Source organism: Macadamia integrifolia, unplaced genomic scaffold (assembly GCF_013358625.1).
Source record: "Macadamia integrifolia cultivar HAES 741 unplaced genomic scaffold, SCU_Mint_v3 scaffold1380, whole genome shotgun sequence".
NCBI lineage: Eukaryota > Viridiplantae > Streptophyta > Magnoliopsida > Proteales > Proteaceae > Macadamia > Macadamia integrifolia.
Window position 1 is genome coordinate 70,225 of NW_024868183.1, and position 72,089 is coordinate 142,313.

Consider the following 72,089-nt stretch of genomic DNA (forward strand, 5'->3'; position numbering starts at 1 on the left):
TACTTGGAGAACTGATGAAAATACATTAGAATTTTTGATATTTAACATTAATCAAATTAAAAGATTGCAGAAGAAACAACCTCAATTGTGATCTATTCATATAGGTTTAATACAAATTGAAATTACATCTTTATTTAGGCAGGGAATGGACGTACCAATTATTGCTGCCTTTTTGATAAAAGATTTATAAAAAAATCCTCTAAAGGCTCTCATAGGAGGAATGGAATCTAATATGGTACATGGCCATATTTGGTTCAAAATCAAACAAAACTTTTTTGTCTCTATCACAGACCCTACAATTTGTGATTCAGTAATTCTGAAGATCAAAACCCAAAATTTAGAAATGAGATCCGACAATCATAATCTTGCGGTCTCATGGAAATGTCTTCATGACCTTACTAACATGAATTATACAAAGCTATAACTAGCTGATAAAAGAATAGTTGAGATCTTTGAACCTCGTGCTTATGAAATAGAATTAGAACCCAGGCCCTTAAATTGGCATGACTTAAAGATCCCAGAAATTTGCTTTTGATAGACATCCTGCCAAAACCTCAAGCACCACCAAGAATTCCCCAAACCATTGATATCTTGGCTTTTGGAGGTATTCTATATCTCAAAAGAAGATTTCCCTTTTCTACCCCCGTTGAAGGATCTTCTTCGTCATCTCCTGCCCAAGGAAGGAATTCAATTTCTGAATATCCTCTTTATAATCCTCAACTTTTTAGAAGCTATGATCCCACGCAGTCTTCCAAACAATCAGATACCCAATATGAAGCCGAATCAAATATGCTTTCTTATCATACATATGAATTGGAAGATAACAAAGGAGAAAAAGAAGAACTCATATTGTCATTAAATCAAGGAAATAAACATATTTATGTAAAATGTATCTTTAAATTCTCACAATTTGAAGAATATAGCCTTGACATCCTCATTGACATAGGAGCAACACATGTTGTTTGTCAATGGAATGCAATCCCCGAACACTATTGGGAAAGACGGAAAAACCAATCTATGTCTATGGTGTCACAGGACCTTTGGTTACTTTAGAGTACATTACTCATAAAGTTCCAATTTATTTGAATAATATACAATTTATTATTCCCAAAATTCTTTGTTTTCCTTTCATGCCTGGTGATTTTATTCTTGGAAATACCTTTTTACAAAATCATCTTCCTATAACAATTTTTCATAATTCTGTAAAAATTAACTTTAAACTCTACTAAGGTTATGATACCAATTCTCCCTCAACACAATTTTTTCATTGAAAAAGGCTTTAAATGAAAACCAACTATTCGAATTCTAAAACCCATTCATTGGCTCTACCAGGAATTATCTAATAACTTTAGTGACAAACCATTAAAGTTATGGGATAAAAACCCAAGATTTTTCCATATTCAAATCGATGATCCACTAAAGATCGTTAGAGTAAAACCAATTTTATATTTTGAAGATGATATTAAGGAATTTTATATTCAATTAAAAGAGTTACAAGAACTCAAATTAATTGAACCATCAACAAGTCTCCACACTAGTCCAGCATTTATGGTACGCAACCATACTGAACAAGTCAGAAGAAAAGCCCGTATGGTAATCAACTATAAAAGGCTAAATCAAAACATATTTTTGATGGATACTTTATCCCAAGAAAAGATGTTCTTATTCATAAGACCAAAACCGCTAAATATTTTAGCAAATTTGATTGCAAATCAGGGTTTTGACAAATCAAATTGACTGACAAAAGTATACCACTCACAGCTTTTAGTGTCCCATTTAATAAACATTATCAATTGACAGTAATCCCTTTTGGTCTTAACACAGCCCCTCAAATTTTCCAAAGATGGATGGACTCTATATTTGGAGATCTACCTTTTGTGGTTGTATATATTGATGATATTCTTGTTTTCTCTTCTACTAAGGAAGAACATCAAGAACATCTCAAGCAAACTTTTCAACTATTCCAACAACATGGAATAATTTTAAATCAAAACAAGATCAAATTCGAGAAAACCTCTATCAATTTTCTTGGACTCATTCTAACACAGAATGGATTACAATTACAGGATCATATTTTAGGAAAAATAAAAGAGTTTTCTGATAAACTGTATGATAAGAAACACTCACAACAAATTCTTGGAATTCCCAATTATGGTCAAAATTTTATTAAGGACCTCTCTAAAAAAGAAGGACCACTACTGAAAAAATTATACAAAGATAGTGAATGGACATGGAATGATTCTGACACACAAGTCGTCCAACAAATAAAGAGAGAGCTAACAAATCTTCCTCCAATATATTTTCCTGCTCCAGATGATTTCCTCGTCTTAGAAACCAATGATTCTAATGAACATTGGGGAGCAGTATTAAAAGCCAGACCCCTGAAAAATCCAACAAACGAACAAGTTTGTGGATACAATTCAGGAAAATTCACGTATACACAAATACGTTATATTATATTTGAAAAAGAACTTTTAGCTCTTCTTTTTGGATTACAAAAATTTTTAATTTTTCTTATACCAGAAGAAGGGTTTTTATTAAGGACCGATAATTAGGTAGTTCACGATTTTTTGAAATCCAAAAAATGGCAGAAGAATTAATTGGTATAATGAAATTAGTCACTACAGATTTAAAGTAGAATATATTAACAGTTCAAGAAATTTTCTTGCAGATTATCTCAGTAGACAATGGATAAACAACAAAACAATGATGGATAGATAACCATCAAAAGAAAAGGCAAGCCAAAAGAGTCCTCAAGTAGACCTACTGCAAGGGAATCTTCTAGTAAACCAATGGCACAAAAGCCTTTTGGGAAAAAATCTTCAGTGTCATATACACGACCTACTAATAAGATTGATTTATCACTAGCTTCACTTATCCCAAGCGAACCATTTCAATATTCTCCTACACAAGGAATATCTCAATAGACTCCACTATCTCATATTCAATGGACACAAAATCCATTATCTCAAACCCCATATTCTCAAATTCAATGGGCATAAAACCCATATTAGACCCCTCTCACTTACCTACAAGTGACTCAGATGCAAAATGATATCCGACTTCGAAATCTCTTACAGAAAGTGCGTACAAAAGTCTCTGAATTCAAAATCATTGAATTTTATAGACATCAAGGACTCCCCAACGATGTCTATTACATGATTAATCAAGTATGGAAATCACACTATGGCAATAAGAAAAAATCTTTCAGACAAGATTTGCATACTCTTTCCACAACCCTTGCTAAACATTTTGCAAACCAAAAATATTTTCAAAAATTGATCTTCAAAATCATTACCCAAACGAATTTTGACGATGCTATTGAATATGAGAAAATAAACAATTTTCTCAAGCTCTCCGAATTTCTTACCGATTTTCATGATAAACCCATTTTTTATAAAATCAAAGGAATTTTTCTTTATGAAAAAGCGAGGCATGTACTACCCAAGGAATGCTTCAAATTTATCAAAAGAAAAATTATCAAAGATGATATTTTTTATTTTCAACCGATATTACAAAAATATCTGAAAGACTTGTTTTTCAAGAAAATTATCTTAGAGTTCTTTTTTATCCTTCCACTGACTCATGGCATATGCACACTATCGAACGGGGACTCTGTGGACAAATTATTTTTCAACCCAACAACATGGACTTTACTCGTCATCTACCTATGATGATACGAACCATGATTTATCATACTTTCAAAAATTGGAAGTTTTATCCCGATTTGGTTTTTAATATTTACTCCACTTTGGGCTGGCGGGAAAGAGAAAATTTTTATCAACTCTACCAAATCTGGATTCTTACTACTGCCAACCAAGATTTATATATTGGACCCCCCAAGATTGAAGAAGATATAAGTCTTGAAATAATCCAAAACTGTGATCATCGACAAGTCTGGAAAGGTACCTTAATAACATTAAGGAGAAAATCCTTTGAAGCAGTAGGAGATCGTTTTACTACCAAAGTAACTGACGGTCAAAGATTATTTTTCCTAGACATTCATATTGACTGCATGGTCAATCCTCAGCAAGAAACTAAAGCAAATCAATTTCTTGACAATATTATGGACTTTGTACCATTGGACGCACCATTGGATTTACTCTTGGATGTCCAATCTACCCTTGCCTTGCAAGAAGCAATGGATGAAGACTTACTCAGTTATGGAGGACACTCTTTGGTAGGAAGTTTTGATTCTATAATTAAGCACAACATTGATAATATGATGGAAGCATAAAATGGACCAACCATATAAAACTATCATGACATCTCACATGACTCTCATGATGATATCACCATATTTTATCGGAACTATGCATTTATTACCAGTACTGTAGCAAGTTATTGTTTACGGATTTAAGTTACACTGAAATCCATGGACTTCAGAGGTCTTTAAATCCAGAGTCTATAAAAGGAGAGCCCCTCCTCAGTTGTGTTCATCGGTTATTTTAGTGTCACTCTAATGTTCTTCTGTAAAGCTCTCTTGTTATAAGGTTTTCTTATTGTAAGAAATTTCTATGTAAGCTATATTGTATTGTAAGCTTTCTTTTATTCTACCCCAAAAAACTCCTTTGCTAAAAGTCATCTTGTGCAACTAGGAGTGGGCATCCTTTTCTCTGCATTCATCTAATTCATTTGAGATTAGTTAGATGAAATTTGACTGCTTGAGATCTTAGATTTTGATATGATGCTATATCCAATCCCTCTTCTGAATCTGAACCTCTGTTATCCAAATATAAAAAATTCCTCTTGAGATCCACTCCAATTCAGCACTACCAAGCTAACTGTCAGGTTTATGTCTTTGCAGGTATACCCCTTGTTCAATGACTGCTGGAAGTTTTCAAAACTGGCAGACCCTTGGTTACAAGGTCGATACCCAATGCAATATTTATACTTCATTTCCAAGTATTTGCTTGTTAGTTTTTCAGACTCAGTTTCTGTTCGGAAGGTGAGATACTCGTTTGTGTTTATGTTTTGGATTTTTTTTTTGGTTCTCTTTTTTGCTTTGAGTCTGACTTTTGAAAGATATCATTATTTAATGGAAAAATTAGCTGCAGTTCAAACTTTTTTTTATTTGAATGCAACCTATGATCCAAGAATATGTTGAATTTCTTAATTTTTTTAATGAAAAGTAATTAACTTTATAATTTTCTAAAAAAGTTCCATGTAACATGGATACACCTATAGGAATCTGAATATGGGATTAAATTAATCAATAAGGTGTTGGTAATCTGGTTAGAACCAACTTCTATTTCTCTGATTCTAGAGGTTAAAATGTACTACCAAATTTGTTGAAGCTGTAGGCTCAGAATCGCGGAATTGTGTTCTGTTCATTTCCCATCCAAAATTTTCAACCACTGTCGCCTTCAGCTCATCAATCTATCATCTGAGTGCGAGTTTGATGCCCTTACTTGACATATTAGAGCACTAAGAATAGAACTACAAAATAGACCTGTCTCAAGTAAAGGAAATGAAGGTGGGTAAAATTCAATAAGTACAAAATCAGTTCCAAAATAGAAGAAATAAAACTGACTAGCAGAACAAGATCACCAAAATAGAGAACTAGAGAACAATTAGGGAGAAAATTGATAACTTGTAACAGAGTCACAAGATGGGGCAGCTTTTCTGGTCAAGTGCTAATAAGAATCAATAGAAAAGACCTATAAAATATACATGAAAACAGAACTCTAGATTGGGCTGTGCATTAAGCCCTAGCTAACTGGAAAACAAAGTTGGATATCCATAACTTGAATATCATCAACTAATAGTTCTCAGAAATTGAACCCAGAATTCAAGAGAACTGATGAATGGAAACTAATATGTGAACTTTGAGATAAATAAGATCAATATTCAGAGAGAGATTAAAGTAAAGCAATCAGCAAAATTGAATGAAACAGGGGAGCCATAGATTTAGAAAAGGAGATCCTGATCTGCTGCATCATAGAATTAGAAAAATAGAAGATTAGAAGGTAAACAGGCCAGGAATCCATCTAGTTGAACCAAAGAATCTACTCAAAGAACTATATAAACCATAGCAAGTATGGGAGAACTGAACTGTGTTTTCATAAAATCAAGGTGTAGGCTGTGAGCCTTTACATTTATGGAATTTAGAGGAGACAGATTCATCAACTATGAACAATACAATAAATCAACTGGCAGCAGGAAAGTGCCCCTAGCTAGAGGCTTAACATCTGGAGGATTCTCCAACTAAACTTTGACAATTTCATTTACTTGTATAAACCATTACATGGACTAACCAGGTTAACAGAACAGCCTCATCCTACAAGACTGACACAATCAAGACTATATCTAGTTAATTGTTGTATTAGTTGGTGATCAGCTTTCCTTCCAGTAACAAATTATTCTGTTAACATCTCCAATGCTCAACACAGCATCTATGTGCTCTCTATCTAGACCAGGTAATAAATTAACACAAAGAATGATCTCAATAAATAATTAAATAACTACATCCCAGCAAAACTTCCTATGACTGATGCCTAAATAATCAGCTTTCCTATAACTTTCCCAGAGGAACTTTTATTACCAATAAAATGAAAACCCAAAAACTGAATCAGCAACATTTAAAGAAGGGTAAGAATTAATGAATAGTAGTAACTTTTACAATTCATCCGACCAATTATGAGAGAAGAAAATAGTGAGAGCTTTAGCAAATATTACCTCAAAAATTTCTTCATACATGTGTACCATTTCGCTTCAATCCTGTGTGCTTCAAGTAACTCTCTATCAAGTATTTTGACAGCAGATATTGTATAAAAACTGAATACATTTCAGTAGGATAAAAATTCTTCCATAAAATGGAGATCAATTGATTGGAGTTTTTTGTCTGAAGATGGAAAAGACCACAGGTAGATACATTTCTGTCCAAAAACCAACATGCCATAAACTAGTGCTCCTACATAAAAGAATGACTATAGCAACTGAGCACATAAGTTTAGGGCACATGAGCTCTGTGGCAAACGAGAATTTGGGAACAAAAATAGTTTTATCTATCATTTTGTTTGAGGATGATATAAATGTTTAACTTGTATAGATTTATCTAATGATAATACTTTTGGATGATGTAATCATTAAATGTCTAGTTGGATCTTCTAATGTGTAACAACAGGGTAAATATGTCTATGAAAATATCATAATTATTTTTTTTTTAACTTAAAAACTTTTAGGGCCAGAATTTTACTGTCCCTAAAAAATTACAGCGCTTGTTAGTTGTGACGGAGATAGCTGTCTCTAAAAGGCTATTTGCGACAAGAAAAATCTGTCCAAAAAACAAAGTTTTGAAATTTTTTACAAAGGAAAAATTCCATCTCAAATAATTTATGCTCTTTTGCGACAGAAATAAACTATCGCTACATGGCCTTAACAACACAGTATTTACGACAGATATTTCCATCACTTTAGTAATTATTTGCGATGGAAAACTTCCATCTCAAAATCTGTCGCAATTGACCCATTAGGGACGGAAAAAAAATTTTGCCTCGTAAATTATGTGACGGCCGTTGTAACGACAGATGTGCAACGACAATTTTTACTGTCCCTAATAGATATTAGCAACACTATTTGGTATTTGGGACAAAAAATTTCGGTCCCAAAAACCCATTTTTCTTGTAGTGAGTTTGATCTCCAAAACTCTAACATCTCATCAATCCCTACTTTTGTCTCGTCCACCAATAGAATATCATCAACTAAAAGCAAACATTAAGAAACATGGTCCTGAATGTCTCTGATTAAATCATCCATATTATTACAAACAGATAAGGGCTTAAAGTTGATCCTGATGTAACCTAACGATAATTGGGAATTCACTATCTTGATCTCCCAAGTTCTTACACTAGTCACCACACCATTATATATATATATATATATATCTTTAACTATGTCCACACAAGACTTAAGGATATAAATAGTCAAATCCATTTGTATTGCATAGAATTGGATTAGGACATGGGGATGAAGAATCAAATGCTGCGCATGGACTGCTGTGTGGAGATGTTTGGCTTGTCATTTTCGATTGTCATTGAGGCATGAATCAACCCTTCAAAACTAGCACCCAATAAAGTCTCGAACAATTATAATTGGCTATCATATTTCATAGTTTGGTAATTACATGTTTAAATTGTTGAACCCTTTATGGGAGTTTCTTGTTGTAATCACATTAGTTAAAAGTTAGAATGTAACCATGGCCCTGGTTCTTCTACATAGCATTTCAGATGAGATTAAAAATTTGTGAACATATCCATCCCAAGGTCCCTGCTTCACATGCAAGTTTCAGTCACATCAAATTTTGCATCTCTTAACCATTATGAAGTATAGACAATAAAAAAACTGAAAATTAGGGTTTCAACTTTCAAGGTGACAATGAAATAAAGGAAGATGTAAGACTTGTATTTTATTTGGAAGGAAACTAACCTTTCCACATTCTTATTACTCTACATCAGTTAAAGTACATAGAAGATAACAATAGGACAACAACCCAATCTAACTTGCTTCATTACTATTACTTTCCTAATTCAAACAGCAAAGACACCACTATACTCAAACATAGACACCACCTTTCGGGAAGTCTTTTATTTTTCTCAAGTTTGTTTTGGGTAGGATACTTATGAAGTAGAGTCATTTTTAGTGTTTCAGCATAATAGATGACAACCTGGAACAATCTCTTTGAGTTGAAATGACGGAGGTGAGTGCTATGGAAGATGGACATGGTCACAGTGGAAGGCCTCCAGATAGTGGAAGACAATCCCTTCTCACGGAATTCTGGAAGCCGACGGAGAGAACGCCCGTGGGATTAGGTGCCTCTGACCCTCTTCCTGATTCTACTCCGGTCGCCCCCAAGGAGAAAGTCTCTTACTCAACGATAGTGGGAGGAGCGCTTCCTGAACTTGACAATTTGCCTGATCCTGTACAGGTTGGATCCTTAACGACTGTAATCATCCCGCAAGAGGCATATGAGGAACGTCTTGAAAATTTTAAGTTTGCTCTCATCGGGAGAACGAACTTTAAATTTGTGTCCATGGATGATATCAGACGAGAGGCCAAAGATGCCTGGTCTTTGAAGGGAAGATCTGCTTTTGCACCAATGGGGAAAGGTTTTTTCCTTCTTCAGTTCGAATTGGAGACAGACATGGTGGCCATATAGAAGAGGAATTCGGTTCGGGTTGGATCCCAACTAATTAGATTTCAGAGATGGAGGACAGATTTTAATGTTAATGACAAGCAGGCTGTTACAAAGATGGTCTGGATTCGTTTTCTAGACCTCCCTCTTGAATACTGGCATGAGAAGGTGCTGCTTACGATGGCAAAGGCAACTGGTAGGCCGATGGCAATCGATCGGCGAACTCATTTTGCTTCCATGGGAGGTTACGCTAGAGTCATGGTTGAATTGGAGATGGGTGCCAAGAGGGTTGAAGAAATTCAGGTTGACAGAAAGCATCCTGGAACCGACGTGCGATTCTGGTTTTCTCAAACAATCATCTATGAAGACAGTCTAAACCGTTGTGGTTATTGCAAGAAGGTTGGGCATGATATTCAACACTACCGCGACAGAAAACGTGCTAAGTTCCAGAGTCGCATGAAGATGGGAGTCCCTATAGCGGTTTTTACTAATGAAGGCGATGCCAATCGTCATGGTGCTTGTCCAGAACCGCTGGTGCAGCCGGAGCACAGCGGTGGTGGCGGCAATGGGTTACCAACTTAGCGATTAGATCGGGAAGGATCTTCTTCCCATTCTTGCCCTCAATCCCCTTCTAATTTTAGAGTCCATAACAGCTCTCAATCTAGGGAGGAAAATCCTGATTGGTCTCCTACCCGTAATAGCTCTTTGGAGATAATTCTCCCTATCCCTCAAGATCTTGCTGACTCAGCAACTAGAGATGCAATTCTGGCTAACCGAATTATCTCTCATTCTTCGGCTGATTCTGGCCCCCTTGGTAACCAATGCGGGTCTAGCGGGTTGGGTTTAGAGGATGGCCATACCCACTTGGATGCCAACAAACTGAATCCTTCTTCATCTCAAGTTCAAGTCGAGCGCCAAGTAACTTCAATATTGCCAAGTACCATCCAGGGAGGGGCAATCATCCTTCATCATGAGGAGATTGCTCATGCGGATGACCTATCTGTTTGAGTTTCGTAGAGAGAAATTGCTAGGGCAGGCACCCGCAGGAAAGATAAAGCAATTTCAAATTTTGAGCAGACCAGAAGGTCTGATCGGTTGGAAAACTCATCGAAGTGATTATAAAGGTTTTCTTCTGGAATGTGAGGGGTTTTAAGAAGGCTGTATCTCGCATGGCCTTGAGAAAAATTGTAGTAGATCATAATCCTGACATTATATGTTTAGCAGAGCCAATGGTTGACTCTTCTGTGGTCCTTGCATTATTTTTTAACAAAATCAGATATGAGTCTGATCTGATTCACAATAATAGGGAGAACAAGGTTCCTAACCTTTAGCTGATGTGGAAGAGAGGGGTTCCTAGGCCTTCTATTGTTTCTGAGTCAGAGCAACAAATATATGTCAAGGTCGTCTGGCATACCAACGACGTTTTCTTATCTGTCATTCATGCCAGCAATTTTAGAGTGAAAAGAAGGGAATTATGGCTCGAATTGGCCTCCATCCCAGTAGCGGTTGCTCCTTGGCTCATGGTTGGGGACTTCAATGCCACGCTTGCTTCTCATAAAAAGTGTGGTCCAGGGTCCTTCAGTCTGGGTTTGGCGGCTGAATTTGAAGCTATGATAAACTCTTGCTCCCTGATTAATATTCCCTCCCATGGTCCAAAATTCACTTGGTCAAACAACAGGAGAAGAGGGAATGTGGCTGCAGTTCTGGACAGGGGTTTCTGCAATGAAGCATGGCTCAACCACTTCCAAGACTGTGCTCAATCAGTGCTCCAATGGGATTTCTCTGACCACTGCCCTATCTTAGTGGTCTCTGAGGCTTGCCCGAAGCCAAGTAACTGCCCCTTTCGAATGCATAAATTCTGGACTGAAAATTCATCCTTTATTCATCTCATTCGTGATTCATGGTCTCAATATGTTTCTGGTCCTCCTACTTTTATCTTAGCTCATAAACTCAAGAGGCTTAAGCCTATCATTAGAGCTTGGGCTAGGCAATCCTTCCCAATTTTTGATATGGAGTTGGATAAATCAAAAGAGGCTCTGGCAGGGATTCAGAGTCAAATTAAAATATCAGGGATGACTGATATATATGAAGATCCAGCAGAGGTTGTCATCTTACATTTCTGAATATTATGAAGCCTTCCATAGTGCCGCTCAGACTAATCCTCATCATGATTTATTGAATTGTATCCCCAAGGAGATTAGTGAGGCAAATGCATTGGGTTTAGAGACTATACCCTCTTTGGAAGAAATAAAAAACTCTATTTGGGAGGTGGATCCAGACAGTTCTCCTGGGCCTGATGGATTTCATGGGAAATTCTTTAGAAGAGTTTGGAATATAGTGGAAGCGGACTTTTGCAGGGCTGTGAGGCACTTCTTCAAAACGGGGTTTCTTCCTAAGGGTGTGAACAACTATTTTCTTACTCTAATTCCGAAGGTGCCGAGAGCTATGACCCTGGACAAGTTTAGGCCGATCTGTATGGGGAATTTCTTTTATAAGGTGCTATCAAAAATTATGGTAAATAGAGATTCGGCGCTGCTTCCCAGGCTGATCTCAAAGGAACAAGGTGCATTCCAGAAGGGGAAAATAATATCTGAGAATATCAGCTTTGCCTCAGAATTGGCAAATCTGATGTATACTGCAGTCAGGGGAGGAGGTATGGGGATCAAAATTGATGTTCAGAAAGCATACAACTCGCTCTCTTGGGATTTCCTCTTTGAAGTCCTAAAAAAGTTTAGTTTCCCTCAGAAGTGGATATCTTGGATTCATGAAATCCTTGTCTCTACTAGGATTTTGGTCTTAGTAAATGGGGGACCGGTGGGCTTCTTCCCTGTGGGTCGTGGTCTTCGCCAGGGTGACCCTTTATCTCCCTTTCTCTTTATTCTGGCAAAAGAAGTGCTCTGTAGAGGGTTAAGAAGCATGGTTGCAGAAGGTGCTCTTAAATCCTTGCCCAGGCCAAGAGGTGTGCTCACTCCATCCCACCTTCTCTTTGCGGACGACATTTTCATTTTCATGAACGCGTTGGCAAAATATGTAAGAAATCTTCACTCCTTCTTAGATAAATATCAGGCATTCTCTGGTCAATTTTTTAATCTGGATAAAAGCAAGATTTTCTTTGGGAATGTGGCCCCTCACAGAAAACAGTTTATTAGTGAGTTTTTGGGTATTCAGATATCCAAATTCCCTACAAAATATCTTGGGGTGGAAATCTTCAAGGGAAGAGTCACAAAATCCCATTTGTTACCTTTGCTAGATAAGATCAAAGGTAGACTTGCAGCTTGGAAAGGGAAATTGCTCTCGATGGCAGGCCGTATTGAACTTGTTCGTTCAGTTATATCGAGCATTCCTATGCATAATTTTGCAGTTTATTGGTGGCCTCAGGAATCAATTAAAACTGTAGAAACATGGATCAGGAACTTCATTTGGTCTGGCCAAATGGAGGTTCAGAAAAAAATCACTGTTAAATGGGAGGACTGTTGCAAGCCAAAGAAGGAGGGAGGTCTAGGTATTCGGAAGTTACGAGATGTTAACAGAGCTTGTCTATGTAAATTAGTATGGAAAATAAAGCATGAGGATTCTAGAATGAGTCAATTTTTCAGAGCAAGGTTTACTACTAGCGACGGCAATCTCAGGAGCTACAAGTCTTCATCTATTTGGTAGGGTCTAAAAAGGGTGTGGGACTTTGTAACAAATATGGAGAGATGGACAGTAGGAAATGGCGTCAAGATCAGCTTTTGGAAGGATCGTTGGTTAGAAAATTCCTCATTGGCGGAATCCTCTAATCTGGACTTAGAAGCGGTTACTTCGAGGCAGCTGCGGGTGGCAGATTTCATTAGGAATGGTGAGTGGTGCTTCCCAAATGTTTCTTCATCATTCTTGTCTGAATCGTTTGAGAAGGCAAAGAGAATATCCCTAACGAATTTAGAGGATGTATGCCACTGGAAATTATCTTCATCTGGTGCCTTCTCTTTGGCCTCGGCGTGGGAGGAGATAAGAAGCAAAAAGGCACCTGTTTCTTGGTTTTCCATTCTCTAGAAAGCTCTTCTATAGCCACGGTAGGTAGTTTTTGGATGGAGGTTAGCCCATGGTAGACTCCCTACAGATGACCAAGTGTTCAAAAAGGGGATTGCAATGCCTTCAAGATGTGGGTTATGTGAAAAGGCAGAAGAGTCTAGTTCCCACCTTTTTTTTTCACTGTGAGTATATCCAGACCCTGTGGAATATGTTCTGTGATCTATTTGGTGTCAGATGGCAACACTTCACAAGAATGGAAGATTTATTTAGCTGGTGGAAATGTAAAGCAAAATCCGTCACATTCTCAAGACTATGGCTTAGTGGCATGGTGTTAATTCCTTATGCAGTTTGGATGGAGAGGAATATGAGAATCCACGAGGGTACCTATTGGCATCACAGGCTTTTTTTTGCTATGATTAAAGGAGAGATAGGTATGATTTCGACAATGCACCTTGGGAAGAACTTGTCCGTAGCTGATTTGATGTGTGCCAGGAGAGTAGGAATTCCCCGTGTAATTGGCAAGCAAAGAGAAATTTTTGAAGTTCGATGGTGTCTCCCCCCTTAGAACTGGATTAAGCTAAATACTAATGGGTGTTCTCTAGGGAATCCTGGAAAGGCTGGAGCTAGCGGTGTGTTTAGAAATGACAAGGGCGAACCTTTGCTAAATTTCAGAAATTTTGTTGGTATAAAATCTAACTTTGAAGCTGAATTCTTAGCTCTCATTACCGGCCTTGAATATGCAAAAAACTCTTGTATCCAAAACCTTTGGATCGAGTGTGACTCTACTGCTGTGGTGATCTTATTCTCCAAAGGGCTGGTTCCATGGTTTATTCAGCAAAGATGGAGGGGCATTCTCTCTTATTTGGGTTCAATTTCTTGGAAAGTTACTCATTGCTACCGCGAAGCAAATGTGGTAGCCGATTTCTTAGCAAAAACAGCAGCAAGATTTGAATCAAATTCCCCTGTCGAGGCCTGGCCCCTTCTCACCTCCAGGGAGCTGGAATTGGATGCGGCCCAACGGCCAAGATTCTAATTCACTTAGTTATTTGTTTGAAAAGTTTTTTATTGGTTTGTTAGACTAAGATTTGAGGTCCTCTCCTACTGATGGCAATACCGAAGGTGGGGTTGATTTCATTTCCTTCATCTAGCATTGTTGAGTGTATCATTCCTCTTGTATATTCTTTCTTTTTATTAATCCAATTGATCTTTAGAGAAAAAAAAAAAGTATGTTCGTAACCTAAATAATTTTTTGAGGAAGTATCAAGATTTCTCTGGCCAGCAAATAAATCTAGATAAAAGCAAGCTTTTCATAGGGAAAATCAGGCATGCTCGTATTAGGGATATTGCTGAGGTCTTGGGCATCTTTGTTTGCAACTTCCCTACTAAATATCTTGGGTTTTAGATCTTCAAAGGAAGAGTGAAGAAAAGCTTTTTGCTGCCTGTCCTAGACAAAGTAAAGGAGCGCATGGCGGGATGGAAAGGAAAACTCCTTTCAATGGCTGGAAGGGTTCAGTTGGTGCGCTCGGTGATTATGGGCATACCAGTCCATAACATGGCTGTCTATTGGTGGCCAAATTCCATAATTAGCTTGATGGAAAGGTGGATGCGTAATTTTATATGGACTGGTGATGTGGACAGCTCCAAAGCAATGACAGTTAAATGGGAGCAGGTTTGTAAACCCAGGGACGAAGGAGACCTAGGAATCCGTCGGCTTCGAGACATGAACAAATCTTTATTGTGCAAGCAAGTTTGGAACATCAAGCATGGGAACTCAGGCATGAGTAGGCTATTCAAGGCTAGATTTTTGAAGAACAGAAATATTAACCAATCTTTTAAGTCATCATCAGTTTGGCCTGGATTGCGCAAAGTTTGGAATTTTGTTTCTTCCAGAGAGCGATGGATTATTGGAAATGGGCAGGATATTAGGCTTTGGTCTGACATTTGGATAGGTGATAAATCGATTGCAGAGTCTTGTGGTTTAGACTATGGGTTTCTGAAGAATTCGACTTTGAAGGTTTCAAACGTCATCCAGAACTCTAAATGGATTTTACCACCTGTTCGCTCCCCTCTCCTCCATCAATGTTTTGAAGCTGCTCGGGCTATTAGGCTGCCCCTATCAAACTTGAAGGATCAATTTTTTTGGTCCTGTACCTCCTCGGGTTCTTTCTCCTCTTCTTCTGCGTGGAAGGAGATAAGAAAACGCAACCCTAAGGTTCCTTGGAGCTCCTTGGTTTGGGGGAAACTCATGTAGCCAAGACTATCCACTTTTGGATGGAGACTAATGCACAAAAAACTCCCTACAGATGATGTGGTTTCGGCGAAAGGAATCCCTCTGGCCTCCAAATGCTGCTTATGTGATGAGCAAGCTGAGTCCTTTAATCACCTGTTCATGGGTTGCAAATTTTTCGTGGCAGTTTGGAAAATGTTCTTGGATTGTTTTGGAATGTCTTGGCCTAACATTGAAGACTTGCCTCTGCTTGTTCGGTGGTGGATTAGAAAGTGCAAGATCCTGGTGCTTAAAGAACCTTGGTCTATGGGGTTAGTCATTGTGGCTGACAACGTTTGGACAGAAAAGAATTCTAGGAGATATGGGAGTAGATTCCTTTCTCCCTTCTATGTATATGATAAGATTAAAAGAGTCTATCAAGACTCCAAAATCTCAATCTCTGACAGACTGCCTCACATTTCTGATATCATGTGCTGCCGGCGTCTGGGTTTGATCATTAATCCTAAGTGCCCTCCTGAGCCTTTGGAAATTTTCTGGTGCAAGCCTCCTTCTGGTTGGACAAAATTAAATGTGGATGGTAGCTCCATGGGCAACCCTGGTAGGGCTGGCATAGGTGGAGTTATTCGTAATGACCTTGGGGCTATGATTGGTTCCTTTAAAAATTTTATTGGGATTCAATCAAACTATGTAGCAGAATTTCAAGCTTTGATCGTATGTCTCCTTATGGCTAAGAAGCTGAGAGTTTCGTCTCTTTGGATCGAGTCAGACTCTGCGGCGGTGGTGGCGGTAGTTCAAGCCAGGTCCATTCCATGGTTTGTCGCTCAACAATGGATCTCCCTAGAGCCTTTTCTTGCTTTCTATTTCCTGGAAGATTTCCCACTGTTTTAGAGAGGCTTATAGTATAGCTGATTTTTTGGCTCGGGATACGGCAAAATCAGAATCATCCGAATATAATGCTCAGCTCCCGAAGCACATTTGGGATGAGATAGCTCATGATGCTGACTCTAGGCCTAGATTTCGGTTCTAATTTTTTTTTTTTTCTGCATTTTCTCCCTGCTGATGGCAATGCCGAAGGTGGGGAAAAATGTGGTCTCTGAGATGTAATTGTTTGTCATTTTTTTCTTTTCTCTTTAATATTGAATCTTTAGCCAAAAAAAAAAGACACCACCTTTCGGTAAAGATGATACAGTATCAACATTTGGACACGTTTTTGGTGAACATAAGGCCAAAGAAGTGGAATCAAGATGAACAAGATATATATTATGGAAATAGTGTTCATGATGAGAACAACAATGGCTAGCCAAATAAGCCCACTTGTTACTAGGTAGACACCTGCTGTGAATGCTATGGACATGAGTAGAAGTGATGCAGACAAAAAGGGTAGGGCAAAAGTGGTCACTGTATACAGTATCAGCTTGAGATCTCTTATCTTGGCCCAAAGGAGAAACACAACAACGATGAGGGCACAATACATAGCTATGGTATCACTAAGCATAAAAACTTGAAGGGAAATTATCTAGTGCCACCTCTAAATTTGAAAATAACTTGGAGTAACCCCTAAAAATGAAAATAATGTCAAGTAGACCCCTCACTTTTTCAAAATTATATCTAAAAAACCTATTTCGTTAGGTTTAAGGCGTTACGTGATGATGCCATCAAGCATTTTTTCGCTAAATGGCCAATCTACCCCCATGGGTATGTAAAGTTACTATAATGCCCTTCATCCCCAATTATCATTATCAACAACAACTCTGCTGCTACTCAACAGAATAAGAAGAAGAAGAACAAACAGAGAAACACATCTCATTCACTTTCTGAAACCATTGACTTGCTTTAAGCATCAACCTTTCTTTGATTTCACCCTCTGGGAAAGGATGCAACCTAGAGGACCAACCCCATCAACTAGAAAGTCTAAAAATCTTGATTTTTTTTCCTCACATTTTCTCATTATTTAGAACTCTATGGATATTTGCCCTCTTTTTTTCTTTTCTTTTTTGTTCCCCTGCTACGACCAAAGGGAAGGAAAAGGAAGTTGGGGGAAAACTAAAATAGGAAAATTGAATTTTTTTTTTTTCTGTTATGTCTCGAGAAAACCAGTCATTCTGAGAATGGAGTTTCAGACTCGGCTCAAATCACAACCTTTGAGAGTTCTTCCATTTCCTGTACAAACAAAGTAAGCCATATGCCATGTACATCTCCTGGCGACCATCAAATGAGGAGGAGCCATCTCTGCTTCTTCGAGTTCTTCATCACTTTCATTAGAATCCGAGTAATGTAATGAAGAACCTTCGGTTCTTGGCTTACAGACGGGAAATGGGGGTCACTCCAGTTGCTGTTAGGGCTTCTGCTAGAGCCTTTGAATTCAGTTGTTGCTAGTGCTTCAAGCTACAAGCTATGGGAAGATTTGCTACTAGGGGTTCAAGCCTTCGAATCCAGTTGCTGCTATGCCAGAGTCACCTCACCGGAGTCGCTAGATCTACTCAAATGAGCTATGGCCTTCTGCTAATAATGGTATACTCTCTCAGCTAAGGTCGCAGCTGAGCACCTGGTGAGAGAGAGCATGTAATGGTTTGGAAGAAAATGGGTTCTTTTTAGAGTTTAAGTATAAGGGTAAAAGGGACATTTCTCACTTTCAGTTAACGGTGTTACAAATTAGGGGTGCGGTAGACATTATTTTCATTTTTAGGGGTTACTTCAAGTTATTTTCAAATTTAGGGGTGGTACTAGATAATTTCCCAAACTTGAAGCATTGTCTTTCTAAGCATTGTTGCCATACCCTTGTTTGGACCTTCACTATTAAGGCCACCGGACACTACGAGACCAGCGGTGAAGGTTATCGTCAGAATAAGAGTCAAAACCACCATTAGGGTTTCAATCCAATCTTTGTAATAATCTTGTACATCGCTCCGATTAGGTGGTTCTTGTGTTTCAAAGAGGTCTAGTTCCTCTGTTGCTGGTGCACCAACAGCAATTAACCTCATCCATGTCAAGTCCTGGATAATAGAAAAATAGATAATCAATCATATTCAGGTGTTCTTTTAGTGTTCTTTCATTAAATTACCATTTGTAAGTGTTGGGACTTAGGGTTGAACTCATCCTTAAAACTAATCATTAAATAGAAAGTTCCCAAGTCCTTGTATGCCTCCTCATCAGGCTATTCAATCCAATGTGGCATAATTGTTTTCGAGTGGAACCCCAACAATAAGCACTAGGGATGAAAGTTTGGCCCTGACAACCCGAACCCACTCTAGCCTGTTTTGAGCCCGAACAAGGCTTGGGCCAAGTTTTTTGACCTAGAGGGCGGGTTAGGGTTGAAAAATCCCAACCCTGGGTCAGGGTTGGGTCGGGTTAGGGTTGAGGCCTCAACTTGGCCCAACCCGACCTGAAATTTAACCCTACATTTTTATAATAGAAATCAGGGTTCTTATAGGTATTTCATTTTTCTATAATTTTTAAGATATGAGATATGAATGGCAAAAACATGTTAATCAAGGTTAATCTAACCATTGTAGAAGCCAAGGTCAACCCAACCCAACTCAACCCAGCCCAACCCGGCCCTAATAGGGTCAATTAGGACCGGGTTGGGTTGGCCTGAACCCAGCAAGGTTGGGCCTGAACATGAACCCAACGGGGTTGGGTTGGGTTGGGTTGGGTTGGGTTGGGCCTGGGTAGAATTTTGAGGACCTAGGGTTGGGTTAGGGTTTTAAGAAATCTGGCCCAACCCGACCCTGTTTCACCCCTAACAAGCACATCACCTTTTGAGTTGAATGGGAGCCCTTCTTGATGCGGTTTGCCACACTTATGTTGAGGACTGTCAATTTATTGTTATTCCTGAGGCTCATGTTTACTCTAACATCTTGTGTGAGAACATGAACGACTTTATAATGCCCGGCCATGACCGCGAGATGCAAAGGTGTGTTTCCCTCTTTCTCCTTCTCTTTTAGAAGCTTGTCAAGCATTGGATTTGTAAGAATATATCCAACCATGTCTTCTTTTCCACTTCTAGCAGCAACATGAAGAGCATTCTCTTGTTCTTCTTCAGTGAGCAACTCACAAGAACCAGGACAACGTTGGATGAGAAGTTTTACAATCTTAGTGTGGCCTTCACAAGCTGCAACATGGATTGGGAAGAAGCCCTTATTATCACTTTGATAGACAGCTGAAGTATCCATGTTGAGCAACTCCCTCAACCCATCATGAAAATTTAAGAGTGCAGCATAGTGAAGTGGAGTCCTCCCTTTTGCATTTCCTACTTGGATGGGTTGTGGCTTGAACTTCAATACTATTTTCATGGCCTCTGAAGTTCAAAAGAAGAAATTAAAGAACCCTAAAATTCAATTGAAACGTATAATAACAACTATTGAATTCTTCCATGAACAACAGAAATGTGAGAAATCCCCCCTCCCCTTTTTTTTTTGGTTTCCTAGCATGTGTCCTTTCCTAAGGTTTGGCTTGTTTTATCTCACGCCTAGCCTGTCGGGTTGGCTTCTGATGGGTAGGGCATTTGTCCTTGTTTGGTCAGTTTAGGCTTAGTCTGTTGTATCTGTTTTTTGTTTGCTTTTTATTTATTTTCTATTCACCAAAAAAAAAATATTTATGGTTTTTTTTACAGATCCTTTCCCTACTAATGGCCATGCTGAAGGTGGGAGGTGAGGACCATGTCACAGCCCGCCCACTGACAACCAGCTACTGTCTGTTTTGTGCATCTGGCTTAATCCTTAACTCAGCCTCCTGTAAATTCTCTTTTCTCTCGTATTTTGAATTATACATGTAATCTTTTAGCCCCAAAAATGAAGAACTCTTCCAGGCATGGAAGAAGGCTTCTGAGACTCGTCTTTAAGCTCTTGTAAGCATGTAATACATTGAAACTCTTCAAGGTTTCAACAAAGAACTTCCTTCAATTACCCAATTATAGATATTTAAAAGAAAACATTAATTAATGACTAAATGATAACTGTTTTATTTTCTTAAAACAGTTGAAGAGAGATTAACATTTGAAACCTTTGTTTTGGCACATGAAGGAGTCACAATAATTTTAAAAATTTTAGCATAATAACTACATGATTGACTTGCCCAAGTTTGGTAGAAACCCACCCAACAGCTAACATAGATGTATTGCAGAATGAATACAAAGGGAAAACAGGTAAAATGATATGTTTCGGAAACTTGAAATTAGGGGTGTTTGCCTCTGTGAACCTGAGCTCGTCCTGAGCCCAGATAGGTCATCGACTGGGATTTTCAGACTGCAAGGCGGGCACCGCTGGGATTGTTAGGGCTTTTCAGTCTTTACGATTATTTTAAAAAATTATCAATATTGATAATGTCTATTTTTTTTCTATTTTTAGTGCATATAAGAACACAAATGGCAAACAATTAAAGCCAACCGAGGCCAGCTCAGTTTGATCGAGATCAATTAGTGTCGACAGGGCAGGGTTGGGCTTAGGCTGAGACATCTCAGCCCAATCTCAGTGCTGGGTTGAGGTTGGACCGAGTTAAGAGGACTCAGGGTTGAGCTGAGGTTTAAAAAATCCGGCACCATTTCACTGCTACTATATATCATTTTACAATTATAAACAAGGCATAAAATAAAGAGATAGAAGTTACTGAGAGAGAGAGAGAGAGAGAGATTACCCAGATGCTTCTTGATAATGGCAGCATGAAGAAGTGTCTTTCCTCTTCTCCACTCTCCTAGGTCATCACTATGAACAAGAATCCCCAACATATACTCAAGAAGTTTTAGAAGGCCAGCTTCTGTGGCTAAATAAGCCGGAGACTTCCCTTCTTTGTTAACCAAGTGTGACATCTCTGGATCTACTGCAACTAGTACCCGAGCCACCTCTTCATGATTGTTTTCCATGGCCTCATGCAAGACTGTATTTCCATTTGTATTTTGCATTCTCAAGTACTGTTCTTGATTTCCTTTAGAATTGCAATCCAAGAGGAACTTGACCATTCTTAATTGGCCCGCGCATGCTGCGACATGAAGAGGGGTGTTGCCTTTTGAGTTTGGCTTAAAGAGAAGAGTTGGGCATCTCTGCAACAGAAGTTCCAAGATGGAAAGCTCGCTGCCATGTGAGCTAATGTGTTCCCTTGAGGGGTCACTTGTTGAAGAAAGTGGGATTCCATCATGGAGAGGACATGTTCTTCCCCTGCAACTGCTGCTGCATATATTTGTGGTTCCATGGATTTAGTGGCTGCTTTAATGAATTGTTGAGGATCCATGGTTCTCTCTCTCTCTCTCTCTCTCTCTCTCAATTAGAGTTGAAGTACTCTGTAAAACCCCCAAATCCTGGTAAGATATGGGTGCAGGCCCTCGCGGGCCACCTTTAAATAACGGCATAATCTTACAATTCTCTTACCCAAACACATATACGCAGTGGAAACTAATTTGAACACATCAAAATTTCTACAGCGGAAGCTAAGTCATCGTACTTATAACTTCATCACACATTGACAGTCTTAATATATCTATACCTATCAAATACATGAAACGTACTGTAATCTATTGTCATGAAGTAAAACATGCATAACTGAATAAACATCATACAAATCACGTGCTACTTTTGTCAATGCGTAAATCTGATAATATAATATATCTGATCATACATATACTGACATGCATAATGTAAAGAAATCAAACAATTATCAAACTCAACATTTTCCTTTTTTCCTCTTTAACCTATCTTTTCTTTCTTACTCTTTCTCTTATTCTTTTATCTTTACTTTCTTATTTTGGGTAGGATGTTTTCCCTCAACGCCTCGCCCTTGTCTTGCTCTTGAGCTCAAAGGATCTGGGTCATGTCTTGAGAATTCATCCCACATGCTCCTCTCTCAACACCTCGCCATTTTCTTGCTCTTTAGCTCAAAGGATCTGGGTCGTGTCTTGAGAGTGTATCTTTAATCTTTTTTTTTATTTTTTATTCTTTGTTGTCTTACTTACCAACTTCGGCATCCAGTTGTCACTGTCAATTTCAACATTTGGGTGGAACAAGAAATTGATGGAGCCCTTATTGGTCCTCCCCTAACTGTCCCATACCAGCAGGGTGGGCATTAAAAGACCCCATTATCCTTCCCAGTTCCTCTGTTGGAAAGGACTTTGACAACTTTTAGTTTCGGTCCATTTTATACCTTAATTTTATCTTATGTCTATCATGCCTCACACTTATAAAAAAAAATCATGAAGACAATATTTTGATACATATAAAAACATAAAACAGATCTTAGAGACAATGACATACATATATATATATATAGATATAGATATATATACTGTAAATGGTAAAACATGCAAGGATATGGCCGAATTCCCCTTACCTGTAGATGATGTCCAAAAATTACTGTGAAAACCACTCTCTGCTAACGCTCTCTGGCAATTATATCGCCTACATAAGAATTTATTACTTCAAACTTAATGACTCAAGTATGTAATCACTCCTAAACTTAAGCTTTCACTTTGTTATATATGCTACCGACTGTCGGACTTGATCCTTTTACTTTAAACTCACCATCCAACCAAATCATATACTTATGCTTTTACATAGGTTTCTTAATCTCCGATTGATGTGGGAGCATTTCTAAATGGCCTAACGACCCGAACTAGGTCCACAAGACTATGCCAAAGGACTGAAGCTGAAAATAGTAATTGCAGCCCTCTGTTTTTGGGTAACTTTCGTGTCAAACCTGAATCAATTCCGAAGGAACTAGAGTCCGTGCCCTATATGGATAGAAAGATCTATGAGTCTATTTTAAAAAAGACGGAACATCATTTACTATTTTATAAAAGAAGTTATGGCCGTTTTGGTAAAGTGCGTCTGGGCTGACTGCGTACTCTTGGAATTCAAGAATTCCTCTAATGATCGAACTTTCATATTACACAGTAGTCCATGATACTTAATCGACTCTTAGTAGTACTTTAATCAACAAATATTGACTAAGATAGTGGGTAGTTAACTTATTTGATCATGGTCCACTATGTTCTCTAATGATTATGACAAATCCATATTAGTAGTTTTAGTTGGACTTTAGTAGGGCCATGTTACACAATCATTTCATATACATAGCCATAAACTTCCCCTTTATTTTGTTTCTTTTTCTTTACTCTTTACCATCGGAGCTGATCTCTTAGAAGACTTCCAATATAATCAAATCAGCTTTAGTGTCTTAGGCTCCATGCATATTTCAATTTCCTTAAAGTAGGTTCCTCTTTTGAACTCATTCAGACAATGCCCTTTTAAAATTTAAATAACAATGGGATTCCAACTATAGTTGCTTTCAATCTTTTCCATAATTATACTAAACAAAGTTGATTTAAAAATACCAAAATAGGAGAGGACAAACCAAGACCTCAGCTGGACAGTAGCAAGCCGTGAGATTGGGCTGCAACCTGGCCTTGGCAGCAGCTTCCTCTCCCAACTCACTTCTCTCTCTCTCCTTCTCTTTCTTTTAAAACTCATATAACCATGGAAGAACTAAGGTTTGAAAAGCTAAAAACCTCACCTCCACTTCCTCTTTCTTTTCTCAAATTTCAATTGTGAAGTTCTTCCTCCACCAAAATCGTTGGAGTCCTTCTCTCCTCCTCCTTTCCTCCACTTTCTTTACCTGAATTTGAGAAAATCACAGCCACCCCAACAGTCCATCTCCCTCTTAACTCTCTTCTTTCCTTTCCCTTCTTTTCTTTCCTTTCTTTCTTATTCTCTCACACATGTCCCTCCCTCTCTCTTAGTACGTGAGCATTCCTCCCCCTTTCTCTTCTCTTATCTTTTTCTTTTCTTGATTTTCTTCTTTGTCTCTTAGCTAACAAATGAGGGAGGTGAGTTAATGGGGAGAGGATATGTAGGTCCCACCCAACTTTATCTCACTCTTCCTCTCCTTTTCTTCTCCACCGACAATAGACAAGCCCCCCTTTTGTGCAATGAAATTAATATTTATATATTATATTACTCCCTTTTGTGCAATGTCATACGTACATGGTCATCCCATCCCAAAACATCTCTCATTTTTAACTCCCCTTTGTCTCTTTTCTCCTATTTTCAAACCATCCCAACAACCATCTTGTTTGTTCCCATTAATGACATTGATATATATATAATTACATATAAAACTATTATATATATATATATATATACATTACCATCACAAACAAATAAATTGGAAATAGGGAGGGGTATTACACAATGGTTTGGGTTAGGTCCCTAAGCTGAATCACACAAGATTTTTGCAAAAGAAAACAGAAAACCCAGTTAAATTGGAAATAGGGAGGGGTATTACATACTGTTTTGCAAAGAATTGTCTCTTCTTCATGGCACACCATCAAATTTTTTTATTATTGGTACAAGACACTCAATCGAGATAGAGAGCTAAGGCAATGGGCGTACATCATGACCCTTCTCAGACCACACAGTAGTGGGATCCTTGTGCATAAGATACACTTCTTTTTTTACCACACTATTAATTTAGATGTCCTTTCTATCTAATGGTTAATTAGGAACTTCAGATTCCCATATCATCCTATGACATTCAATTACATAGCCTAACTATGAACATATATTTGGATTATTAAGTAATTTAGAAGATACATGCCTTTTTTTATTTTCATAAAAATACACATCTTAAATCTTAACCTTTTTTTAATAAAAGAGATAAAAATTGAAAGAAAGAATGCTACCTATTTACAGTGTCTATGCTTAGACATAGTAGATGCGAAAAGAGCGTGTTGACACTCCCTCACATTGGTTTGCATGCTAACATGCACTTGCTAGCAGGGTAGCATTCTCTTGCCCAAAAAATTATAAACTTAATAAAATTTATTTCAATTTTTCTAACTACGGAAAATTCAAAGACGAAAAGTTCATAGGTAGAACCGGTGAGTGACGTCATTATGTTGGTCTGTCAGACACCTTATACTGATTTCTTTTTGTAAAAATAGTGTTTTCAGAAAATGAACGCTACCCATTTAGCGTTCTCTATACTCAGATACAATGCCTTATTTTCAGGTTCTGTTTCTACACTTTTTAATTAATTCACATGCTCAGGAAATTACAAATATTGAAATTATTGTGGTTTCATTACCCTTTTCAATCTTTAAAGGCAAAGGGTGCACAAAATTTGGAACATTGGGGATCTTTTATACAGTGGTGAATTCTAACAAAACCCTTTTAGAGAGATAAGATCAAATAAAGTGAATGGATTAATTGATACTTAGCAATCCTCTTTGGTGATGGGATATAATTGGAATGAAAAGGAAGGTAGAAAAGGCAGACAAAGCTTTTTCATAGGTAGGACCATATAATTGAATGGAAAAGAAAAGAGACCGAATTTGCAGTTCTCACCTATAACACCTATTATTTAACACCCCCCTCCCTATATATAAAAATAAATAAATAAATAAATAAATAAACAAAAGGCCTTTTAAAACCCCCAAATCACATAATATTGTCACACCTCAATCTTAAAAAAAAAAATTTCCTTGCTCTTTTGTAAATGCCACATGTAATTCACATAAAGCAAAAAAATTGGAAACAAGTGGATCCAAGGTCCCCAGCTAGCTCTATATGTTAATTTTTAAATAAATATGAGTTTTTCAGGTGATCACAAAACAATCAATTGCAGAAATATGGAACTATCGAAAGGATGTGCATCTTGCAATGGCATTACGTGAATATACATGGAAAGATATTTTTGTATATATATTGAATTTTATTGAAATTTGATAAGTAGTCTATCCACATCTTAAGTTAGACATCCTAGGGTAAATTAAGCCATATTATTATTATATGTGATAAAAACATGGGGTGTGCTAATATTGTTATCGAGTCATAAGGAAAACCCTTATTTACTTCTTAAGGTGAAAAGGAAAAATATGAAACCTCATCCACTATAATCAATAATAGGAATACAAAATCTTCTCTAATCTTTGAAAACACCTCACATGCCCTCCATTGGGTAATAGCATTAGCCTCGGTAGTCAAGCACCCCTAAATATCTATTGCTGAGAGATGAAATTCACCTATCCTTAAAAATCAAGGTAGAGCTCAGGCACGTTGTTCCCTCTATCTAAATATTGTGATTTAGTGATGGGCGCTCTTGATTAGACGAGTCGAGTAAAGTAAGTGGAGTTGAAATCAAGGTTGAACAATATAGATGGAGTAATATTGAAAGCTCTTCTTCAATAAGTGGAGTGAGGGCCTATCCGGCGTTAGGCACGAACGGACCAAAAGCTCATGGGCTTTCAATAAACTCCTCCAAGCCCAAGAATGGTTTGGCTAAGGGGAGACCACAATAAGAAAGGAGGAAAGAGGATAGTATTTCCTTTTAAGAATCCTCACCCAAAGAGCATTTTCATTGTGTAAAAGTCTCCAACTGATCCCTAAATCCTAAAGCCAATTCTCTTACTCCAACAAAGTTTATCCCACTTAACCCAAAAGACACCCTTTCCTGAACTATCCTTCCACCAAAGATATCTAACAATCCTATGTAATGTTCTACAGAAGCCAGAAAGGAGAAAAACATGGGCATAATGTAAGAAGGTAAAGCAGATGCCACAGACTTAACGAGAATCTCTTTTTCATTAGCTAAAAAGAGATTCTCCTTCTAATCAAAGCATTTGTTTGCATTCTCTCAACAACATATGGAAGAGAATAAAGCCTTTTTAGAACGATCAAAACTAGTGTTACAACAAACATCAATGAATACGAAAATAAAATTAAGATTGATTTGTACAATATACATAGATTTAAAAAGGTTCACACACCGATGTGGTGTGCTACGTCCTTGAGTGAAGATGAAGAAGTTTCACTATGTAGAAGAGATGTTACACCCAAACAGCGGTTAGAAAACTCGCTCTAAAACCCTAGCACGAAAAACCCTAAATTACAACTATTTGCTCAAGAAGATGATAGTACGTTATATACTCCTCTAAGTTACGAGTCAATCCATCGAATGTTGGTCGATCGAATCGAACCAATTTTGAGTTGATAATGAAGTCTGATTCAGTTTGGTTTTTTATTGGGTTGGCCTAATGGGATCTTATCGAGCTATTGCCATTTCAGTTCCGATTCTTTAAAAATAAAAAATTATATAAAAATAAAAAATTAAATTAAAATTAATAATAATAATAATAATAATAATAATAATAAAAATAATAAATAAACTGAAATTAATGGGTTTTTTTTTTTTTTTTTTATCATGCTTGGGGTTTGGTGCAGTTTCCAATTTTGGTCAGTCCAGTTCGATTTCAGTTTCTACCATTTTTCATAAAATGTCAAACCGATTAGTGTTCAATTTGACACAGGTTGAACCAATCGATTCGATCGGTCCGAACTATTCGAGCTGGAAATTGACACCCCAATCTCTGTGGGATGAATTATGTTTTCCTAATCAGTCTCCTGTTTACGATGCTCAAACACTTGTGGAGATCCTAATCTCATCAAAGTTCTAAATAGGATTTAAGATTATTCAAAATGACTATCTTATGATATTTATGGTGACTCCTCCAATACAAAGCTAACCCAAGAGGATCTCCTCAATTATTCTTCTTTTATGAAAGCCAAGGAAGCAACTTTGCTTCATAAACTGTTCAAAATCAAAACCTCATCCGGACCCTTTTCAGTTTTGCGCAATAGAAGAACACTACCAGATTCCCACATATATAGAGAGGGAAGTATTCCTTTCTCATGTAATAAAGAATACCTAAAAAGAAGGAATCAATGTGTCACCTCCATAAAGTAACAAAGAGAGACTCAGAAATTAGAAATAGCTTTGTATTTTAGAAAAATAAAACCGAATAATTAGTAACACTTATATCATAATTTCTAATATAGGTGGATAGCAATTAAGAGAATAGTTAAGAGTTAGACCAGAATAAATCAATTTGAAAGCAATCCTAAACAGTTCTATATAGCATGAAACATGCTTCAGAAAAGGTTGCTTAGTTCTTATGTTCAATAATCCTTTGGAGTTGAATTTTGTATAGTATTAAAGTCGGTTCATACTAAAAATTTAACTAGGATTTATCACAACTTGTCCTTTTTTATAGGATATTCCCAGCTTTCGAATTTGATTCTTGGGTCTAGATTGTAATCAACCATTAAATTAAGGAGAGGAAGGAGTACAAAGAGGGGGGGCGGGGGGAAAGAAAAGGGTAAAACTGTAAAAGTAAGGTTCTCTAGTTTATACATATGCACACAAGCCGAAATTTTATATATAGGTATTCACATGTTATGTTGCGGTTTGTCAAGTGACAAAATAAAGCATTGGAAACTGAAGACTTTAACTATGTGGAGACTAGTGAGAAGGGTGCAAAGACATACAATATGAATGGTCATCGTTAATGAACTCTACAAAGAAATTTAGGTTATAGGTATGGATGCACAGGCGAATCCTAGCATTCACGTAAATGAATTCACACAAACTGTAAAATAAAATTGAAGCGGAAAAAAAAAATTACCCCATTATTTGCAGAGTCTCTCTCTCTCTCTCTCTCTCTCTCTCTCTCTCTCTCTCTCTCTCTCTCTCTCTCTCTCTCTCTCTCATTAAATATCCGGCCCCTTCTCTATTTTCATTGAATATACCGTTTCGTTCCTCACTATGGCTTGCTGTGTAAGATGCCAATATAAACGATCATGGAAATCCCTCTCCAATATAATGTAAAATCTTTTTTTTTTTTCTGGATAAAACATCTTAACATTTTTCATTAAATAGAATATTAAGTATTTCTTTATTTTTCGGGATAGAACTCCCCAAATCTTTCAACTCCAGACAATGTTGTCCCAAAACTCAAGCAAACCGATTCAATGTCATGTTCTCTACAATTGTAGAGAGCTTAGATTTATATTACAAGAAAGGAAATGTTGTCCGTACATGGGAGAGTGTGGCCCTTGTGCATAGACTTGGGGGGCAAAATGACTGGCCCCCATGAAAGGGAAAATGACTCTTTTATGAATTTTTCCTCATGTATTCCCGTTAGTCCCCGTGCACATGTAAGAACCACATTCCCTCAAAAGAAATACTTTCCCTAATAGAAGAGTTGGATTCCATAGAATCTTACATGTAATACGAAACCAAATATGAGAAGATAAATATAAAGTTTCTATAATAGGACTACTCTTTCACCAAAAGAAAATATAAATTAATAGGGAACACCATATATGTCAATAATACACAAATTAATTATTAATTACCATAATAAGAAGCATGTAGGAAGAAGCCATTATTGCCCCAAACGACTTCAAAGGTTATATCACGTTTGATATTAAAGAATATAACCGTAAGCGTAACAGAATATAGCTTTATTCTTTGTTTATATTTGTGCTGACTTTGCTCTACTCTCAAGTCTAAAACCCTTGTTTAGCCACAAGTGAAAGAAAAGGAAAGAAATAGAAACCTTCTTTATTCTCTTTTCCTAACTTTTCCTTTCTTTATAGTTTAATCCTTACTGTACTACAAGCAATTGGCTAATATTTAATGATTTACCCAAAAAGAAACGCTAATGTTTAATGAGAATAAATAGCTTCCCACCACTGCATTTCTAGACACCACTGAACACCACTATTCCATTGTCTTCCCCTCTTTCTCTCTCAAGCTCTCTGGTCTCTGTTGCTTCTTCTTCTCCTTTTAGAAGGCTATGAACAAATCAATGGCACTAGTTTTGCTCATTATGGTTCAACTCAGTCTGTTCTATTCGCTTGGTATGTCTTTCTTTAAGAATTGAAATTTTTTTTTTTTTTTCCTTTTCTTTCAGAATTAATTTTTTTGTTTTCTTATGATTTGAGTATGGTTAGGGGAGGCAATGGGCTGGTTAAAGGTATGGCCAGACCAGTGCTGCTAGACCAGTTGTGGGTTAAAACTGTGGATTATTTCTCTTAATCTCATCAAGTTTCTCATTTTTCTTTATATTATCTTCTGTCTTTGGACTGCGGAGCAACTCATCTTCATGTATGGTTTCATGATGACACGTATTCTTTTTCTTTACAAATACCTTTTTAAATATTCTTAATGGCAGTATGGAGGGGGATTTGTGAAGGACATATCGTCATGAAATCATGTATGACATTAGAATCAAATATAAAATAAGGGATAATGTTTTCTGTTCGGCCGGAAGCATATCCTAGATCCCTGTGTTTATCTCTCTCCTCTCCTTGGTTGAAATTACCTCTCTGCCCTATGAAATGACAGCAATTGGGGTGTTTTCTGCTGATATAGGCTACGCTCCCCGACAGGAAACTCTCTGCCATATAATAATAAGCTATTCCCCATATCCCTTTTTACAAAAATGCTAATTGAATAATAATGTGGGTTGTTGTGGGGATGAGCAGGTAGTTGATTGATTGGTAGGCTTGGGCCACAACAGATGGGTATCCAGCAGCCCATTAGCTCGGAGAGCCATGTTGGACCTAAGCCTATGTATAGGGTTGACAGCCCAGCCCATCTATTACTCCAAATGAGTTGGGAGCAGCAATGAGTAGGTTGGGGATGGGAAATGGAAATTTCTTGTCTTATAAAGGATGTGTGGGTAAGGATGTCAAATTTGGAATCAGAGCCAAGAACCATCTTGGAATCGAACCACTAAAACTTGGGATCAGACCATCCCAGTCATAAACAGGACGGTTCTGGGATCTAATTTTGAAACCGAACCACTTTGCATAGATTAGGCATCCAGGCATTATAACCCATTTTAGTGGAAGGACACGCTATTTGTTTACATCCATTAGTTTGTAAGGGATTCAATGCAAACTTTGATGGATCGAACTAGATGTTCATGTACCTTATCTTTGGAGTACAAGTGAAGGCTCATTTACTCATGTTTTCTCATATGAATCTCTTGTCTCCAACTATTGGAGTTCCCTTTTTCCTTACTAATTCAAGATATGCTTATATGACTCTATGTAGAAAGTTCTGGACGATTCTGGGATCCCCTATTTTTAAGGGTTATTTTCATTATGAAATTTTGGACTTATCTATATGCTTAGGAACAGAAATTTCTTCATTAAGTATTTAGTGTATGCTTATGGATGGATATTTGAGTTTATTACTCTGCTTGTAATACACACAGGGGAGAGCTGTGACCTTCACAACAACGAATTTCCGATGGAGGAAGAATGCACGACCGTAGCTTGCAAGGACTTATGCGTCGAAAAATTCCAATTAACAACCATAAGGGCTGGATGCGATTGTCTTCCAACAGAACCACACAACACTTGCAGATGCCTCTCTTCATGCCCTTCCTATATTGAAACAGGAAAGGCTCATATATGTCCATACCCATCGATTAGCACATATATTGCTTTGATGCTAACATATCTCTACCTGTAGCTGCTTAATATACCTTTGTGAACACTGTAACTGTATGGGTTAATTCACTATTTCCATAACATTAGCCCATGATTGTCACCTTTTACCATCTTTTCCATATCAATATACCAAGAGATACAAATTACTTCAATGCTAGAAAGGAGATTAATTGGAGGTAAGTTACCTCTTGTGCACCTTGCATCTTAGGACCAAATGATCTCAGTTTGTAGGGTTATCTCTTCCAGGGGTCCATAGAGTATGGATGAAGCTTTCCTAAAGCATTTGATACATCAAAAAAATTTCTGAAAAGTCGTGATTCATCTTGGCGAGGAACTGTCTGAGCTAGGTTTGAAACTGTACAAAAGCTGAACCAACCTGATTCTTAGCTTAACAATAAAACCATGCAGCAGGCCACATAGCTATGACCTGAGAATAACTCTTGGAATGTGAATAAATAATAATTAAAATTCGGAAAGAATTCTAATAAAGATCTGTGGAAAAAAAAATCATTTTGGCAAAGTTACACTGCTAATTGGGAAAAACCAAAAAGGTAAACAGCTTAAGAAAGTATTTGACTTCAACAATTCCTTATGAAGTTCATGTTCAGAGCTAGAATTAGAGTAATATGCCACTTAGTGAAATTTTTCTCCACACCAGGAGGCATAAAGAGTATCTTTACATAAAGTTTCTAATCAGTGCCAGAATTCAAGTACAAATATACCATTTAGTGAAATGTGTGTCCAAACCAGCAGGCATGGGGTATCTTTATCCAAACACCAGACTCCTGTCACTTTAAAAGGTGATATGGCAATTTCAACCAAACCACATGAGTGCATGAAAATGTCAACCAAACCACATGAGTGCATGAATTGTTCTCACATCACATTTCAGATTCAGATTCAATCATATACCACCTCCCATATATGTCCATGTACCATCTTCACAGTAGAATTTTCTATGCACCATCTTCACGGTAGAATTTTTTCGAGTTCTTTAATTCTCTACTTTGCCTCTTGATGAATTCCACTTCGAGTTGAAACTCAACATGTGAGCAAAATATCTTCTGGTATCATTATCACCAAGCCACATGGCGTAACTTGGGGTGCTCGTGTAGTATAAGAAAAAAATAACAATATATATTGCCGGAAAAACAGTTTTCTGGTTGGATCAACCATCATACTCTGAACTCGAAGGAAGGATGAAAATTCTGAATGTTTATTGTTTAGAGAATGATTTGGATAGACCACGTATCAAATTTTAGATCCAAATTAATCACATATCCTCCATGTAATAGTGTTCCTTCCCGTGTATGTCCATGTATCCTCATAATAATTTGTGCATCCTCTTGGTAGTTCAGAAATTTTCAATACTTCATTTTTCCATGTGGCAAACTCAGTGCAGAAATTTGACTTTCGTGCAGAGAACTTGAGGCCTACTTGTCCACCAAATTTCAACCTCATACAACTTGCCACTGGGTATAAATTGGTTTACCAAACCAGAGAAAGTCTACAAAGTTTTGACCCTGCAAGATATTGTGTTAGTGTAATAGAGATGGATGGAAATATAGGATATGCGCAGTAAGACAAAAGGGATAAAGCTCCAAGAAGTATTTTAGATAAAAGTAAGCAGGAGGCATATGCTGCAATGTATTTCAATGCTTAACAGAGTTATATCAACCAAACGCCAAGCTTAGAAGTATCTCGGATATGAAATTCCCCAATACTCTGCATTGGGTCAGCTGAAGATCATTCTCTCTATCGTTCTCAGAAGGAATTACATTCATACTCTGTTTTAGGATACAAGTTATTCCCTACCATTAAGGCTGACTCAAATGTGAGTTGCAATCTACTGGGGACTACTGATTTGGGTGTTGGATCAAGGAATCTTTATGCATCAAGGAAATTACTGGCTTCCCCCATCCAACACCAACCTGACTTCTATGATTAATATGAGTCAAAAACCTACAGTAAAATTTGTTCAGATTAATGATATGCAAGGAAAACTGTTTAGCAAACAGAGTCTATTCAACAGATCAACTCTTAAAACTAGTAAATCATTACATTACCACACCAAACACACCGTTTTACATTTCTAATAGTCCTAAGCAATCATAGAAAATTATTTCTCATTTCCCCCACCATAAACTCTTGCTATCTTTCTCATAGTAAAAGGTGAGAAAGTTGAGGGTTTCTTTTATGGTTTTTTAAGTCACTTCCTATACACATGAGAGAGAGCAACCCAATGCATGAGGCTCCCGCTACTGCAGGGTCTGGGAAGGGCAAATGTACGCAGCCTTACCCCTTGTTTTGCAGGAGAGGCTGTTTCCAAGTTTCAACCGCAACCAACAAGTTGCAATAGCTAAAGTTAACCATTGTGCCAAGGCTCACTTCCTACACATATATACCCTAAATTTTATTAGAATGGTAAAAGCAAGGGCAATTTTGTTTCTAACTAATCTTCAACTCAAATTCAAAGATACCATACTTCATAACTAAAAACCGACAAAAACTCGTTTATACATCAACATAAGTTTGTTGAAGTTCGCACACAAGTTGAATGAGTAAATTTATGACAGGGCATCTCAGTATCTGTGAGCCAACTTCTCCTTCTCCTTATAGTGCATTGCGTACCTGCATCAAATGGGTACAATCAGACCACCAAAAAGCACAGTTCAAAAACCAAGTTTTGATTCGGGTGAGTCGAGTAAAAAAAATAGCAAAACCTTGTCAAGACTCCATAAGAGTCGTGCAAACTTGCTCAGTAGAAAAAAGATCATACTTGGGCAGAGTTTGTCAGTCACGAGTGACACTATTTTATTAAGGCAAATAATACCCGCCTAAACCTGGTCAGTTTTAAAACTCTCTCTTTCATGGTAATGATGGCAGCGGGAGGTTACACGAAGAAGGGGGGAGAGAGAAGCCAGATCCAGTGTGCACAGCAGACCAGTCGACCACCGGAGAAAGCACAGCATTGAAACCTGACCAGCTAACTCTGGTTCTTCTCCTTAGAGCTCATAGGACCGGTTGTAGTCTCCCTTAATCGTCTTCCACAATGCTTGGTCACGATGCGACAGTAAGGCATCGGTTGGCTTCAAGAAGGATAAATTCCAAGATTGGGAGACAGCTTGAGAATGAGAATCCTATAGAAGATCAAACCAGTCCCCAGATAGATGGTTGGTGATAGTGAATCTAACAATGGCAATGCAGAGGATTACTTCCCCATGGTTCTTGTACAGAACTTCAGATTCCAATGTGCAACAATAAGGTGATTTTGTAGACTCCCCACCCATAGATTGATTGATTTTTGCTTACTTACCACCGCGAAAATGCTTTCTAAGTTCCAGCTAAGTAACCGATCTCCAGCAGGTATAGCAGGAGCGGCAGTCACTGAATTTGTTGAGAGCGGAAGAAATGTCATAGTTGGAGGGATAAATGGCACAGGGATTAAAGACGTAGAAAGAAGCTAAATTACCTTTCGATCCTCAGATTAATGCCTAATTTTGAGGTAGTTTCAGTCCTCTGTTTAGAAATGGGAAAAAAAAAATAGCTCACCTTAACTCAAAGTGACTCAGCTGAGTCATCAAGTTTTTTAGAAGGCGAGTCGAGTCGGGAAACCTGGTTTTCCAACAATGCCAAACTGTCATACTCATAGGTGAAAGTTGAGGTCTAACGACACGAAGTGCATTGACTACTGAACTCTCGAGTTTTGAAGGAGGCAGACTGCTCCAGTGGAAATTAATGGATATACTGACATTTGACCAAATGACAGAGATCTTAGGAACTGAAGTTTGTATGACATTCCTCATTCCAACTGCCCTAAATATACAGCCTACTAGACCAGAGGTCGACCTGAAAAGGCTCCAGTTCCGGTTTTTGCAAAATTAGTAAAAAAAAAAAAAAAAAAAAAGAACCCCAAAAATAGGAGGCAGTTCCAATTTGACCATCAGTTTGGGTACAGTATTAAAGAACATATTTACATCAACATGGTTTCAGTGTTAACCAAATATGCCAAGATCAAGGAAATGACCAATCAGCACAATAAATAATCAACAAACAAGTAAATGTACTTTCAAAAAAGAAATCTATACATGGTTAAAAGTAAATGAACATACATGGGAAATTAAAAAAAGTTTAAGATGATGCATGATGTATTGATGCATGTGAGCTAGTCGAACACATCAAACAATTCAATAGAAGTTCCACTGTGCAGCTGTAGCAAACTTTTTTAATGAATAACTAAGTCATGGCTGAAACTACAGTGTTCCTTCATATACTCTTTTATGCATGCTCTCCTTCCCAGCTTGGTGATCAGAATGGTGATTTTATTTAGTTTCTCAAATCAGGCCCTCCCAATAATAATTATTGCTTACCAAAAATAAAAATAAAAGGTGGGTCCAAAGCTAATAGTAATTTCAATTTATATCTGTTAAAGTCTAAATGTGGGTCCAAAGCACAATAGTTTCTCAAATGCCAAAAATTAATACTAGAACTTACCTTGACATAAAAGTACAAAAGTCAAAGTGAAGCAGACAAGGCAATATGACAAACATACACTTCAAACATTTCAGCTTCAACCATGCGATTCCATGTAAAACCCAAACACACAGTATTACATCTACAATCACTAATCTTATAAGAATGGCTCATATTGGCATGATCAAAATAAAAGACAGAGAAGAAGGAGATACAAACGTGTAGGTGCCGACGACAGGAGTAAGTAAGAGGACAGCATTGATCCAGTTCTCGGATACCTTCTGTTGAATCTTCCCGGGCAAGTCCTTCCACAGCCCTGTCATCACCTTCTGTTGGAATGGTGACAGCGCATAAATCACCACCTTCATGCGCACTGGTGTTTTCGCCATTCTATCTTTCTCTCTATCTCCTGCTTAGATAGTCTGTAAACATCACAAGTGAATAGAACATCTGAATGGTGTACAATTTCTTAAGCCTAATTTGGGTGTAAGCTCCAGTATTTATAGAGTAGAAGAACCAAAGGATATGAAGCAAAGATCTTACACAAACAACAACACACCAGAGAGCGAAAATTAAGAACAAAGCTCATAAACCAAAAAGTAGAAGAGTATCGAAAAAATGAATACGCATTAAGAACCATCATGATTTCTAATCGGAAACAGGGTAGAACGAACACAACAAACTCATTAAAAATAACAATAATAATAATTTAAAAACAAGTACCACAACGACGAATGAATTCATCCTTCAACTGCATTCCAACACGAATGAAAAAAAAAATACAGAATCAATAAAAAGAATAACATAAACAAACAGAAAACGAATAATTCTTGGTTCAAACTCAGGCTCTCCGTCAATCGAATTGGGGAAAACATATCAACTCAAAAGATGAAGAAGAAGAAAAAAAAATATATGAAGAATTGCTCAAGAACAAGAAGAAGAAGAAGAAGAAGAAGATTTTACCTCAGAAGCAGAAAGCCAGAGTATTGGGTGAAGAACGTTGTCGGTCGCCAATGCCAATGAGTGAGAAGCCGATAACCGAAGGAGTGGTTTTGGGTTTCTAACTTTTACTCAGTTTGACTAATATGCCCTTAGGAATTGTCTAGAGACAGTGTTTTAAAACCAGGAAACTCAGACTTTTTGAACCGTGAGCCGCGAACCGATCCGAGTACATAGACGATCCGGCCGAATTGACTAACGAGTTAATCGGATTATCGTATCATACTACTATGACATTGTCAGTGAGCAAATAATAAGCCATCTTTACTCATAAAAAATAAACCATCTTCACCATCACCTCTATCGCATCCTATAATTTGCCTATGTTCATATGAATCCCAATATATTTTTTTTTTCAAATGAATCTCAATCTCAATGTTCATGTTTAATGGGTTAACTAAAAGTTTTTATGTCACCCATAAAACTCCTCCCTCATGGTCTTGGGACAAAATTAAGCATGACCTTGGCCAATCCTTTGCTGAGTATAGGTAAGTAAGAGTATAACAGTATACTAAGTTTTCCAACATGAAGGTTATCAAATGAGGTCACTATTAGGCTTAGTATTATCTATAGATCCTCATTTGGATTAGAACATTGTTCAGACAATCTAAACAGAGAGTTCTAATGCCATAACTCATTGAAAACAATCAAGAATTACATCAAATTCAATAGCATATCTAATTACTTTGTCCCTATTCTCTCTTCTTTTACTATTATTATTATTTTTTTTTTTTTTTAGTAAAAACTTTGTCTCTATTGTGATTACCTTATCTACTCTTCCCTTAGGAGGACAGAAAACACTTAAGCATTTATTTACTATGGAATTGTAAACCATTTTTCTTTGGATTTTATTCAAAAAAGGAAATAATTTACAAAAAATAAAATAAAGAAAAAATATGGTATTGCATATCAAGGCAACCATTGAAATGCAACTGCATATTATTTGCTCTTCATTTGTTACAAGTTTCCATGCTTGTTACATTAACATTTACTATCCTCTTTTTTTTTTTTTTTTTAAATAACATTTTATATTTTTGCACCATTAAACAATTGCCCACATGTGCATTTGCAAGTGTGAGTTTACTAGTAATAATTAAAAAGATAAGATGAGCCACCAATTCTCAATTCAATTCATCGAGATTTAACACACTTTTCAAAAGACGAATCGATTTATAATAATGATCAGAAAGTGGTGTCAACCAGTTGGGCTCGGTCAAGCCTAGCTGGGCCTCACTATATGTTTGCCTTACACCGTGACCGTCCAATTATGTAGTTGGTTTTGTATATGGCAGGCATGGTACGGTTTATAAAAAGTCAATCGAAATGAAAAAAATATATATATTTTTTATTTTTCTTTATCGGATCAAGATTAAGAGGCAAGGACAAATCATAAGATCTAAATAGAGATTGGAAGTTTATCTTATGTTTTCTTCTTTTGAAAAAATTCAAAACTGCAATTTATGTTGTGTCGGGTGAGAAGATTGAAAGTTGCAATAGATTGCATCCAACGCCATAAACTATAGAGTATCCAACAAGGTCTTGCTAGGCAGATATAGGAAAAGTGACCCCAATCTTTTTCTTTAAGAATTTAATGACCCCTTTCACAATATAAAATCGAACCTAAGAGGTTAAAAATAAATTCAACTTGCTTACTTGGAATAATGGAATTTGTTAATTAATTTATGGGGATATTATTTTCTCTGCAATGTAGTCTGTTAGTAATTCACTAACAGGCTTGATTAAAAATCTATCATTAAATTGATGCTTCAGTGTATATATATTTAAAATTCCTTATAAACTTGGCGACAAACCAAATGTGATGGAGAATTTGGTGGCAAATTGTAACTTATAAATACATCATAAAATTTGTCTGAAGTTTTATCCCAATATTGCACTCTAGAGATATTGGAAGGTATAGAAGTGTAATTTTTTTTTTATTTTTTTTTTTTGTAGGAATAGAAGTGTAGTCTCATATCTATTAAATTCGGCCCTTGGTACCTTCATATACTTGAGGAGCTATCTCCACCTAATATCTTAAGGTCTTAAGTTATACTCTTCAACCTAGTATCAGAGCTCAAGTTTGTTTGTTGTCCTCTTTAAGTTATTTATTCGCATGTAGAGCTAGGTATATCGTAGTTACATGTGAAGGAAAGTATTTAGATGCTAAAAGTTATAAAGGGTAATCATATATCAATTAAATTTAGTCATTGATCTCTTCATATACTTAAGGAGCCATCTCCACCTAACTTTCATACACTTAAGGAGTTATCTCCATTTAATATCTTAAGTTTTTTGTTAGATGCTCCAAATGGTATCAGAACTCAGTCTATTTGTTATCATTCTTAAGTTATTTATTCACATGTAGAGTTAGGTATACCAAAACTACACGTAAAATTAAAATATTAAGAGTTATAGAGGTATAGTCTCACATCGGTTAAGTTTGGTCTTTAGTGCATTCATATATTTGATGAATTATCTTCATCTAATATATTAAAGTTTTGGATTGGACCCTCCAACATTGCATTAGAGCCCAAGTTTGTTTTATGTCTTTCTTATATTATTTTTTCATGTGTAGAGTCAAATATAGTGAAGCTACACATGAGGAGAAGTGTTAACATGTTGAGAGTTATAAAAGTCTAGTCTCACATTAGTTAAGTTTGGTCATTAGTGACTTCAGATACTTGAGGAATAATCTCCACTTACTGTCATATGCTCTATTTATTTAACAAAAAAAAAAAGGGGGATCAAAAACTTGTAATTGTTTCCCACAAAAGCCATGAATAAGAGTGTTTTGTTAAGTGTAGTGAAAAAATTATTAGATAACCTCATTAAATACATTTATTCTTATCTGGTGATGTGGGATCCCACTTTTTTTTCATTTTATTTCCTTTCAAAGTTGGTTATATTCATGAAAAAACTCATTGTGTTTATATTTCTTCTTATATTTCCTCTCTCCCATAGAATCAAATCCCACTATAATTTTCTCTTTTACCCACTAAATCACACGTCACTAAAAAATACTTATTTTATCATCCTTTATTTTTGTATAGTAATGTGATATTTTTCTTTTTTCACTTCACTCACTTTCAAAATTAGCTATATTGATGAAAAAAAAATTATTTTATGTCTATCTTTCTCCTCCTTATGTTATTTGTTTCCATATAGAGCGAAGCTACACGTGAGGGAGAGTGTTAAGATAATGAAAGCTATAGAGTTATAGTCCCACATCAGTTTAGTTAAGTCTTAGAGTCTTCATATACTTTATAAGCAATCTTCACCTAATGCCTTAGACCATGTTTGTTTCATTGAGAAAAATAAGGTGGGAAACTTGTACTTGTTTCCTACAAACTACCACAAATAATAATATTTGATTAGGTAAGATGAGAAACTTACTAGACAATATCATTAAATGCATCTATTTTTTTCTAGTGATGTGTTATCACATTTTTTCACCTCACTAACTTTTTCAAAGTTGGCTATATTAATAGAAAGTACTCATTTTGTATCCATCTTTCTCTTCCTCCCATTTTCTCTCTCCCATAGAATCAAACTTTTCTTCAATTTTCTCTTTTTTTTTTCACTAAACCCAATACATTAAAAATAGTATTCTATCATTCATTCTTTTTATTTCTTTGCTAACCCAACCTACAAACATTTGGAATCCACCTTCAAAAGTTTTATACCTATTTTTACTTTTAAAAGATGGGACTTCATAGTTTTTTTGTTGGACCCTACAAGGACTTATGTTTTTGAGTTAGATCATCCAACATAGTATCAGAGCCAATGTGAAGACGATTATATAAATTGTTGTGGATGAGAATGTGATGAGCACTATTACTTTGATTTGGTGGAGAGCTAGGTATGTTGAAGCTACACTTGAGGAGAGTTAAGATGATGAGAGCTATAGAGGTATAGTCTCACATCAGTTAAGTTCAGTTATAAGTGTTTTCATATACTTTAGGAGCAATCTTCACCTAGTCTCTTAAACCTTGTTTGTTTTATAGAAAAAAATGGAGTGGAAAACTTATATTTGTTTGCCATAAACTACCACAAATAAGAGTGTATAATTAAATGGGATGAAAAACTTATCAAGTAACCTTATTAAATACATTTATTCTTATCTGGTGATGTTGTATCCCAGTAATTCTTTCATCTCACTAACTTTCAAAATTAGTTATATTAATGGAAAACCTCATTTTATGTCTATCTTTCGCCTCATTTCATTTTCTTTTTTACCCGCAGACCCAAACTCCAATGCCCCAATTTCATCTTTCTCCCATAAAATCAAAACCCGCCCCATATGGTTTATTTGCTTTTGAAGATGTAAATTATATATAGCCTACATTGACCAAAAAATAATAGACTATTATTTATACATTAATCGTAAAAAATTAAAGGGTTCAGATAAAGATAACAGACTAGTTTCTCTTCACCCACCCACAGTGAAGAAAGATTCTCTTCAACTATAGAATCTAACCCTTTAATTGTACTAGGCAATGATATTTTTTTCTTAATATAATAAGAGGTAGGAGACAATGATGACACTCCCCCTTAATACAGTATAATCATAGAATCAAATCATCAATGGTTTTTACCAAAAAAAAATACCAATGGTGAAGGAAGAACATTGAAGGAAAAATTAATCATTTACAAGAAGGTCATAGCCTTATTGGCTAAACACCCTTCGATGCACAGCCGTTCACGCTTGCACAATCTTGTCCCCTTTCACAACAAGGGTAGAAATGATTAATACCCTACCTATTCGACACATTGTAAAAGTTCACCATTATGAGACCATGTATGAAAACTAACCATAGTTGGAAAGAAAACATATAACACTACAACAAATGAGGCTTATAGTTGCGGCATTTTTTCACAGTAAAAGGTCTTAAAATCAGTAGTAATTGCCTATTGCTGTGGATTACCTGCGATTTTCTATCTGCAACTACAAGTGCCGTCGCTAAGTCTGTAGCTGCGGATTTCACACCGCAGGGACAGAGTACTTTATAGCTGTGGATATTTAACTGCAAATGTTTACGCAGCAAATCTATTGTTGTGGATTTCTAACTGTAAATTTTTCCGTTGTAAATCTATAACTGCGGGTATTTAACTACGAATGTTTCTGCTGTATATTTATTACTGCAGACTTTTAACTGTGTATTTTTTCAAAACTTTATAGCTGCAGATATGTAGCTGCGAATGTTTCCACAGTAAATTTGTTGCTGCAGATTTTACACTGTGAATTTTTTCCACAGTAAATTTATGACTGCGGATATATAGCTATGAATGTTTTCACAGTAAATCTATTATTGTGGAATTCTAACTATGTGTTGTTTCCACAGTAAATCGATAGCTGCGGATTTTAACTACGAAATTTTATGCCTAAAAAATTTATAACTATGCTTTGTAATGTCATATTTTTTACGTAGCAAAATCTATAACTACGGATTTTAACTGTGAAATTTTGTGTTTCAAAATTTGTAACTGCGCTTTTAATAGTGATGAAATTTTTTATGCAGCAAAATCTATAACTATGGAATTTAGATGCACAAATTTTCACCTCAATTTGTAGGTGCGCTTTTGTAATGGTGAATATTGTGTAAAAAATCAATAGCTGTGAATTTTAATTACGAATGTTTATTGAACCTATATAATCCATCCAATACACAATATAGTAACTTATATATTAAAAAAAAATACATAAATGTATAAATCCTCTTTATCAACCAAATAAAATCCATGATCATCATCCCAATCAATTGTATCCAAAATAAAAAATTCTACAATCTTATATAAAAAAATTAAACTCCATCATACTTTCAGAATTCAAATTGTATGGTAAAAAAAAAAAAACTATCAAACTCCACTAGTTTTTAAGTGCTCCTTCTTTGAGCCCAAGCCTCCCAAGCTCTATATTTGAGTTTCTGAGTTATTTCCTATAATAAAAAAAAATAATTATTTTATAATCAAATTGTAAATAATCATAACAAAATCATTAATTGTATATCATTTTACCTTGTTGTGGTGACTCATTTTGACCATTAAAAGTACAGAGTACCTATCACACACATATAGATAACAATGGATTATCATTAAGAAAAAAAATGTTAAAAATAAAAATCACTAAATTATAAGTATTTTTAGTCAAAATTTTAAATATTTATATTACCTGTTCCATTGACTGTGAAGGAGGGAGTGTACAATCTTCCATATCAAACTCATGACGTAAATCTTGAATGGTTGACACAAGTTTTTCAATTAAGGTTTGCATCGTATCAACTTTATTTTTCGTTGAAAGCACCCTTTTATCATGTTCAGAACTTGTCCCAATTTCTCCAGGGAAACAATAAGCTGAAAAAGTTGTAGGAAGCAATCCTAACCCAAAAACACGTCCACGTTTATCTTTTTTCTTCACTTGAGGAAAAATGTCATTATCCCAAGTGATATTCTCACTCGTGTTTTGGGAGGTACTGGATCCTGATTTTTTTCTCTCAATTTTATCTTGCAATTTACAAACAAGTATGTTACTTTAAATAAGTATGATTATATTTAAAAGATAATATTTGAATATTATTTTAATTAAAAAATATAAATAATACATACAATCATAGCTCATGCAATGTCATCTACAGGATCCCCGTCTCTGCGTTTATAAGTAATTATATATAAGTCTACACGGTCTAGCTCCACTCCAATTTCTTTATGCTATTTTCATATTATAAATGTCATAATTAGAAACTTCATACCAAAATAGAAATGAATAACAAAACCATTTCATTTTTTAGTTACAATCTTATCAATAATTACCTTCTCATCATGAATTCTTGTAAAACTTTTTTGACCCATAGTATGGGTTACACCTTGATTCTTTCGATTCGCCTTATTTTTTGTGCTACGTTTCTATAAGCATACACATAACATAGTCAAAAGATTATTACAAGCATACCACTCATATTATTTCAGTGTTACAATTTTACTAAAACTTTGTTGACCAATGAAATATAGTAATACTCATATATAAAAGAAAAAACGCATTCACACAAAACCACAACACATTTAAAGTATTACCTCCATAACAAATTTAAAGTATTACCTTCCCTTCTTCTAAGTACCAAAATTGCATAAGACTAACACATTTGTCAACATTCACAGTTTCTGGTACATTCCTTAATAACTCCATGGGAGACTTGTTGTCATTCAAATTAAGTGCCTTTAAATCACTTTTGTAATTTCTCCACTTTGAATAGACTGAGTTAAAAATCCATTTTGAATGATCTTTTCCCCCTAAGTCAAACTTAGTCTACATAAATTTTAACATTCATAATCATTATAGATCCTTATAATATAAAACTAAATTTTATAGAAAATAGTTAAAAAAAAAAAAACAAAAACAAAACTCTAATATTTAAATACCTGTAGGTATCATGGACCTCCGTCGGGATTGAGATATAACGCGTAGCGCATGTACACACGCTAAGGGTCGACCCTAATGAGATGAGATAGTATCCCATGGTCATCAAATGCCAAGGGGGGATACACGTTATGGATAAAAGGGAGTCGCCACCTAGAAAGGGTCTAGGTCCTATAAATGTCTCCCCCAATCAAGGGAGAGAGACTAATGACTCTGATGGATAAAGCTTGTTTGCACCAAGATTCTGGACAAGTGTCAAGTGACAGACTAGGAAGGTGTTATGCACCCAGTCTGCCCGGCCCTAAGGCCGGTCTCTTTTTGTTTGACCAAAATTTGTTTGTACCCTACTAACTAGTCCTAATCTATGTCACTGAAAACCCTAAACTAAGTATCTAAGTATGACATGTGAAAACCCTAAGCCAAGTGTCTAAATTATGCTAGCTTAGGTTGTAATGCAAATAATGAAATGATTATGTTAATTGAAGATTAAAAAACCCTAATGATTTAAAGTAATGTATTATGAAATTTTAAATTAAACTGGTTAAGTAAGCCTAGACCTAGGATTAATTGAGTCTAACCTAGATGGATGATTGACAACAAGGATTAAAGTATCGGTATCGGTCACCGTATCGATCGGTCAAAATTAAAATACGTATCGGAGGGTATCGTATCGTATCGAAGATACGCTAAGATACGCTAAAGATACGCACATAAATTGATAGGGAACACATTTTTATACACTTTTGCATAAAAAAATAGTTAAAAAAAGCTATATATAACATGTAGAATGCATAAATACTTAAGTAGAGGGTATCGTATTGATAGACAAATATATTGAGTTGAAAATGTTCAAAATGATGAGGTTTGAGTTTCTTATAGTTTTTTCTTTCCTCATTACCATTGCCACTGTGATGAGTGCCGTGAAGAGTGTCGTGGTGGTTCAAATCCTTGGCTAAGACCTTCTTCTTCAATAGGAGCAACTACGATGATATTCTACACTTGTCGAATATAGGCACAATATTTACCCCAGTCGAAATATTTATGGTAGTGGGTCTCCTATTCATTGTAAAAAAATTAAATTTTTTTATAGAAGTTGTAGATTAAATGTTTTTAAAGAACATATAAAAAATCAACAAAGTGTGGACCAATATATTTGAGTAGATCTGAGAAATAAAAAAAAAAAATTGAAACCCTCACTTTTTTGGGGAAAAAATGTGGGTTTCATTTGAAATCATGTATTTAGTAATTATAAGTTATGACATTATTTTTAAGAGTTGAATGAACTAAATTTTCTAAAAAAAAAAACAATTTTGGGGATTTTTCTTTCTTTTTTTTTCAAATTAATTTCGGAATAAAAAAATTAAAAAAAAAATTTTTTTGAGAAAAATAAAAAATTTTCATGGAAGTTGTAGAACACTTGTTTTTACATAACATATAAAAAATCTAGAAAACTGTTGGTGAGAGTGTGAAGTGTTTGTTTCAAACAACAAAAAATTCACACTTAAGTAGCCGTATCGTACCAGTACGATACGGCTCGATACTACACGATACCTTCAATACGTACCGATACGTATCGATACTCTCGAAAATTTTTAGATTTTCAAAAGTTCGTATCGTAGAGTATTGTACGTATCGGTACCGATATGATACGGCATGATATGATACGTACGATATGCCGATACACAAAAATAGGCCCAAAATTCCCCGTAGCGTATCGATATGTATCGTGCCGATGCCTATCGATACGGATACGTATCGGCCGATACGGCACGATACGCACCGATACTTAAAACCATGCTTTTATTTGTGGTTTCCAATTATTTTTGGATAAGCTTAAGATCTTCAGTTTAGAGAAGGTTGCAAGTTATAACAAACCGATTGTGAATCGTTTTACAAACCATATGGAATAAACCGAAACTGTTTAAAACCGTGAAACCAATACCGTTTAGAAACCGTGGAAATCAAAACCGTTTACTAAACGGTCACGGTTTCAGAAAGTGAAACCGTTTAGTAAATAATGCGGTTATGGGTTTAGTCAAATAAATGTAAACCAAACCGATCTGCACCGTTTAAACCTAAACCGAACCGATTAACACCCTTATACCCATGCCACTTCATCATAATTACCCATGCCACTTCAGTTTCTAGATTAATTGTATACATTTTCTTTATCATCATCTTTATAATTATCCACTTCAATTTATAGATAGCTAAACTTAAACAAATGTAGACTGCAAGTAATGCAGTGATATAATGATTCTTGTGTAAGCAAATGACATATGTATCAAGCACACACATAAGCATTTAAGTATGTTTTGACTACTTTAAAAAAAAATTATGTTTTGGCTATCTGTTGTAGTTATTTATTATTTTTTTTCTTTTGATTCATATTGATATTTGTCTCGTACCTGAGTCCAATAATTATCCTCTATTCGATTTAAAGGGTTCAATAATGCTGCCATGGATGGAAACCTCAACATCTAAGTTTATTTTTTATTTGCAACTAAGTAGTGAAAGCAAGTGGCCAAGGGAAAAACTAAGAAAATATTTTGGTTATTTTAGTAATACTATTCTAGTTATAAACAAAGAATATGATCTGTTTAATATTACTATTACGGTTACTATTCTGTTTAATAATACTAACCAGAATAGTTTAGTAATACTGAATGAATCATGTTCTTTAGTTTAGTTTACACACTATTTAGTAATATTTTTGTTTTAATAAGTAACACACAAATACAGACATACACACACACACACATTGCTTAGTTTTTCTTTGTGATTTAATCAGAGTCACAAGTCTATATATAACATGTTTTAAGGGTACGGATATGATAGTCTTATTCAACTTGTATATATTTTACCTTTTTTCAGTTGGAATAAGGCTATGTTATTTTGTTGTTGTTGTATAAGTTTTACCCTTTTTCCATGAGATTCTGTTAGCTTAGCTTTTTGCAATTGTCTCTTTAAATTTGGGGTATATTTTGGTGCTACAATGTCCCTGTGTAGTGATAGGTAACTTTCGAGTATAATTGAGTATTTTAAATTTCAACTATTTTTCTACTCAGTTGAACCTAATAGTATTCCTTTTGTTAAGTTTGGTACTTACTCAATCTATACTGTATAGAAGAAAGAGGGAGGGAAAGAATTGAAAATGACTAGCCTTATATTGATGAATTTGAAAGACAAGAGAACCAAGTGAAAAGAAAATATTATACTTGTTTCAATACATACTTTGGTCGAGCAATTGGTCTAGATTGTGTTGCTCAAATCCTTAACAATAGGCAAAGTATGAAAATGTTTAAATTTATATTTTCAGTAAATGATGGTGGATCCTAATCTAGATGTCTGTATTTTGGTTGTTCTTCAAAGACATGGGGAGGGATAAAATAAAGGTCACTGATTCTTTAGAATTAGTATAGACAAACTTAACAATAAAGGCCGTTGGTTCTTTTTTTTTCCTATGCCCCACAAACTAGTGTAGGGTCACACAACCAGACAACGATCTCTCACCCATTAGTTTTAGTTAGCACATAATATTTTTCATAAGTATTGTGCTTCCTTGTAACATTTGTTGAACTGAGCATGGCCTCTCTTTAAATCAAATTCTGCTCTCTTTTCATTTGTGTGTGTGTGTGAGTTTTTTTTTCTTTAATATTCAACCGTTTATAACATAATCAATTTGGTATTGTGCCATAAGTATTGTGCTTCCTTGGTGGAATGAATGATAAAAAAAAAAAAAACATTTACGTAATTATTTGGGTTAATTGTGATAATAATGATATTTCTGTAATTATTCAATTCATTGTCTATTTAATTCAGTTTGTTACAAGGGTTAGTTATTAAAGAATAAAATAAAATTAATATGAGTTTAGACAACTCTTTTTCTCCAACATATAGCCACATGTGTATTTGCACGTGAAATTTTGCTAGTATATATATTGCAAGCAAGTGAGATATCCAAATCTTGTGGCATGTGTGAAGTTAGAGGCTGGTTTTCTTGTGTTATGTTACTCTTTTGTAGTGTGATTGTCAATATTTTTCTTAAGTATTTCTAAAAAACAAATCGTATCGAATATGCAAAAGTACTATGGGTTAGATTGCCATATCAGATCTCTAGGTGGGAGTAATTTACCTCCTTAAGTTGATCCTAAAGTAATATATCATTGGTCAGGAAAAAAAGAAAAAAAAGGGCTTAGTAAAGCAGTCTCATAAACCAAATCAGATAACTAAAAAAGAAAATCAAGTGAAGTTGTTGTTTAGAATCAAACAAACGAGAAACCAAAGATTTCAAACCCATATTGTATGGATTTTGGGTACTGATAGAAATGCCATAGGTGGGATGGACCTCTCTCTTGTGTTCTTGTATTTGTCAGGGGATGCCTAGATGTTAATCTTGTATTATTATTATTATTATTTTAATGTATTTCTTTCTTATCTTTTAGTAAAAAAAAAAAAAAAAAACCATAGAGTGTACGGAGGTAGAGCAATATACTCCTACAATTGATTAAAAAAAAAAATAGCTCAAATCTTGTCAGGTTTCAACCATCGATTAAATTGACTTGATGTCTTCTTCTTTGATGCTTTGTGTTGCAATTTATGTGAGTAAGTTCTGTGCAAGAATGGACCACTAATATAATTCACATCACAGAGAATTTTATAATACCATTTTACCATGATAAAATTGTTGTTTGTTTTGACCTATTTTTCTTAAAAGTCATTTCTAACATCACTGCATTTGCATCGGTGACACCTTCTCTTTTATTTGTGAGGAACAATGATGCCAGTTTTTGAAATGGGTCTTTGTGACTTTGTGAGCTTTTTGTCCACTATCTTGATATTGCAAAATCACATTAAAAGGAGAAGGCCCCGTATCGATCAAATCTCTTTGGCATATTTGTTATGAAGGTTAGTCCTGATTCAATCTAAATTAAGTTGTTACCCACATTTTTTATGACATGAAATTTCTTTCACATAAACTATCTATTTTGCACAAGCGTTTAAATTAGTTAAAACTGAAGTTGTCATCATTTAACATGATATTATATTCTCCTTATCATACTTTAGAGGATTGGTATTAAATCATTTTAACACCTTCTAAATTTAACTTTATTGAAAAATTGTGAAATATTCTAGACAATTGGATAACTGAAAAAACCCAATGGTCACTCAGACTTAAGGACCTTTTTTGATGAGATCCATTGTCTATGATGTAATTTTTTGTGCATGATAAATAATGGAATTTCTTATATGTGGTAATCTTTATTTACTACTAATCAAATTTTATGTTTGTAGGATTGTCCAACAGTCCAATAGTCCTCTTGAGGACCTATTTCTCTTCCCCTATCATCTTGTTGCTTGTATCTCCTTTTGCTAGCTCAAGAGATCAAAATAAAATTAACTATGTAAGTTCAACTGCTGGTTGACGATGTGCTATATATACTATTTGGTGAATAGATAATTGTACATGAAGGGATATATAGATGTGATGAAGAATGCTTCATTTTGAATATGTATCATTTCTATTTTTATGAGGAAAAAAAAAAAGAATTATGCCTCTCATAAATAAAGTGTAGAACACTTCTTAAACAATGGACAAAAAAATGTTTGAAAAATGAAAAAATAAGTTGTCGTTGGAAAAAAAAATTGGACCCAAAACGAGATAGAGAATGAATATAATAGATTGTTTTATTGACATGAGAGTGCATAGAAAGGATTTCCCTCACGAGTATATCTGTAGTTGATCTATTCTAAAGACAATACACTTTGGTATAAGCTTGCATGCAAGACCTATTCTTTACAATGTATAACCAGTGCTATAAAGGCTAGACGATTGATGTTTTGTCTTGAAAATGAACTGAATCACAACTATGCTTACTTTATTTATTTATTTGTTTTACATATATTGGATATAACCCAATAAATATACAAATTATAGCAGTATTTTGATCCTTATCATAGAACGCTTGAAATTTCATAGAGGCATACTGATTTTTTTTTAGATGGGTACATTATAGAAGGGGAAGGAGGAATGCTACAATCAGAAGACTCAAACTCGAGACCTATTAGTAAGTTCAGGCTTATTGCACCACAACCTCACTAACTACTACACAATTGTAGTTAGAGGCATAGTGATTAAATAGGAGTGAAAAAAGAAAAGAAAATCTTTAGGCGTTTATGTATGTTGAAAGATTTGATTGATAATGTAGTTAGTATTAAGTTGTGTTGGTTCTGTGTACAGCCAATCCGAAAGAAGATTACCATCTAAGAGACCTTAAAGTATAAGAGAAATATGGCTTAATCACGGTCTTGTCACTTGCAGAAACCCTAACTAAATTAAATGGTTTTGAGGGAAAGGAAGGCCTAAGAATATCTAAGTGACTTCATCATGTTCAACTACAGCTGCGTAAAAAATTGGTTAAGTTCTATTAGTACCAAACAAGTGAGGAAATCTGATAACAATGAGTTCAAACTCAAAAGGCATTAATTCCATCAGTAAAATGCATTCATGTAAGTAAAAGTTAGAACTCACTTTTTAATCACTTACCATAATTATTTTAGGTTAAAACTTGACAGATGAGATAAAGTGAGTCCTCCATCACATGGATCCACCCACGTGAGCACACTCATCCATGTATTCCGCATCAAAAGTCTTCATGGAGATTATATTTTCCCTTGAAGAAGGTTAATGTAACGACCCAAAATCCAGTCTAGGAGTTTGGTTGTTGGTGATCCAAGATTGATTTCATTTTAGGGAATGAACCAAAATAGATTTCCACAAACCATGGAAATAAGCAAAATAAAATAAATACAAAGATGCAATTAATTCATAGAAATATGTAGTGGAAGTCTTAAATATTAAATGACATAATAAAAGACACTTCCCCTATATGAAGGTTTAAAAAGAAATGACATTAAATGTCCATAAGCCTTACTACAGACTTTAAAGAAAAAAAAATGATCATTAAGAAATTAGAAATAGCCTCCACCCAAGTCAAAGCCACCCTCATCCTTGTTAGACCATAGATATGCAATAGGCTCTTCATCTCCTTCTCCATGAATTTCAATTCCATCATCTGAAATATTATAAGGACAAGCTTTTGGGGAAACTTAGTAAAGGGCGGAAATCACATTTTATACAAGTTTCAAAACAAAAGAAATAAAGTTTTCTTTTTAGATGAAATGCGAACTATTATGAAAATGAAAGAAAATCTAACAAGTCAATCAAACAATAATAGATATCACAAATCATGATCAATGAAATTTAACACCACCGTCTCACATCGTATTACGGCTCACATCGTATTGTGATCTTGATCGATGTGTTAACCCATTCACATAATTCATAATTTCAATAATAGTTCCAACATATGAGAATGTCATGTGCCCCCATACCATACTATGGCTCACACTGCACTGTGACCTTGATCCACATCCATCCTATATGCAAGATACTACAATCACACCATTGGTTCTTGTAAGGCATAAAACATACTCTATCGTCCCGTACCGTACTATGGCTCACACCATACTGTGACCTAGATCGATAGTAAGATTTTCACACAAACAAATTTTGCTCAATGATAGCATACATCATCCAAAAATCCACATAAGGACATAATGTAATAATAAAAAATTCAAAAATAAAATAAAATAAATATAAATCAAAATTTCTAATATGATTTCATTTATTAAACGTGAAATGCCAAACCCATTAAATAGATAGAGATTTCAAGAGAAATAAATTCACAATTCTATGAAAAAGAATAAGTCATTTAATATATAATCATATAAATTAACTCTTATAATCACATGTTAATAATTATATAAAAAAGAAAACCATGTGTAGAGAGTGAATTAAACCACTTATAACTTTCACAGAAGACAAAAAAAAAAAAAAAAAAAAAAAAAAAAAAAAAAAAAAAAAATCCCTTTAGAGATAAGGTCTTGAAACCAATGTCTCCCTCCTAACCAAACGAAAGCTAAGGGAAGAGGTTGGACTTTTCTTCTTCTTCTTCTTATTCTCTCTCACTTGAATCACCAAGAGGGGAAAAAGATGAGGGTGTCCCATTCTCTCTCTCTCTCTCTCTCTCTCTCTCTCTCTCTCTCTCTCTTTTCTTCTCTCTTTTCAAGATCTACAGCCTTACGAGAGGCTGCCGACCTAACATCTTCTTTTTTTATTTCCCAAGCTCTCTTCCTAATTCACAGAATGAATAAAATCTTTAAGGGCCAATCACCTTTCTCCCTTGTCAATTTGCTTAGCAAGGTTAAAAGGAGATGCCAAAAGTGTTGCTCATATGCCCCCTTGATTATATAATTTGTCCCTCTTGATTAGATAATTTGTTCCCCCTTGATTTGAGTCTTATAAGGAAGGGAATGATGATAATCAATTTACCCCCCTTTAATTAGATGATTTGTCCCCATTGATTTGAATCTCACAAGGAAGGGAAAAAAATACATCACTAAGTTATTATAATTAAAATGATAGTAATCTAGGTGTCAAATCATAATTGCATGAATTTGAATAATTAACATAATAGGTAGTGTGATTTGAAAATCAACCATAAATATATAAACCAAATAAGGAAATAATGTGAGGTGGAAAGATAAAATACAATATTTAATATGATTTATAATAGGCAAATAATGGTAAGGCAAATTAAGAGTTTCTATAAGTGACCAACAACCAAAAAGGCAGTTATGCCTCACCACATAGTTACCATAAAAGGTATGAGTCTAAAAAAGAAATTTTGCAATTCAAAACATTTAAAAACTTACCAAAACTAGAGTGGTGATAAGCCCAAAGAATCTTGGACTTTGGTCAACAAGTCGACATTTGACTAGCACTTCATCCATTACAAACATTGACTTTGATTGCCCTGTCATCAGCTGACTCATCGCTTTAGGTTAGGGTTAGACTAAGTCAAAGAAAAATGAGGGGTATTACAATCCTCCCTCCTTAAAGAAATTTCGTCCTGAAATTTAGAAGTTCTCTAGAGAAAAAGGAGTTACCTCAAGATCCATAACTTGAATCTATCTTCCTCACTCCCCTCGATTGCTACAGCTCCTAAGTTGTTGGTATCTGTTAAGGTATGACTCACTTAGACTTAGCTTAGACTGAGCGTAATAGTAATTTGAGGTATGTACTTAGGTTCAAAGTGGTTAATGGTATTGCAATGCTGGAAAAGCCTTAAATAAATCTCGTAAAAAACTTTGAGTCTCAGTCTCTAATGTGGGTATAGCACATTCGGTTACCGCCTTGACTTTTGCATGATCTACTAAAATTCTCTCTCTAGAGATCATATGACCTCATAACATCACTTGATTGAGACAAAAGTCACACTTACTCAGCTTGGCATATAATTTCTTCTCCCACAACTTCCATAGTGTGATCTTTAAGTGTTCAACATGCTCTTCCTTGTTCTGGGAATAGATAAAGATGTCGTCAATGAACACTATCACAAAGATCCAAGTAATCATGAAAGATATGATTCATGAGGCCCATGAGCACAGATGGTGCATTGGTTAAACTGAATAGCATAATTACGAACTTATAATGTCCATAGTGTGTTCTGAACATTGTTTTCGGTATGTCTTCCTTCCTCACTCGAAGTTGATGGTACCTAGAACGTAGATCTATTTTAGAGAATATGTTTGCCCCTTGCAATTGATAAAAAAGTTCATCAATTATGGGCAACAGGTATCTGTTCTTTATCGTGACCTTATTCAGCTCACAGTAGTTAATACATAACCGCATGGTCCTGTCTTTCTCCTTCACGAGTAGGACTAGTGCACCCCACAGTGATACACTCGGTCTAATGTATCCCTTCTCTAATAATTCTTGTAGTTGCTTCTTTAATTCACTCAATTCTGCTGGAGCCATCCGATAGGGTGCCTTTGAGATCGATGCCGTACTGGGGATCAAGCCTATTGAGAATTCAACTTCCCTTTCTGGTGGTACACCATCGAGGTCTGCTAGGAAGACATCGGGAAAGTCCTTGACAATCTCTATGTCCTCTGTCTTGATTTCCCTCTTTTCCTCCACTATAGCCGCTAAGAATCCTTGACATCCCTGAGTGAGTAGCTTCCTTGCCTTCACCGCTGAAATGATAGGTGGGGTTGGTTTGCCTTTCTTCACCCCGGAGAATTTAAGTTATTTCTTAATTCCGGGTCTAAGCAAGATTTTCTTCTCACGACATAATATTATTGCCTTATGAGTGGATAGCCAATCCATGCAAAAAAATTACGTCCAAGTCTTTCATCTTTAGCAGTACCAGATCTGCCATTAAATTCTTATTCCTACTTGGACAGGGCAAGATGCATACATCTTGCCGGTAGTTAAAAATCTCTCCTGAAGATAGAGATATAGTTAATTTATGTTCAAGAGGGCTTGGCTTCAGGGATAGCTTCTATGTGAAACTCTTTGATATGAAAGACAGTGTTGCTCCAGTATCAAAAAGTGCATAAGCAGGTTGAGAAATAAGAAAAATAGTTATTGTTTTGATTGTTCAAGTGTAAGTACAGTTGTTTCCTAGTTGCATGGTGGTGGTGGCAATTGTGTTTCCCTTTCAATTCCATTATGTGTTATATTCCTCGATGTTGGTTGCCCCCTTTTGGATTGACCGTTGGCGTTGTTTCAATTAGTTCTTCTTGAGTTCATGGCTCATATGCAGGAGTACACATTTAGAATAAAGGGACTCCAAAATACAAGAGCATACAAGGTAACATTTATTTGTTTATTTATTTATTTTTAATCGTCGTGTTGTTTCAGTGATTGTGAGATTACATCTACAAACAGAAGGTTTTTGGATTGAACTGGCCCTCATTCGGCATGCCTTTCTAGGAGACTTTTGGATTTCTTGACCAACCGGCATTCTATTTCTCTAACCGATGTGTCATCTTTGGTCCATTCAATGTTGCTTATTTCTGGGGTGAAAATTGATTCTAATTTGGATTTGAAATCTAACTTCGAAATATGTCATCAATTTAAATCATGTGAAATTAAAGTAATGCTCTTTGCCTATGGAATAAGTTGAAAAGATTTAATAAAGTTTATGATGGTGACATAATCATTATTATTTATTTAGGACAAAAACTATTGAATCTGTCCAATTTTGAGGTAAAATACCAAATAAATACTTCTGGAACTCTAATTTAGGTGAGATTTGATTTTATGAAATCCCAACTCATATTTTTCACCTACTGTAAAAGAACTTATCATTTTGAGTTTTATAAAATGGGTTTCTGTTTTCTTAAATTTCTTTGTTTTAAATCTGCCATTTTCTGACCTATCCCTGTATTTTTAAGTGAAAACTAACTTTTCTGAACTAAAATTAATCCCTTATTTTTTTGGTAGACATAAGACTTATCAACATCTACTGTAAAAAAATCAGTCCAAAAATAAATTTATAAATATCTCTACCAACCTCCTCATTCCCGGGTACAGAATTTTTTTCAGAAACAGAATATATCTCTGTTCATATAATTTTTTGGCCTATAAAAATATTTCAAAACTTTAGAAATTTATAGAGATAATTTTAACATAATTTTACAACTACAGTAAAATTTTCAGCTCATAAATAAAATTTTAAAATAGGAAAATAAATCATCAACAATCAGACACATGCATAGGAAGTTGTTGCCAAGGCGAAAAAGAAATATTTTTTTTTTTTAAATCAAGTTTGTATAAAATTTTAAAAATACAAGTGATTTGTGCTATGATCCTTGAGTAACCAAGTGTGGATTTCTCTACTTGGGGGAGGTCATACTGTGCAATATTTGAAAATTACCATACGATTAAAAATCAGGATCATATTAAAAAATCCCTACAAATCAAAATAGATAAAAATATTTATTTATCTAAAATACGTTTGTAGATTCATGGATTCCTCAAAACTTTGATTTGATCCCATACTGAAATGACCCAAAATCCAGTTTAGGAGTTTGGTCGTTGGTGATCCAAGATCGATTTCGTTTTAGGGAATGAACCAGTATGGATTTCCAGAAACCATGAGAATAAGCAAAATAAAATAAATACAAAAATACAATTAATTCATAGAAATATGTAGCAAAAGTCTTAAATATTAAATAACAAAATAAAAGACATTTCCCCCATGGGAAGGTTTAAAAAGAAATGGCATTAAAGGTCCATAAGCCTTACTATAGACTTTAAAGAAAAAAAAAAACTAAAGAAAAAAAAGGATCATCAAGAAACTAGAAATAACCTCCACCCAAGTCAAAGCCACCCTCATCTTTGTTAGACCATAGATATGCAATAGGCTCTTCATCTCCCTCTTCATGAATTTCATTCTCATCATCTGAAATATTGTAAGGGGTAAACTTTTGGGGAAGCTTAGTAAATGGCAAAAATCACATTTTACACAAGTTTGAAAACAAAAGAAATAAAATTTTCTTTTTAGATGAAATGTGAACTATTATGAAAATAAAAGAAAATCTAACAAGTCAATCAAACAATAATAGATATCACAAATCATGATCAATGAAATTTAACACCACCGTCTCACACCGTACTATGACCTTGATTGGTGTGTTAACACATTCACATAATTCATAATCTTAACAATAGTTCCAACATATGGGAATGGTATATGCCCCCGTACCGTACTACAACTCACACCGTACTGTGATCTTGATCCACATCCATCCCATATGCAAGATATTACAATCACACCATTGGATCTTGTAAGGTGTAAAACCCACTCTATCGTCTCGTATCGTACCACGGCTCACACCGTACTGTGACCTTGATTGATGGTGAGATTTTCGGTCAAACGAAATTTGTTCATTGATAGTATACATCATTCAAAAATCCACATAGGGACATAATGTAACAATCACAAATCCGAAAAGAAAATAAAATAAATATAAATATAAATCAAAATTTCTAATACGCTTTCATTTGTTAAATGTGAAATGCCAAACCCAACAAATAGATAGAGATTTCAAGAGAAATAAATTCACAATTCTAAAAAAAAGAATAAGCCATTTAATTTATAACAATATAAATTAATTTTTATATCACATGTTAATAATTATATAAAAAAGAAAACCATGTGTAGAGAGTGAATTAAATCACTTATGGCTTTCATAAATGAAAAAAAAAAACCTTTTGATATAAGGTCTTGAAACAAACGTCTCCCTCCTAATCAAACGAAAGCTAAGGGAAAAGGTTGGACTTTTCTTCTTCTTCTTCGTATTCTCTTTCTCACTTGAATCACCAAGAGAGGGAAAAAAGAAGAGGGTCTCTCTCTCTCTCTCTCTCTTTTCAAAATCTACAACCTTATGAGAGGCTACCAACCTACCCTCTTCTCTTTTTATTTCCTAAGCTCTCTTCCTAATTCACAGAAGGAATAAAATCTTTAAGGGCCAATAAACTTTCTCCCTTGTTAATTTACTTAGCAAGGCTAAGAGGAAATACCAAAAATGTTGCCCATATACCCCCTTGATTATATAATTTGTCCCTCTTGATTAGATAATTTGTCCCCCCTTGATTTGAGTTTTATAAGGAATAGAAAGATGATAATCAATTTACCCCTCTTGATTAAATAATTTGTCCCCATTGATTTGAATCTCACAAGGAAGGGAAAAAAATACATCACTAAGTTAGTATAATAAAAATGATAGTAATCTAGGTGTCAAATATTAATTGCATGAATTTGAATAATTAGCATAATAGGTAGGATGGTTTGAAAATCAACCATAAATATATAAACCAAATAAAGAAATAATGTGAGGTGGGGAGATAAAATATAATATTTAATATGGTTTATAATAGGCAAGTAATGGTAAGGCAAATTAGGAGTTTCTATAAGTGACTGACAAACAAAAAGGCAGTTATGCCTCACCACATAGTTACCACAAAAGGTATGAGCCTAAAAAAGAAATCTTGCAATTCAAAAACATTTAAAAACTTACCAAAACTAGAGTGGTGATAAGCCAAAAGAATCTTGGACTGTGGTCAACAAGTCTACATTTGACTACCACTTTATCCAATACAAGATTGACTTTGATTGCTCCGTCATCAACTGACTCATCACTTCAAGTCAGAGTTGGACTAAGTCAAAGAAAAATCAGAGGTATTACACTTAATGTTCCAAGACCTGATAACCATCCATATTCAATCCTTGATCTGGTGGGTTAAGAACTTAGTTTGCCTGAAGGACAATGGGTCTAAAAGTGAGGAGACTCCCTAACTCAGTTTCTTTTATTGGATTTTAAAATGGGATAAATTTGAGCTCCATTTAAATTGTATCGCCAACTATGTACTGAACTAAAGGCTTTTGACTTGTACATGGTAAAGAAAATCTCTCTATGAAGTGGCATTGAAGGATTCCCCTGAGCCAATCATTCAATTTGGATCATCGCATCACATGATGACATTAAGAAGAGAAGAGCTCTATTAGAAGCAATTGTAGTGGTTTCTTAACGTTCTTTGTTTTCATCGCCATTTTTACTCCCTTTGATTTCTTTTGAGCTTCCAAAATTTCTTTATGCGCCTGGGCTTCTTGTAAAAGTAACAAATCACACCTTTCTTGATTTGGATCATTCTTTTGATTTGCTTCAGATTCTCTATGCTTTGATCTCCTCGTTTTTTGATAACTAATGCATGTCGAAGGGAGGAATCTGAAGATTTTCTTCTCACGTCTTCATTCAACAAATTGCTTGTAACTTGGCTCATGGGAACAATCCCATCGGATGCCAAGTTGGTACGAGATACAAAAAGAGTCTTCCACCTCCTTTTTTTTTTTCTTGTTAAAAGTGGGTATCTTGGCCTTTAGCCTAACTAGTCCCGCGGACCCATACTGACTCCACAACCGCATGGATCAGGTCACACCGAGGTTGAATGAGAATCATTAAACTTTCACTGAAAGTAATGAAGAGTACTAAACACCCCCGTGTGAGTGGCCCAAGGTGTGCCTAGTGAGAGTCGAACTTAGGACATCCGAATTTACGGCTCGTACCAAGTTCGTTGCTCACCAACTGCTAGATAATGAGCTTAGTAACAATAATTCTTACAACTCATCATCTAGTATTATCTTCATAGCTATTGACTAATATATAATGTTTTGCATTTGATTCAAGTACGCTCTACAACTAATCCATTCTCCTTGTATAAAATTCAAGTTTACAAGTTCTTGATTAAGAATGCCTTATTTCCGTTCGTCTTCCTCTTATGTAAATTAAGGTAATTTCTTTCATAAAGAACTTGTACTTGTAAAGTTTAAATTAAATAAGGGTGGAGAATGCATAACTGACCTCCACCATTGGGACTGACATTAGTCATCTTAGACCAATCACGTGTGATGCTTTCTAGTTCTTAGACGAAGTGTTGTGAACAATAGCGAGCAATTGAAAATGGCAACAATGGAAGCAACAACCGCTGGGTGGTCTTCTAGTTTTCACCGTTGTTTCTCAGTTAACTCTCTAATGGTAAGAGGTAAAATTCACGTAAGTGGAACTAGGGACCCCAATCCCCTTGTATATCTTCACTCAATAACGACCTCTCATCAATGTGGTTATTGGAGAGAGTGATTGTGCATATCTCCACTACCTTAAGTGGGAAGTGAGAATTTGTTACATGCATAACTCTTTTCCCTTCGTATGCTAACATGGCATAGGCCACATCAGCTAACTATACTAGCTAGTTTTTATTGACATATAGTGGAAGACAACATCATTCAACCACTATCAAATGTAAACAATTGCTTCTCTATCAAATTTCTTCCAAGCATCATCGGATATGGTTTTTGGCTTCTTGTCTATATTCTGAATTAGTGAATAGATGCCACTTGAATAGAGAAGGTCTTTTATCACCAACTGCTTTTATTCAAATTAATCATCATTGAATAGGTAGTTGCATCCATTTTTTATACGCAAAAAAATAAATTTCTTATGCTTTAATACCACTTGCTAGAAAGTAAAGAGGCATTCCTGAGCATGCGAGTCAAAGATACAACATCTTACAAAGTTTCATATATAGCATGCGAATGTGTGTATGGCACACAAAGTGTATATGAAAATACTGAAAGCACAAAAATAAAATAAGCAACCACAAACCAATTACAACACAAAATTTAACCTGAAAAACCCTTCAACGTGAATGGATTTTTTTTTTGGGGGCGGGGCGGGGATGCAAAAATGTCTTAAAGTGTATATGAGTCAAAGATACAATACTTTATAAAGTTGTGACGACACACAAAAGTGTATTTGTAGATAGTAGAACACAGAAAAATAAAATAAGCAGTCACAAACTGAATACAACACCCAATTTAATGTGAAAAACCTTCAATGTGGAGGAAAAAACTTGGGAAGCAAAGATGTCTTCGTGCGTCTCAAAGATACAATAGCTTATAAAGTCATGTATATAACTCAAAAGCGTGTATGCATTATAAAAAGATATTTGTAGATACTAGAATACATGAAAAAATAAAACAAGCAAGCAAAAATCAAACACTGGAAATTGTTTATGGAGGAAAGGGAAATGAAGTCTTATTGTGCTGCAACTTTGAGAGAAGAGGACGCAATTCTTAGGCAGAAATATAGGCTTAATTGGTTGAATCTTGGGGACAATAATAATAGTTTCTTCCACAGAGCCATAAATTGTAGATTGGATACAAACAATATTCTTGATGTGGTGCATGGTGATGGATCAGTCACTCAGGACCCTTCTCTCATCAAATCTGAAGCAGTGCAATATTTCTATGGTCTTTTCAGGCCCTCCCAAGAGGCCGAGGGATTGATACCTTATGATGTGCAGTTGTGCCAAACACTTGAATACCCCCATCGGTACTCCCTGGAGGCAGAGGTTATAGTTGAAGAGATAAAGAATGTAGTGTTCTCCTTTAAGAACAACAAGGCTCCTGGGCTGGACGGATTCAATTGCTTTCTTCAAGAGTGCGTGGAACATTATTGGCCATTCCCCTACTACAAGAAAAATACCCAGCTAGGCTCCTATTTACAAGGATAGAGAACGTTATAGTCACTACATATTGATTTACTTGCAATAGACACTTGGCTGGGAAAATCCACTCATTATATAGAATAAGTAACTCCATTTCAGTGAGTCATAGGCTTTGTGAATATCGATCTTTAGAATGGCAATTGTCAGGGATTTGTTCTGCGAAACCCCCTCACAACAGCCATCTAGTGGTTCTTCTCTCATGCCTTTATGCCCCAGTCAATAAACTCTACATTCATTTATCTTATTGTAAAATCTAATTATCTAAAAGTTTTTAAGAAAGAGAAGGATATTGGCAGTTAAGGAGCTGTGGGCAGCTGGTTTCATCATTGTGGTGGACAATATTTGGAGGGAGCGGGATGGAAGAAGATTTGATGGTCATCATCGATCCAGCAGTCAAATCTGGAAAATGGTCATTAGAGAATTGCAGGATGTTCAAATGAATTTGAAGGGTATAGTGAAGTCAGTGGGCGATTTAATTTGCTACAAAAGGCTTGGTCTGCAAATCCACCCAGGTCGCAAGCAATTAATTTTGGAAATTTTTTGATGTAAGCCAGAGGTTGGATGGATAAAGTTAAATGTGGATGGATGTTCGCTGGGTAATCCAGGGAAGGCGGGTGCGGGCGGTATTCTAAGAGACCATTATGGAAAAATTGTTGCATAATTCAAGACTTTCCTGGGAATTCAGACTAACTATATTGCTGAATTTTGAGGTCTGATAGAGGGAATTCACTATGCCATGAAGTATGATGTTAAGGCCTTATGGATCGAATCAGATTCAACGGCGGTAGTGATAGCAGTTTAGGTTAGAGCAATTCCGTGGTTTGCATTGCAAGACTGATATATAGTGGAGCCCGTTTTAAACTCAATCGCTTGGAAGATTTCTCATTGTTATGGAGAAGCAAACCCAATTGCATAAGCGAAACATGAACGGAGGAGAGAGAGAGAGTCTGGCGATTTGGAGGGTAGGGAATTGGTGGAGGAAGAGGAAGACGATGGCGGTGGAAAGGAGGCTATTGATCTTGGACCAGTCGCTCCTGACCCTGGTGGTGTATTGAAAGCCGTAGGCCCGAAGCGTTCCTATGCTAAGGCATTGGGTGTTTCTTCATGGCCAGCAATCGATTCCTTGCCTGATCCAATCTAGGCAGGAAACATTCGCAAAATAATAATCTCTCAGTAGGATTATGAAGCCAAGAGACACAACTTTCACCTTATCTCTCTAGATGCCTTGAGGGTGGAGGCCAGAGAAAAATGGAATCTAAGTCAGGTAGTTGTCATGCATCTGTTGGGTAAAGGCTTTGTGATCTTCCAATTTCATTGCGAAGGTGATAAAGCCGAGATATGGAGAAGAAGCCCTTTCAAGATTGGTGGCCAATTAATTCGATTTCAGCATTGGAAGCCTGACTTCAACATTCATGAGAAGCAGGTTTTCACAAAGCTTGTCTGGATTCGATTCCCCAACCTCCCTCTAGAATACTGGCATGAGAACTTTCTCTCGTCAATCACGAAAGTTGTCGGACACCCTACGGCATTAGATCAAAGGACCAGGCAAGGGATATTGGGGTTTTTGCTCGCCGAGATTGAGATTTCTGAAACCGTAGTGAGAATAGATGAAGTCCAAGTCGAAAGACTTGAACTTGGCACATCCAAGGTCTTTGGATTCCGTCAAAGAGTGGTGTATGAGGACACCATAGAGCGGTGTGGTTATTGTAAACGTGTGGACCACCCGGTTTCTTCATGTAGGCAGAAGAAACTCGATGATGTAAAGCAGAGCGCTATGGACAATGCTACAGTTGTTCAAGGTCCGGTATACATCGAAGACGGAGTCACTCAGTTGGGGCGAAATCAGTTGGGGTGAACTCAAAGAGATTGATTCAAAATTCGAATGGGACATCGCATTATCCTCCTTCCAATTGTGGTACGTCTCTTAAAGAAACTACCAATTGTGGAGCAACTCTTAAGGAAGGTTTATATTGTGCTGCACCTAATGATATGGCGGATGGAGAAGATATCCAAGTATTTTTGGAATCTTCCCCCTTGAATCCTATCTTTTTAGGAAATGAAGATGCCTTGGCTGAAAATGATGCTAATGATATCCATCAAGATATCTTGGTGGATAGAGAGGTATCCAGTGGGTCTGATTCGGACTCTGATCATGGATTATCCATCGATTCATCTGATAGCGACCTAGTTCAATCTTCCCTACTCATGGAGGAAAGCCCCTAGCCGTTTGGTCATAGAAGCAAGGAACCGAGCCCCTGCCTAAGAGCCGAGATACTCCTCTCGGCCTAGAAGAACGATATCTCAGCATGGTCGCGGTCATGGTGGTGTTTCCTTGTCTACCCAGCAGTCGCCAGTCCTAGAGGGATCTCGGGAGGAAAACATTGTTTCTTCTCTGCCTGTAGCTGAATGCTTAAGGGGAATGGTCATTTTTATGCACTCAGAAGTTGGTCTAATTGATAGGGAAGCGGCACTGAGGGAGAAAGCCACAACAGTGAAGGCGGTGCGCAGTAAGCAGAAGAAAAAAGGTGTTCAGCCTAAGAAGGCTGACAAGGGTGTCGCATCAAAACAGTGATCAATGAAAGTTCTTTTTTGGAATATTCATGGTGTGAGGAAGGCCACTGGTAAAAGGGCCCTCCGTTTGATTTTGTCAGAGCACAATCCAGATGTGTTTTGCTTGGCTGAACCAATGGTTCAAGTAAGTGGTTTCCCTTTTTTATTTTTTAATAAATTGGGTTATGCAGTAGATTTTATCCATAACTATAGGAAGAATAAAGCTCCAAATTTATGGAAGAATGGTCTCCCTCGCCCTTAAATCACTGCCTCTTCGGACCAGTTTATTTCCATTCTCTGTGACTGGCCTGGAAGTAAGGTAGGGATATCTTTTGTTCATGCGAGATATTTCAAATTAATTCTTCGTCAATTATGGTTGGACTTGGAGTGCAGGCTTCATCGGCGATCCCTTGGTCAGTAATTGGGGACTTTAATGCTTCCCTAGTTTCAAGTGAATAAAGGGGGCCAAGTATTTTTAATCTCAGCTCTGCAGCTGAGTTTTAGGCTATGGTCGATGTATGTATGCTTTTGCCTTTTTCATCCACTGGAAAAAAATTCACCTGGATGAATAATAGAAGGAGAGGTCATATTGCAGTAGTGTTGGATTGGAGCTTTTGCAATGAAAAATGGATCGATTTTTTTAGAAATATTGCCCAACGTGTTCTGTGGAATCATGGCTCTGATCATGCTCCTCTGTTAGTAATTTCAGATGCAATTCCAAAACCAAAAAATGTCCCCTTTCGTTTTCATGGTTTCTGGATGGAAAACTCATCTTTTCCCTCTGTGGTTGAGGAAACTTGGAAGTCTCAGTTCAGTGGTGATCCAATCTGTGCCTTCTCTCAGAAATTAAAGCTTGTAAAGGGGGCTTTAAGAACTGAGGCTCGTCATTCTTTTCCTAACCTCAATAAAAGCCTCGAGATCTTTGAAAGAAATCCAAGAATCAATTGAGGAATTAGGGATGTCTAATGATCTCTTCAATAAAGAACCCGATGCTAAGACAGCCCTTCTGATAGCAACTCGAATGCAAGAAAGATTGTGGTCGGAAAAAGCAAAGTTGAGATGGGCTAAAAATGGCGATTGCAACTCCAAGTTTTTTCACCACTCTGTAAAATTGCAAAGAGCTAGAAACCAAATTTCTAGTTTAAAAAAGGAGGATGGCCCCTGGGTGGAAGACCAACAGGGCATATTATGCTGCTTCTTACTTTGAGAATTTTCATAAAGCCTCTCCAACAATTGGCCATTATGATCTATTGGACTATATTCCTAAGATCCTGTCTCTGGAAGACACTCGAAGTATGGTCGCTATTCCTAGCAGAGCAGAGATAAAGAATGTTGTGTGGGATTTAGATCCGGATAGCTCCCCTGGCCCTGACGGATTCCTTGAATCATTCTTTAGAAAGTGTTGGGACATCATTGAAGGAGATTTTTCTTCCTAAAGGAATTAACAACTACTTCATCACCCTTATTCCCAAAATCGAGGGTGCTTCTTCTCTGGACAAATTTAGGCCTATATGCATGGGCAATTTTTTTTTGTAAAGTTCTAACTAAGATTATGTCTTCCAGGCTTATGTCTCTCTTTCCCAGTCTTATTTTAGAGGAGCAAGAAGCTTTCCAGAAAGGAAAAATTATCTTGACAAATAGTAGTTTGCCCTCTGAGCTGGCCAACCTGATGCATTCGGCAGTGAGAGGTAGAAGAATGGCTTTGAAGTTGGATGTTTAGAAGGAATTCGATTCATTGTCGTGGGAATTTCTTTTCGCCACTCTGGGAAAGTTTGACTTCTCAGATAAATGGATATCCTGGATTCATCTTCTTTTGAGCTCCGCTAGAATCTCTATTCTTATTAATGGGGGTCCAGTTAGCTTCTTCCCTATGGGCAGGGGTCTGCGTCAAGGAGATCCTCTCTCCGTCATATTTTTCATCTTGGTGGAGGAAGTCCTTTGTAGAGGTCTTAAATCTCTGGTTGCAGAAGGAAAATTAAAATCCCTACCCGGGCTAAGAGATGTGTCCACTCCCTCTCATCTTTTTTTCTGTAGATGATATTTTTGTTTTCATGAATGCATCTTCAAAATATGTGAAAAACCTCTAGATTTTACTTGACAAGTATCAAGCGTTCTCAGGCTAGTCTTTCAACCTTGAAAAAAGTAGGTTATTTTTTGGGAAAGTGGTGCCTCACAGGAAGCAGTTCATTTGTGATTACTTGGGCATTCAATCAAATAGGATGCCCACAAAATACCTGGGAGTGGAAATATTTAGAGGAAGAGTGAGAAAAGATCATGCTTTTCCCTTGATGGATAAAATAAAAAATAGATTATCTGGATGGAAGGGGAAATTGCTTTCCATGGCAGGAAGAGTGGAGTTGGTGAAGTCTGTGATCTCCAGCATTCCAATTCACAATTTTGTGATCTACTGGTGGCCTGATTATTCTATTAAAATGGTAGAAAGGTGGATGCGTAACTTCATCTGGTCTGGGGATATGGAGGTGGCAAAGAAAATTTTGGTAAATTTGGATGATGTTTGCAAGCCAAAATAGGAAGGGGGTCCGGGGATTCAAAGGCTGCAGGATGTGAACTACGCATATTTATCTAAGTTGGCTTGGGAAATCAAGCACGGTGACTCCGCCATGAGTAAATTTTTTTGAGCCCGCTTTCTCAAAGCAGATGGCTCTCTTAAATCCAGTCACAATCTCCTCCATTTGGCTGGGTATCAAGAGAGTCATGAACTTCGTTGCTTCCAATGAGCATTGGACGGTTGGAAATGGTCATCATATCAACTCCTGGACTGATTCTTGGCTTGGAAGCTCCTCTATTTCAGAAAGATCTTCTCTTGAGGGTGATTTATTTGTGAATTTAAAGCCAAAGTTTCAGATTTTATTCTCAACTCCAGATGGAATTTCCCCTCTGTGAGCTTCAAATTTATGGCTGCAATTTTTGAGGAAGCCAAGTCCATCCATATCTCTGCTAACATGGATGAGTGCCATTGGCATCCAACCTCTACGGGAATTTCCACAGTGAAATCGGCTTGGGAAAGATTCCGAAGAAGTTTGCCTAAAGTGGGTTGGTTCTCTCTCTTATGGCTTTCCTTTATTCTTCCTCACCAATCTGTTTTTCGATGGAAGATGCTTAAAAACAAATTGCCACTTGATGATAATGTGAAAAAGAGGGAGGTCCCCTTGCTAGCCAGATGTGAGCTGTGCGGTCAGGCGGAGGAGAGCAAAGACCATATTTTCTGTTGGGTCCCGATTGACATTGAGAGGGGGGTGAATCAGTGTGCCAAATGTTTTTTTTTTCATTTTTCAACTGTACCCCTGATGTGGCAATCACTATTTGCACTTCAATAGCACAGTCTACTGATGCTGCCCAGAGCTACTATGTATACTACTGACCATTCTTACTATTGTCTGAAACTTACTCACATAACCTGTATTGCTGCCCAGAGCTGTCTCATAACTTTCACATGGTAATCACTGTCATATACATACACAGTCGTATGCACAACCACACTGCACCACCAAGTGATAAGGTCTACCAGATGTACACACTCATTTTGCAGCCAAGCACTCCAATCCACAATACAAATATGAGCATACACATCCACAACACAATAAATACGTGCTTCGATCAATTGCCTATATACACAGAGTAATGCCCACTGTCGGACTCAGTATTTACTCAATACTAATTATGACTGCACCCACAGCCAAGAGAACAGATTCCTAGTTTCCATCAATGACATACAATGGCTAGGTCTTCACCCTAGTTTCTCTCAGAATGATATGAGAGGCCGCACCCACGGTAAATAGGTTTAGGTAGTTGTAACTATTAAGGAACACATAGCCCTTGTGTCCAGCACCCACTGAACACCAAAAAAAATAAAGTTGGGCTCATAACAATGCCCTATAGTGAACCACTCATACATGCAAATTTCCCCCCAAATAGGCTTCAACATCACTTAGGCATTTTATCAAACATCTTGCCTACAATGATTTATAATAATGGAAATTTGGCAAAAGTGAGGTTACCTTGGCAAGGAGTAACCATCGGAGATGCAATAACGTCGATCTCCACTTGATGCTGACCATAACCACGTTGTCTCTATGCCGCCAATGCTTCAACCCCGGTTGGCACTTGGGTTTCTTGAAGCAACTCACAAGAACCAAATTCTAGGTTCTTCTTCTTCTTCTTTCTTTTTTCCTTGTCTATACTTTCATCGAGCAACAATGGCCTTCACATTCACACACACACACACACACACTCCTCTCTCTCTCTCTCTCTCTCTCTCTCTCTCTCTCTCTCTCTCTACTTCTCTTCTTCTAGTCTTCCTTGTAAATAAAGCTTTAATGGGGAAATAATATTCTCAACAAGAACCATCAAACTCCATTAATTGGATTTGAGAAAATCTTTCTTGAGAGACATTCAAGACACACACAAAGAGAGGAAAAAACTTCTTCTCTATTTCCCTCTTCTTCTCTTCTCTTCCATTTTCCCTTTTTTTTTTCTTGGCAACAACCAATAGAGCTTGCTGCCTTGGTTTCCAACAGCTTCCTAAGCCTCTATGGGGGCTATGGATGAAGTGCAAGAGAATGAAAGTCTTTCATTCAAACCCTTAGCCTTTCATGAGCTTCAACTCATTTTTTTGACCACCTCAGTAACTCATCTACCTGATTTCTTCCCTTTGGTGTGTAGAGCTCAGAGAGATGAAGGGGGTGTTTGGTTCGGTAAATCTTTGGGATGACATTCTTTAGAATGATAATTCTTAATTTTTGGAGCTGTTTGATTCCACTAGGTTGACCCTCATAAGTGAGCACCCTACTTCCCATGAATGACCATATTACAAAGGATGTGTTCCAAATCTGAGTTTACCTCAACACTTAAACTCAGATTTGAGCAACCTTTTTACCACCTAATATAAAATGAGAAAGTGGAAAGAAGTTCTCTACGGAAGTCAATATTTCAACCCACGAGAAACATGTACTACCCTCAAGGTAGGGGTGTAAATTCCTAAACTGAACCGGTAAAACCGACTGGACCAAACCGATAACAACACGGATCGAACTGAACCGAAGCCTTATTGGTTCGGTTCGGTTTGGAGTATTGCAACCCCAAAACCAAATCAAACCGCATCGAAAATCGGATGAACCCGAAACCAAACCAAAACCAGCTCAAAACCCAGACCGAAACTGAAACCAAACCGATAAGAAACTGAAACACTCCAAAATTCATTAAAAAAAATCAAAATTTGCATAGTTTTGTATACATTTGTATGGAAAGTCAAATCCAAACTGGACCAAAAACCAAAACCAACTCGATTACAAATTGATTTAAGAAACCGAAGACAAACCGAAACCAAACCACACCGAAACCAAAAACAAAACCAAACCGAAATCATAATTTTCTTATTGGTTCGGTTTCGGTTTCAGCTTTCCCACACCAAAACCGACTCAACTCGGACCAAAACCGAGCCGGACCGATCGATTGACACCCCTACCTCAAGGCAACCAAACAATTTTTTAGAAAGAAACATAATTCAAAAGAATGTCTATCAAAAGATTGACATTCATATCCAATATATACACCATTTGATATACCGAACCAAACACCCTCGAAGAATCTCCAACTTGAATCACCCAAATCGGAGTTAAACTGATGGAGATATGGCCATTTGAAGTTGGACCAACCAGAACACTCAAAATGAAATCTTCAGAGGTTGGCGTAGGCTACTCCGGCGGCATGCGCAACAGGGGCGCAAATTTGGCCGTAGATCTCATCAAAGAGAATCTCTTAATCTAAACCGTCCAATTAAAATAACGGATAGTAAATCTCAGCCACAAGATTTGAATAAGGGAGTCAATGGATGACGTCATGCTGACGTCAGCGGTCAACAATCACTTCTTGTTGTCAATTTTTGATTGATTACTTTTTCGGATTTTAAGGGAGCTTGTCTCCCACTCACAAAGTGAAAGGCTTATCGACCATTGAATATGAATCCTTCAAGATGGCTTTAATCAGATCTCATGAGATCCTTAAGATCAAAATCTTTTATATATCTTCTATGCACGCGCGAAACACCACAATATACCTTGATAAGGTGTAGCGCTAGTGCATCAAAGCTTATGCACCTAACCAATCAAGTCCCACGTGCAAGCATTTATCTCATCCATGTCAGCGCAAAATCTCAGCAGCCGTTAGATGAGATTAAGGCCTACGTGGCTTCATCTGAACCCTCCATTGTACAACCATACTCTATTTTATTACAATCAAGCCCCTGCGTCCATATATTTCAATGCTTAAAGACCCCCTGCAATTCAGACCTTCAAAATCTTGAAATTACTCAAAAGCCTTTCAAATTTCAAAAATAAATTCCAAAAAATCCACACAACACCGAGAGCAACTGATGAATTTTCGGTTTGGATTTTCAAACCAGTTTCATGGAAACACTTATAACTTTTTTATACGATATCCGATCAAGATGAAATGAAGTGCATTGGAACTGTGACTGGATACTCTACGACATTTCAGAAGATATGATCATCTGACTCAGCAATATAAAAGGACCAAAATGCCCCTAGATCTTTTCAATGACTCATATTTCTTATATGGAATCAGAATGCGATGAAATCAGAATGCGATGAAATCAGAACCGTTGGAAAGATTGAATTTTTGTCGTATCGTTACATGGAGAACATATACCAAACCACTCCATGCATACCAAGTGGCTCTGTTATCTCATTGGTGACACTGAACACTGTCATGTCATCATTTTCATCCACATCACCCAAACTGACCACGTCATCACCGCCACGTGGCCTGGTTGCCAACAAGGACAACCATAAAATAACAATCTCCCCATTTGGAGTTGTTGGCAACCACCTCATCACTAATACACTCCAAAGCTCTGATGAGTAACTCTCTCCCCCTTTGACAATAAGTACAAAGGGTGGAACCAATGGACTCCCCCTAAGTCCAATATGGGGGTAGCAACATCGAGCAACTTGCTCCCCCTCTCCCAATGCCACTAGTGCTTTAGAAGAACTACCACTCCTAGGTTCTGTCTGAAAAACTCAAACTGATCTTTGGGAAGTGATTTAGTGAAGATATCTGCCATCTACTCTACTGTGGGAACAAACTTCATCCTTACTTCACCTTCCATCACCTTGTCTCTTAAAAAATGATACCGGATAGCAATGTGCTTCGTTCTAGAATGCATCACCGGATTCTTAGAGATGTTGATAGCACTAGTATTATCACAATATAGTGGCACCGCCTGCTCAATCTCCACACTCAGATCCTTCAATATCTGCTTCATCTACAACACTTGTGTACAATAAGATGTAGCTGCAATGTATTCTGCCTCTGCAGTTGAAAGAGAAACTAACTCTTGCTTCTTATTGTGCTATGCCACCAAACTGCTCTCTAAATAGAATGCATCACCACTGGTACTCTTCCTATCATCCATACATCCAGCCCAATCTGCATCTAAAAAAGCTGACAAACTGAAGTTCTTGATCTTCGGATACCATAACCCAAACTCACTAGTCCCTTTCAGATATCTGAAAATTCTCTTTATTGCCGCCACGTGTGTCTCTTTTGGTCCTGCTTGGAATTTGGCTACCATGCACACAACTTGTAAGATGTCAGGCCTACTAGCTGTCAGATATAATAGGCTACCAATCATTGACCTATACGAGGTGTGGTCAACTGATGGAGAGTTATCTTCCTTGCTCAACTTACATCCAGTCATCATAGGTGTACTAATTGGCTTGCAATCCTCCATGGTGAATCTCTTTAACATCTCCCTCACATACTTGGACTGAGATATGAAGATACCTTCCTTCTTTTGACTAATCTGTAAACCCAAGAAGAAGGATAGTTCACCCAACATGGGCATCTCAAACTCATCTTGCATCCTCATTGCAAAATCTCTGCACAACTTATCTTTGTGACCCCAAAGATGATATCATCTACATACACAATCACTACAAGCTGACTGCTTTCGTCAGTTCTGATGTAGAGATTACTGT

General features: G+C 36.4%; 3 protein-coding genes and 2 long non-coding RNA genes across 5 annotated transcripts; 2 read left to right on the plus strand and 3 right to left on the minus strand.

Annotated features, from left to right (window-relative positions):
• The first annotated feature begins 15,425 nt into the window (after positions 1–15,425).
• Positions 15,426–16,259, plus strand: LOC122063611. The gene has a single exon (XM_042627313.1). It carries the CDS (start codon positions 15,426–15,428, stop codon positions 16,257–16,259), a length of 834 nt encoding a protein of 277 aa, XP_042483247.1.
• Positions 16,260–18,094: 1,835 nt separating this feature from the next.
• On the minus strand, positions 18,095–21,324 carry LOC122063612 (protein ACCELERATED CELL DEATH 6-like). Its single transcript, XM_042627314.1, has 3 exons — positions 21,003–21,324; positions 19,127–19,668; positions 18,095–18,364 (listed from the first exon to the last, which is right to left on the minus strand). The coding sequence occupies exons 1-3, from the start codon at positions 21,322–21,324 to the stop codon at positions 18,095–18,097; spliced, it is 1,134 nt and encodes a 377-aa protein (XP_042483248.1).
• An 8,511-nt stretch (positions 21,325–29,835) lies between these two features.
• LOC122063614 lies at positions 29,836–31,809 on the plus strand. The gene is made up of 2 exons (XR_006135407.1): positions 29,836–30,055; positions 31,420–31,809. It is a non-coding gene; the product is annotated as an uncharacterized LOC122063614 (long non-coding RNA).
• Positions 31,810–34,045: 2,236 nt separating this feature from the next.
• LOC122063613 (cytochrome b-c1 complex subunit 8-1, mitochondrial-like) lies at positions 34,046–37,220 on the minus strand. The gene is made up of 3 exons (XM_042627315.1): positions 37,094–37,220; positions 36,350–36,552; positions 34,046–34,288 (listed from the first exon to the last, which is right to left on the minus strand). Exons 2-3 carry the CDS (start codon positions 36,517–36,519, stop codon positions 34,240–34,242), a joined length of 219 nt encoding a protein of 72 aa, XP_042483249.1. The 5' UTR covers positions 36,520–36,552; positions 37,094–37,220; the 3' UTR covers positions 34,046–34,239.
• Positions 37,221–42,755: 5,535 nt separating this feature from the next.
• Positions 42,756–43,909, minus strand: LOC122063605. The gene is made up of 3 exons (XR_006135406.1): positions 43,299–43,909; positions 43,145–43,187; positions 42,756–43,065 (listed from the first exon to the last, which is right to left on the minus strand). It is a non-coding gene; the product is annotated as an uncharacterized LOC122063605 (long non-coding RNA).
• Positions 43,910–72,089: the final 28,180 nt, after the last annotated feature.

Bases quoted from the DNA above. Each gene is read 5' to 3' on its own strand.
- LOC122063612 (XM_042627314.1), bottom strand. From the start codon at position 21,324: ATGGTCAAGTTCCTCTTGGATTGCAATTCTAAAGGAAATCAAGAACAG. The intron at 19,669-21,002 runs GTAATCTCTCTC...TTTGAACTTCAG, and splicing joins CATTATCAAGAAGCATCTGG to AGGCCATGAAAATAGTATTG. The intron at 18,365-19,126 runs GTGATGTGCTTG...TCTATTATCCAG, and splicing joins GCTCCCATTCAACTCAAAAG to GACTTGACATGGATGAGGTT.
- LOC122063611 (XM_042627313.1), top strand. From the start codon at position 15,426: ATGCACAAAAAACTCCCTACAGATGATGTGGTTTCGGCGAAAGGAATC.
- LOC122063613 (XM_042627315.1), bottom strand. From the start codon at position 36,519: ATGGCGAAAACACCAGTGCGCATGAAGGTGGTGATTTATGCGCTGTCA. The intron at 34,289-36,349 runs GTTTGTATCTCC...CATTTGATGCAG, and splicing joins CCTGTCGTCGGCACCTACAC to GTACGCAATGCACTATAAGG.